General features: G+C 34.4%; 3 protein-coding genes across 13 annotated transcripts; all 3 read left to right on the forward strand.

The window, feature by feature from the left end:
• Positions 1–5128: 5128 nt before the first annotated feature.
• Positions 5129–13458, forward strand: LOC103490257 (serine/threonine-protein kinase STY46). 3 transcript variants are annotated; one of them, XM_008449691.3, is made up of 16 exons: positions 5133–5535; positions 6050–6180; positions 6983–7080; positions 7320–7436; positions 7741–7795; positions 8117–8227; positions 8837–8887; positions 9097–9269; positions 9367–9474; positions 9969–10042; positions 10121–10296; positions 11026–11121; positions 11942–12022; positions 12322–12375; positions 12679–12813; positions 13173–13458. In XM_008449691.3, the coding sequence occupies exons 1-16, from the start codon at positions 5496–5498 to the stop codon at positions 13248–13250; spliced, it is 1578 nt and encodes a 525-aa protein (XP_008447913.1). In that variant the 5' UTR covers positions 5133–5495; the 3' UTR covers positions 13251–13458. The 3 variants fall into 3 exon arrangements, 2 of the variants coding, with proteins under 2 accessions (XP_008447913.1, XP_008447912.1); XM_008449690.2 differs by having other exon boundaries at positions 5134–5535; positions 6066–6180; XR_001762760.2 differs by lacking the exon at positions 13173–13458 and having other exon boundaries at positions 5129–5535; positions 6066–6180; positions 11926–12022; positions 12679–12693.
• Positions 13459–22369: 8911 nt separating this feature from the next.
• Positions 22370–26669, forward strand: LOC103490400 (mechanosensitive ion channel protein 6-like). Of its 5 annotated transcripts, XR_007823659.1 has the most exons (6): positions 22388–24379; positions 24918–25041; positions 25401–25481; positions 25669–25694; positions 25772–25979; positions 26057–26195. XR_007823659.1 is itself a non-coding variant. In XM_008449891.3 (5 exons), exons 1-5 carry the CDS (start codon positions 22437–22439, stop codon positions 26346–26348), a joined length of 2856 nt encoding a protein of 951 aa, XP_008448113.1. In that variant the 5' UTR covers positions 22370–22436; the 3' UTR covers positions 26349–26669. The 5 variants fall into 5 exon arrangements, 4 of the variants coding, with proteins under 4 accessions (XP_008448113.1, XP_050946146.1, XP_050946154.1 ...); XM_008449891.3 differs by having other exon boundaries at positions 22370–24379; positions 25401–25694; positions 25777–25979; positions 26057–26669; XM_051090189.1 differs by having other exon boundaries at positions 25401–25697; positions 25777–25979; positions 26057–26669.
• A 2253-nt stretch (positions 26670–28922) lies between these two features.
• LOC103490258 (serine/threonine-protein kinase ATR) lies at positions 28923–55171 on the forward strand. 5 transcript variants are annotated; one of them, XR_537822.3, is made up of 16 exons: positions 28923–29222; positions 29486–29630; positions 29864–29976; positions 30621–30955; positions 31117–31238; positions 31981–32125; positions 32270–32839; positions 32927–33002; positions 38543–38864; positions 39411–40649; positions 40956–44343; positions 44441–45010; positions 45556–46179; positions 51057–51251; positions 51367–51681; positions 54748–55171. XR_537822.3 is itself a non-coding variant. In XM_008449693.3 (15 exons), the coding sequence occupies exons 1-15, from the start codon at positions 29069–29071 to the stop codon at positions 51532–51534; spliced, it is 8166 nt and encodes a 2721-aa protein (XP_008447915.1). In that variant the 5' UTR covers positions 28923–29068; the 3' UTR covers positions 51535–51880. The 5 variants fall into 5 exon arrangements, 1 of the variants encoding a protein (XP_008447915.1); XR_007823661.1 differs by having other exon boundaries at positions 41061–44343; XM_008449693.3 differs by lacking the exon at positions 54748–55171 and having other exon boundaries at positions 51367–51880.
• The last annotated feature ends 1488 nt before the right edge of the window (positions 55172–56659 follow it).

Here is a 56659-nt window from a genome sequence, read left to right on the forward strand (position 1 = left end):
AAATATCTCAAAAAAATAAAGAAAACTCTGTTTTGTAGTAAATTATGTTAATGGTCGAATGTATAAAGAAAAGTGTAACACAAAATAGATCGTCTAACAATTTTAGGAATGTGATTTTTATCGATCAATTATTTAAATCTCTAATTTGACCGATTCTTGATGATTCGAACTTATGGTTTTAAAGAAGGTCATAGATATCAACTAATTATTAACTTATGTTACCTTTAATCATTTATATTAATTTATAGAATAAAGTTGATAATTAACTAATAAATTGATTTACTATAATCCTACATTTCAACATATTTACGATTAATTTTTTAAACTTCTATTATTATCTATGATTAGTGTCATTAATAGAAGCATTATCAGTGTCTATCAATGATCATCATGATAGAACCTGAAATTTTGTTATATTCTAAAAATATTTGGTCAAATTTACTATTTTTCACGATTCTTCTATTTTTTTTTTTAATTCAACCAACTATTTTAGTCGTTAAATTTGTAAGCTTTTAAAAAATAAATTATGATAATGTATTTGCAATTATCTCCCATATAACGCAACTAAAGTGCATGCTATTGATAGCTAGGTTGCTAAAGAATGAAGGAAGCATAATGTTCTTCCATGTATTAAAAGGAGAAAAAAGAAAGTGGGTTTTTTTTCTTCCCATTTAATAACCCCTGATTTTGACATTAATTTTTCCCTTTATTGTTGTCCTATAAATCATCCTACCATTTTTATTTCTCTACATCTATATACATTTATTAATACCATTGTCTTTAATTTATTGGTATTAACTATAGATAAAACATGGTGACAAATACTTAAGTTAGGGGGATGGAAAATAATTAATTTTTTGGAGTTGTATGGGTTTTAAAATTTTGTAAAGTTTCTAATAGCTTCTTAAAGTTTCGAATTTTTACATCTAGTAATTCTCTAAAATTTGATAAAAAGTCTTAATTAATATTCAAAATTAAGATTTGTATCGATGTATAATTTATAAAAACATGAATACCTATTAGATATAAATGATTAAATGTTTTAGAACTTTTTAAAATTAATCTTCAACGTATTGAAAATTGTTATGGGAGAATGACTACTAATTTGGTCGTTTGCGTGCTCACTACATCCATTTGTTCCTAAATAGAAAAGAGATTTACTTTGCATACTTTGTGATTGAATCGAGACAAATTACCTCTGCTATATAAACAAAATGTATAAAACTCCTAAACAATGGATATATCATAACTTGCCTCAAGCACTCGATTAACAAGACAAAATCCTTTAGGGTGACTTCTAATGGAGTGTGAGATTCTTCAAACCAGATATTAATGATAACTTAAGCATTTGAACAATATTATGCATAACATTACAAACGATCTCCATATTCTATTTAAAAAACGTTGCACTTGAATCATAGATAAAAATTAAAAAAAAATGGTTGTTTTATTGTTGATAATCACTTAGCTCAAACTAGCACAAGTGTATGCTGATAATCAAAAAGTTTGTCGTCCAATTTCTCGGCTCTTTTTTACTAAAAAATAGTTGTTTTATTAAAGAAATAAAAGAAATACCCTCAATAATTTCCTTTAAAAAAATTTAGATGATAGTATACATAGATTTTAAAATATATGTATGTATTTAAAGAGAAAAAAAAACTAATATTTAGAAAAATGAGAACTTCATAAACTATTATACATATTTGATATACTAATTAATTATGTTTTCGCATGGCTTACATTTTTGGGATGTCAAAAGCATATTCGGTTCGCACCTAATTTTGTCAACTGTATATGTTTATTGACCCACGTGGCTTATTCACTTAACATTACACTAATTACAATTATTTAATTACAGAAAATCGTTTAGAATCGTAATTAGCAAAATAATCGGGACCCGCCCACTTTCTTCTCTCTTTCTCTCTTCTCTATTGACCTATTTTTCTTCTCATCAAAGCAATCTTTTTATTACTTTCCTTTTCTGGCTAAATATTTAGTTTCATCTTTAAAACTTTATGTCGTTTTTCATTCCAAAACGACTTTTTTTTTTAATTTTTTAATTGTATATTTGTTTTAACGTTTAGTTGAGATTTTAGTTGTTTTTAATTGGTTTTTGAATTATATATATATATGGGTTTTTTTTTTAAATGAAAAACAAACTATTTTATTTCATAGAAAAATTAATCAATTAAATTTATTTGGAAGAGACCTGAAAATTCAAAAAATATATTCGACATTTTCTTAAAACTTATGCTAAGTTTATTCCCTATGAATTAAAAGTTTAAAGATTTGTTAGATGGATTTTAAAATGTTGAATTTTTTTTATTACATATTTAGCTTGAATAGTCAAGGTCTCCACTATATTGTCCAATTTGTAACATTTCATTCAATTAAAACAGTACATAAAAAAAACAAAAATTTACTCACAAATTAGCAATATTTACCAAATTTATTATAGGTTCACCTACTTTATTCACTTAATAATTAAATAAAGTTGCCAATTGTAAGAATAAAGATTGAATCTCTTACTTTTAAAAGAATATATTATACAAATTATTTTTAAATTAAGTTAAGTTTCGACAGTTATTTTAATTTGATGATAATATGAGGAGTTGAAACTTCTACTAAAGATAGATAAATTTGTATCTAATATCATGACGCTTAGTTTACTTTTATCGTTCAAAATTTATTTACATAAATACGAAATATTGCAATCACTTTTAAATTGAATAAATATTTTAAATTTCATTATTATTATTATTATTGTTATTTTAATCTGAAAATATCAATACGAAAAAGAAATGAATACAAAGATGGAATCCACGAGGGAAATGTAGAGGGAAAGTTATAGTTAAAAAGAAAAAAAGGAAGAAAAAAAAAGAAGAAAAGGGAATAATAAAAATAAGGAAACTACGGATATACCCTCGAGAAAACTGACCTTTCCTCCAAGCATTCGGGAGTAAAATTCGGGGGGCCCACCATCCGGAAGGAGGCTTTGGTTGGAGAGAGAGAACTCATTTGGAAATCCACAAACAAAAGGGGTAAAGACGTCTTTTCACATTCTCAAGCTTATCCAAACCAACCCTGTGGGCTCCCTGGAATATGCCACTTTTATAGGTCCCCCAAAATGGATTGTTTTCATTTTAATAAATACCTTTATTTATTTTATTTACGGAGAGAGGACCTCATGTGGGCAAAATGCCAGTGGACTCCCTAAAGAAAAAGAAATAATAGATATCTTCTTTATCCCCCCCCCCCCCTCTCCTCTCCAAGATTATTATTGTGGGACCCCCTTTCCCCCCTCCTTTTTTTATTTATCTCTGTTTTTTTTTTTTTTTCTAAAAATTTTGTTGTTTCTTTTTTCTCTTCATAAAAATTGAAAAATAAAAGGGAACACATCGTGATTTTAATTTTACGTTATCCAAAACATCTCCACTTCATGCTGCTCGAAGCCTCCATTATCCGCCACCTCCTCCCTCATTCTTATTTTAAATCAAAAACCTTTTTTAAATGCAATATTTCAATATTAAATAAATAAATAACTTAAAATATTTATATCATAAAATTATATATTCTAATATTTAACTTGAGATTTCAAAAATGTTGCAGTTTTACTCTTTTACTCTTTTTTTTTTTTTTTTTTTTTTAATGTGAGAATTCGTTTGTAAAGTTATTCTAATATACTTCAAGGAATTTATAAGGCTAGGGAGAATATATACATATATATATATATTTGACAATTCTTCATATTTTATTCAAAATAATTTTTTTAAAATTAATTTTTTAGTAGAAAAAGATGAGGTTGAACCTTTAGAGACAGAGTTTGCCCGTATGCTATTGAGCTAACTTTCCTTTAATTTTTTGTTTTTGATTAAAATTGATATGGTATGAGAGTGATCCATTTTTTCCATTGATGAAGCTTCGATTCATTCCAAATTTCATACCAATGAAATTAATGAAAAAAAAAAAAATTGTGAGTGAATTAGCAAAACTGCCTTATTTGTGGCGGTGGTACTCGTACACTGTTTTTTTAAAAAGTGTTTTATCATCATTTTTCTTTTTCTAGAAATATTAAATGCTCAAATAAACAAAAATGTCCCATAATATATAAATACAGAGAATATATATTCAGTTCTTTTTGTCTATTGAGTTGAATACCAATATCAAGTTTCCAAAACTAATTTATCCTAATTTTTAAAATTTAATTATGACAAAAATAAAATTAGAAGCAGTTAACATGCACGAAAAAAAAAAACAAAAAATTAAGTAAACTTAACTTTAATATGTTCAACGAAGTATATGGCTCCTCTTATCTTATATTTTCAAAAGTTTGTGATTTGTAACAAAAACAAAGTTATACTGTTAAAATTTTTAAAGAAAAAACCAAAAGCTACTTTTAAGTTAAATACCATACATGTTGTAATTAGAGTTTTGTTAATTATTTAAACAAAATCTTTTATTATTTATCAGCATATCGACATTTTTACTTCATAAAATTTCAAAAATATTTTTACATATTTATTACCCGAAAATCAATATTACAGTATTTTGATAAATAATAAGAATAATTAATTTAGTGCTTAAAAATGGAGTGTTATTGTGTAATTTTGGAGCAAAAGAAAGGATTTGGAGATAGAAGACTAAATTAAATTATGTCGGTTTTGTATAATTTAATGGTAGGAAGAGAGAATATGTTGACAGCTTCTCCAAATTTGACTCCAACAAACTAAAAAAGATTAAATTTATTTATTTATTTGTTAATACAAAAAGAGGTCATTTTCCAGATGGGGCCCATCATGTTTTTTCAGATAAAATTAAGATGCCAAGTGCTCATCCTCAGGGTAACAACAGCACACCACACCGCACGAGAATTTCCCCCTCCTTTAATTGAAAATGAAAAAAGGCGTCGCCGGATTAGCTACAGAATCCTCCTCGCCTCTGATCCTCCGTTCCGTAAAATCGCTTTAACTAATTAATTTTAATTTAAATTAAAAACGTTTATAGATAAATAAATAAAGAGAAGAAAGTTTTTTTTTTTTTTTTTTTTTCCTTTTTGCCCTTTAATTATTCATTATTAAAATATTAATTTCCATTTTTGAGTCTTTAATTTGGCCATATTAAATCTGTGTCTCTTCATATAAACTCGGTTTTTTGGTTTTGGATTTTGATTTGCCTTTTGGTTTTGGTTTTGGTTTTGGTATCGGTTTCTTTTCTCACAATCAACCATCGTTTTGCTTTTTCACGTAAAACCTTTTCTCTCTGCAATAAAGATCGAAAGCTTCTTGCCTTCCATTTTCCTTTGCCGTTTGCCTTTTTCTTCCATTGGTTTTTTTCCCTAATGGTTATGGAGGATAACGAGAGCTGTGGAAGTAGAGCGTACGACTTGTTATCCCCGGCGCAAAGTCGGCAACAGAGACAGAAGTTTGAGGTCTACAATGAGGTTCTACGGCGTTTGAAGGATTCCAACAACGAGGAGGCTATTCAGCCTGGTTTTGATGACGAACTATGGGTTCACTTCAATCGTCTTCCCACTCGGTATCTTTAATCTACTCTTTGCTCCCGTACTCTCTCCTACATTCTTTCCTTTTTTCTTCTTTGACTCGTTTCTCGCGTTTTTCTTGATCGAGGTTTTCGTTTTTCTTTTATCCATCCTTTCCAAGCTTGTTAGCCGGTTGTTGATTTCTGGATTACGTTCTCGTTTTGTTTGTTTTTCTTAATCAACGTTGTTTTTCTTTTTTTGCATGTATTCTTCCAATTTTTATTTTATCGGATTAGTATCGGATCGGGTATTCAGTTTTGGAGTAGAGAATAGAGGATTGTGTGTAGATTTTGATCGGTCTACATTATTTTTTATGTTATCTTGAATTAATAGATTCGTTATGAGTTTGCTTTGTAAGTTCTTTTTACTTTATTGTCTCGTTTACCAATGGTAATTATGGTTATCTTGAACACTTCCTGAGTTTGGTAGATGACTTTAACCGCTTAGTCTTTGTGTATACTATCTTCTTTCTATCCTCCTTGTTCGGTTGATGAATAGTCGATCAATTAGATCCAATGCTATGCAGATATGCTCTAGACGTAAATGTGGAGAGGGCAGAAGATGTTCTCATGCATAAAAGATTATTGCAATTCGCTCACGATCCTGCAAATCGACCTGCAATTGAAGTCCGACTAGTGCAGGTGAGCAAGAGCGTAATATAGATATATGTGTCTTGAGCGTTTTTCTTCCCCCCTCCCCTCATCACGATACATCATGCACAGTGATTTTTAAGAAAGTAGTGTAGTATGCATTTTCTTGGTTAGGACTGGACTACTGGATGTTATTGGTCTTGTATGGAACGTTTTGTGATTATTAATGAATGCAGAAATTATTTTTTGTATCATAATCAAATTATTTAGTCAGTTCTTTTTGGCAATGAACGAAACATCGCGTCGTTTGTAGCTAGTATTGTTATTTAGGAACAATTAAAAGCATTTTTACTATAGGTTAAACTAGCCATCAAATGTGCTTTCACGTAATGGCAGGTTGGATTAAATTATTAGTATGGAATTTTAGTGCTTATGTTACGAACTTGAGGGATGCGATTGAATCTAGGAGTTTCGACAGTATGGAAACTGGCATTCTAAACCTCTGGGCCAATTTTAATGTATCTTAAGACTTCTGGCTTGATTTTCCTGAAATCTGCTGCCAATTTTGATCTTATGTTGAGTTCACATATTGTCCATGTTTTTTTCAATTCATATGGCTGTTTACCTTTGTAACATTCATGTTTTGAGGAGGAAGTTTTGTTTCAATTAGAGCACAAATTCTCATCTGTAATCTAATCAATGTCACTTATTTGGTTTCTTTCCTTGATTTTAAATTTGCAGCTTCCATTTCTATAGGATTATGATTAGTTGTTCGTGAAGGGGCCATTTTCCCCTTCCATTCTCCTTCGATCCATAGTCATTAAACTAATTTGTATTTATTGTAATCCTCTAGGTCCAAGCCGTTTCTGATGAGCATTCTGCTGACGTTGCTGATTCATGTCCTGTAAAAGACACTGATCATAATTCTGCAAATTTCTTGGGCAGACAGAGGTGTGCTTTTATTTCTCTGTATTTTAGCATGTATGATTCTGTCAGTAAACTCTTATTATGTTAACTTATGTATTTTTATGGTGTTTGAAAACAAGTTCAGATTATGTAACTTATGCATTTTTATCGTGTTTGAAAATAAAGTTATTCAATCACATCTTATATCTTTGTAGTATTGATTGTGCTATTTGTTGTTTTCTTATTAACGCAATAAATCTTTGGTTGATTTTCTGAATTGTTAGCGTGCATCCACCACCTGCCTTTGGGTCATCTCCTAACCTCGAGGCCTTGGCTCTTGAAGCTAATACTCAAGATCTGGAGGTCGATCAGTCTGTACATGCCAGAACACAGTTTTTCCGGTAATCTCTTTTCCCTTGCATACAAAATTAAACTAGCATAGTTTTTCTGCCTTTCTTGTTTTGGTGCTTTTTAGTTTTTTTTTTTAAGAAAATTTAATTGCGTCTGCAAATTATCTTGTTTTAGAAAGCTGTATCTGTTTTACAACTGTCCGACCAGTATTTTTGTGAAAAAAAAATCATATATTGAAACTTAACTGGTTTTAGCAAACTTGATTCTTTTCTTCTTTTTTTTAGCTCTACCAATTTTTCTTCATTTAGTTTACACTTGACGTATTTTTCTTTATTGTTTTGACAAATAATGTAGGCCAATGCATGAAATCACCTTCTCTACGGATGATAAGCCGAAACTTCTTAGTCAGGTATCTCACATACATTTAATTTCTCTACAAGAGTCTGTGTATGGTAGGCAAATGTGTGTAGGCACTTCGTAATCTTCTTTCTTGAACGCTAGTCATATCCATTAATCTAGTGATATAAATTAGCATTCTTGTTTATCTTACATTGAAGCTCTGGTCAATAGATTGTGCGTGTGTGTGTGTGTGTTAAGGTTTGCTAATAGATACTCAAACAACCGGATTTTGCTAATCCCTAATCATATAACATCAATAAGTTTCGGAATTGTTTAGCCTGTCAATTTTTTATTTGCTTAACCTTTGCTGCTACCTTTTGTATATTTTCAGTTGACTTCCTTGCTTGCGGAGATTGGGCTGAACATCCAGGAGGCACATGCATTTTCCACTGTTGATGGTTACTCATTGGATGTTTTTGTAGTTGATGGTTGGCCCTATGAGGTATATTATTCTTTTAGACACGTCTTTGTTGAAATTGTAGCTTCTCTTTTATGTTTTTCTCTTTCCAAAGTAAAATATAGATAATAAGGCATCTTGGTTTAGTTTGTTACTTTCACTTATGGAAAGGTCGGGTTATGTTGTTTTGTTTTTGGGTATTTGGGAGGAGAGAAACAATATGGTTTTTAGAGGGGTTGATGTGGGTCCCATTGATGTTTGACGCTTCGTAAATTTTAATGTCTCTATTTGGGTGACAAGCCCCTCTTGTAGTATTCATTATCTTCTATTAGATTTGAGGTCCTTTCTAGGGTGCTCCCTTTCTGCGGGCTCTCTCTTTTTTTCTATTTCTTCCTTTCTATGTTATGAGTTATTTCATTTTTTTCTCTATTGAAGTTTGTCTTCTTTCCAACGAAAAGAAAAGAGAGAGAGAAAAAACATTATATAGGTGCTAATAATTTTTTAACTTGTAATATTTGTCCTTTCAAAACTCTTAACGGGTAATATAAATCAGAAAGGAATAATAACTATGGTTTTGGATACTTTTCTGTTCTGTACATTCATCAAAATTTTAGCCGATGCTCAAATCTAACTTGTATTTTGGTATTGAAACAGGAAACAGAGCGGCTGAAGACTGCATTAGAGAAGGAAGTTTTACTGGTTGAGGTAGCTCTTTATTATTTAAGAATTGGTTGATTTTGAACATTGCATCTAAATTCCATGTTGTTTTACGATTATATGGTTGGTCAACTCTTTTAAAAAAATGTTGTGCTTTCTACTCTCAGATTCAATACCCCTTTCTTTGTCAACTGTCATTTCATTTTTCACCATGAATTTGTGCTTAATCATCTTTGGAATTTTTATTCTCTTTTCAGAGGCGAGGTTGGCCAAATCATAAATCCTCGTCTCCTGTGGGGGAACTCGATATAACAACTAAATGTGAGCCTGATCGGGTAGAAATACCCACCGATGGGACTGATGTATGGGAAATTAATCCTAGACATTTGAAGTTTGAGCATAAAGTTGCATCTGGTTCATATGGGGATCTGTAAGTGCAAAATGATTCTTTTTTTCAGTGCTTCTCTCATGTGTATACTTTGGGTACAGTTTTATGTGAGCCTAAATATCGCTATCAATGAAACCAGGTATAAAGGTACATACTGCAGTCAGGAAGTGGCTATTAAAGTTCTCAAAACTGAACGTGTAAATACTGATATGCAAAGTGAGTTTGCCCAGGAGGTATATATTATGAGGTAGGTCAAATATTGGTAATCTGTTATTTTTAATCTAGGATTTATTTTATGCTGATTTTGATTAATTTTCTTAGCATTCTTGACAAGTTGACATTGAAATTATCATTTCTTTGAGGTACATAGATTTCCCTCATTTTATAGTTGAAATTGGATACAACCATTTTGTGATTGAGGCATGGAAACAGGGAACATAAGGGATGGGTTTTACTTTTTATACAAGGATTTTGAAATGGATGAAAGTAAATAATTGACAGAATATCTGGTCGCAGTTATAGTTAGACTCTTGAACACTTCCATCCATGTTACCTCTGCCACACCAAGTGAATTGTGTTTGTGCCTCTTGTGAAAATAATATTGCTTCCAATTACATTTGTTTTTGGTAAATGTCGTTCCTCACTTTTTTTTTTTGGTGATGTGGAGAGATTGAGTTATTTGCTTTATGTTTAGTTCCATGCTTATAATCTTTTGATTTAACATTTTTGTGTGATTTGCAGAAAAGTAAGGCACAAAAATGTCGTACAGTTTATAGGTGCATGTACTAAGCCCCCAAGCTTGTGCATTGTAACAGGTGAGTGAAGCAAATTTTCTACTAAGTTTAATTTTCTAAAACCCCATTGACAGTTATTTCTCCACTTTTTCACTTCAGAATTTATGTCTGGTGGTAGTGTCTATGACTATCTACATAAACAAAAGGGAACTTTTAGGCTTCCATCTTTGCTTAAGGTAGCCATTGATGTCTCCAAGGGAATGAACTATTTGCACCAAAATAATATAATTCACAGAGATCTAAAAGCTGCCAATCTTCTGATGGATGAAAATGAAGTAAGAACAATTTCTTTCTAGTCCTTCATTTTGATGTCATGCATGTCTCTGCTCGATATTAGTCCTTAATATACTAACCTTCTAGAATATTTGCACATTTTAGGCTGTACATAAGTTCAGACCACAGTTATTCTTATGGTTTAATTAATTTATTTTTCTAGAGATTAGCTTTTCACCAAATATCTGCATGAGGTAGTTTATTTTGAAAATGCATAAAACAGTAGACCTGATACCTAACATATTGTTGCCTACTCGTTTGAATCTCGAAAACATTTTCACGAGCTTGGGATATTCTTCCAGGAGCTTCTTCCAAAGAAATATTTCTTCGATCCAAAGAACCAATCAGACCAATCTTTTTTCTTAAAAGTGAATAAATTGCTCTTCAACTTTATGCTACAAATGCAACTTTGTCAAGCTGGAATCTGAATTGCAGATAAAAGCTGTTTAGCCTAAAGTTCATCTTCCCTCTTTTGAGAACAAGGGATTCTCAGTTTTCAAAATTTTGCCTTTAAGCTATGAGACTTATAAAACTAAAAATATTAGTCTGCAATAGACAGTTGAGCCATCCTATCATGTGTTGCATATTGTCTGTATACAAAAGCTTGATAACTGTAATGGCATACAAGAATTTTTATGCATGTAGTTACACGTGCATATTGCACAATGTTGCTCGATTTGCTATACAATTCAGAGTATGGGCATCTTTCTTACACTCACCTTATACTACAGGTTGTCAAGGTTGCCGATTTCGGTGTGGCCAGAGTAAAAGCTCAATCAGGAGTTATGACCGCAGAAACTGGGACATATCGGTGGATGGCTCCTGAGGTATGTTCATTGAAGCACCGAGACTTTTAGTATTCATGGGGTCATATTATCATGTTTATTGAACACAAACTACAGATTGCATACTTCCATTGTATGTGCTAACTGGGTAATATATTTTAATGGTACTCTAGTTGTAGAAAATTAATATTCAGCTAACTGGATAATATATTTTAATGGTACTCTAGTTGTAGAAAATTAATATTCAATCCCTTGCCACACCATGCACTGTTTTGCCCATTTCCTTTTGTTTTATTTCTGTTTTATGGTAGGTGCAAGTGATGTGGCATACCACATATGGTGTGTTTTTTTAAAAAAATTTCATCCTCGAGTCGTAATATTTCACAAGATCTCTTAGAAAAGGAAGGACGATTTTTATTTATTTTCTTATTATTATCTTTAAAACGGGGAGTCCTCAACTTTGTTTGAGAAAGAAATCCTTAAACTTCAAATTTCTCTAGGTTCGCTATATTTATATGATCACCTCACTGAGGCTTGCTTGTGCCTGTCATTTAAGCTCCAATGGCTAGGCTCTCGGTTGTGTTCCATAATAGTAAAGGCAACAACTTTTTGCTATTATTTTCTTGACAATTTAATTGTTCGTTTGAGTAATTGGCTGCTATGATTCTAATTAATAATTGGTATGTTGCTATTGAGTACTCATTTCTTTCTTTTCCTGTTTTCTCCTCCCTTGGGTGGCTTTGGGGTTGATCATTTTCCTTTGGTTAAAAATCATCAATCTCCAAAAACTAACTGAATGTTTACTGGAATATATAGTTTACTCATCTTGTCATCTTCTTACTCCAGTTACTTCGTATTGAAGGTTATTGAACATAAACCCTATGATCACAAGGCTGATGTTTTCAGTTTTGGAATTGTCTTGTGGGAGCTGCTAACCGGAAAGGTACAACAAATGGCAATCTACCATTTCTCCACTTGGTTATGGCATGTTCGGAAATTATTTTAAAATAGTTAAAATTATATTTTCTAGATTCAAAATCACCTTAAAACATGTCTATAATCATTTATAATGTGATTTTGTACTTTTCAATACGATTTTCATACCACTAAAGTTGCTTTTGAATTCTTAAAAGCATGTTTTCAAGTGATTTGAATCATCCCCTTATTCGTTCCTTCTTCCTACAAGATAAGTCAGCATTTTTGCTTTCAAATAAATGATATTCTGTCTATTTTGCTTACCAGCTACCTTATGAATTCCTAACACCATTACAAGCCGCAGTTGGAGTAGTACAAAAGGTACAATTTGATTCCATAAAATCTAGATTTATTGTATTTTGATTATGAATCTTCCATTGTAAAATCATAGCTGGATCTAAGCCGTAAAATGTTCCAATATGGCTCCTCGAAGAGAAAAACAAGAGTGTTTTCTTTCATACCATTAGAGTGCATGCTAAACTCGATCGTTTATCATTTATTTGTAGTTTTTTAAGTTCAATAAAGATGCAAGTTGGGAGTGTTTGAGGCGATATGTCATAATTATCTATATTCAAGTTGGCTATACTTTTTTTGTAGTCTAAGTAGTGGTGCGTGCTTTTTCAGGGTTTACGGCCTACTATTCCTAAGCACACTAATCCCAAGCTAGCCGACTTGCTAGAAAAATGTTGGCAGCAAGACCCATCTTGCAGGCCCGACTTTTGTGAAATTATCGATATATTGTTGCAGATAACTAAAGAAGTAAGTTCCTTTCCGACCTACAATTTTATTATATTTTCTTTTTACAAAACAAAAACAAAATGTTATGTGCTGAAATTTAATTTGTTTTAATTCTAAATTGTTAGCCAAATTCAAAAACAATACGTTAGAGTGTTTTTCATTTTTCTTTCAAGTAAGTAAAAAAGCTGAATTGTTAACCAAATTTCAAAAAAAAAAAACAAGATTTTACAAACTATTCTTTCAGTTTTAAATTACTTAGCTTGGTTTTTTTGAAAACATTGGTAAAAAGCAGCGTAATAAAGCGAAGAAATTTAGAGGTAAAATTAGTGTTTACAAGACACAGAAGAATATATATAATTATAAAATTAATAATTGAGTAGGTTGCTGAAGAGGGTGAGGATCGAAGAAAGGAGAAAAGTGGAGGATTCCTTTCTGTGTTGAGACGAAACCATCACTGAGAAGTTAAAAGAAAGAAGAAGAGAAGCGGTTGGCATTTTAACATTATTGTTGTTTTGGCTTTTGGCTAATCTCCAACCTTGTCTTGTATAGTAATTTATCATCCACAACATTTTACTTCTTTCTTTCTTTCTTTCTTTCTTCTTTTTAACCTTTTTACCCCTTCATTTATTTCTTCTATCAATTTTTCTAACCGATTAATTATTTCCATTCCCCTAGTGCCAAAGTTTGAATTTCCTTTTCTTTTTTTTTCTTTTCTTTTCTTTCTTCCATCAAGGTGTTGTTGATAGTTGTGATTGATTCGCAGCTTTGTCTTTTCTAATAAGGATATTTAGAAAACATATTTATACAGGTCTTTTGATCTCCGCAAGGGCTTTATTTCAAAAAAAATTCTACGCCATTATCTATCCATTTCTCTTTCTTTCTTTCTTTCTTACTTTTTTTAATTGAAATTGTATCTTGTTGTCCCAAATCTCAATTTCAAAAGATTGGCCGACAGTTTCACGCTAAATATTGAAGGACGAATTGGTAAGTTTACATATGCATGATGTGATTAGTAATGAATTTTCAAAATGATGCAATTATTTCGTTATATATTTGAAATAATGATAATAGTAATTTCTTTTATTGAAAATAATCATGTGAGTATTTAACTTTTGGGGCGTGGAGTGAGTTATTATAATTTGTGGTTATTATAATCTGTGGGTTATTATAGTCTGTGGTTTATTATAGTCTGTGTTTGAGGTGCAGATTATTATAGTCTGAGTTATTATAATTTGTGATTGGTATGCAGATTATTATAGTCTGAGTTATTATAATATGTGTTTAGGGTGTAGATTATTATAGTCTGTAAATATCAAAAGTGTTTTTTTCACTCTTTTTTTTTGCAATACACATTTTATTTCAAAATTATTTTATTCAATCTCGTTAATTATGTAGTTCATTAAACAAATTTAACTATAATCTTTATAATGTAATTTTCTCATTCGTTAATTATGTAGTGTTCATCATCATAATTAATTGTAAACAATCGAAATTACAAATTTAGTAAACATCACAAGAATGACATAAATTAAGAGTGTTTATAGTGCATACATTTCACAACACGTTAGCAGTTTAGAACAAATGACAAAATAATTTCAAGCGATGATAGTAATTAGAAGAGTATTAAGGCAACAAAGTTTATGGGTTAAATCCGTTGATATATAGAAAGAATTAACAAAGCAAGATTGCCTTTTGAAAAAACGAACATATGAAGTTGAGTCTTTTCTTTTTTATTTTTTTCTTTTCTCTTTCAAATAACTTTTAAGTCGGGTTGATGTAAGTTTAATCAAATGGTTATTAAAAATGAATGTCGAAATATAACCTAACATAGAAGTTTCTAGTCAATTCCATTTACCTAAAATATTGCATCCAACAAAAAATTTGCTTTTAGGAGAAAGTTTAATTATTAATTCTTCATTTTCATTATTTAATTACTAGTGTTTTTCGTTAATTTGTGTTTTTTTTTTCAAAAATGATTTTTAAAGCAAGTTATAAGTTTGTTAATTTTGTAAAAAAAAATTAAAAAAATTATATAACTTTTTGCATGATTTTAACCATTACATACCGGCATTTTTTTCTAAATGCATTTGTCATACTATCATTGATTCTTTATTTTTCCTAAGTATGATACAAATTTATTCATTTTATAATATAATTTTATTATTTTTTTTTCTTTTTTATCATGCTATCATTCTTTTGATAACACAAATTGTCTTTAAAAAAAATGCATTATGATGCATATTTTTTCTTCTTTAGATTTATTATACATATTTGGTTATTCAAATTTTGTTTTATGTTAAATCTTTTCATAAAATAGATTTTTAATGAAAAAAATAGAATCGTATTTTTTCTAAAAATTATTCCTTTGATGTATAATTTCATTTTACCCCACCTAATTACCAATATTTATTTTTATTATGTTTATTTATTTCTATAGCAAACATTGTCAAAAGTTGTTGATTGTCTTATTTGTTTTTCTCTTTTTGAAAACTTGAAATTGATAAAACTATGAACTACTATTTTCCTTAAGTTAACACAATTGATTTTTTGTATTATGTTTATGCATTAACCGTTTAACATAATTTTTAAATTTTTGCAAAGGAAATTTTTTCTAAGATATTTTTCCAAGTTAATTTTCCATAAGTAATTTTTTCTACGTTATTTTTGCAAATATATTTTTTGTAATTTATTTGTCCTAACAGGCCATATTCCTAAGTTATTGTTGTAAAGTAGATTTTTTCTAATTTATTTTTTCTAACAAAATTCATTAGATGAATCTTTTTGTGGCGTAATTAAAATTTGCGAAATATATAACAACCCCTGGAGGAGTGAGTGATAGTGATAAAAGGAGAGATGGGGGAGTGAGAAACAGTGTGAGAGAAGCAAATGGAAGAGTGGGGAATAGTGGCAGAAGAGAAATAAAGGAATGAGTATAATAGTCATAATCCTAACCCTCGAGCTATAATAACCCTAGGGACAAACATAGAGTGGGCTAAAATAGCCCACTCCACTGCTTCATAGTTTGAGGGCAAACGCCCCCTTAGTAGTTATACTAAATTGAGGTAATTACTACTTAAAATAAAATAATTTTTTAAAATTAAATTGGAAAGTAAAACAAATGTTCATGATCACAACTTCAAATACTCACTTAAGATCATAAATAAATAAATATACTTAAATTTCAAAATAACAAAATCGTAGTTCGGGTCCTACCTAGCTTTAGAGAGTAATAATGAAAGTATAAGAAATACTAAAATCAAATTAAACTCATAATGGCGGAAGCAAAACGTTCCCTATGGCATGTCAATGTCATTTCTTTTCACCCATAAGCTTTTCTCTACCTTTACCTTTGCTTAAAAATTTAAACGTAAGAGTGAGTATAAAAATATACTCAACAAGGGATCTACTACTAGTTCCATTAGATGACTATTAACTTTTAGGTGACTGTTAACTTTCTATTAGTGTCCTGCAAAGTGGTACTCCTAACTGGCATGTTTTTGAACATAGGAACATCTCTAGTCTTCAGTGAATTCAAAGGAACACCTAAGACAAAACTGGTCTTCGGTGAATACAAAAAATACCTAGGACAAACTGGTCTTTAGTGAATCTCAAAAGAAACACTAAGACAATCGGGCTGTGAGTGATCCCGTCGAGTCACTCGTAACATATCATCTCATACTAGACTGATCCTAAGGGACATTCATGTGGGTACGACTCTAATAGATAAAAGTTAACAATACGACCTAACTATAACATGTAACATAATATAACATCATAATCGTGGCATGAATAATTAACCCTAGATTCATGCATAACATCAACATTAACAGTTATCATCAACATAACTCAGTCAGAACTAACTGTCATCGTAAGCATAAACTAGTCATGACTACCATAAATCATAAAACACATTATGTACATTAGCTACTTTAATGCATAATGAAAAATTTACATGCAAGCTCATACTTCAATTCAAAAGATAGGAGAATCTCTTATCTGGAGATTGACTTAAACCAAGTCAAACTTCCCAAGGAAAAATTCTAAAATTGAGGTTGAATTCAATTTACCTTAGTTGGAAAAGTTTCATGGCTCAACTTTTAATCCTTTAAGAAAAATAATTCAATTTAATCCAAAACTAAATTATTTAGGGTCCAACTAATTCTTTCTTAGCCATTAACCAAAACTCAAATCAAATTTACCAAAATAGGTGGACTGAGGCTGGAAGCGGCTCACATGCGGCTGAAGGGAAGGGACAACTCGGGTTGAACTCGGCTCGAGCGGCTGAGGGACGCGGCTTGCACACATATGCTCGACTCGGATGAAAACACGGTTGGAAGTGGCTCGCTGACCATACGGCTCGGGCGAAACGACGCGACGGGAGACAGTCGGCTGCGACGGCTGACGACGGAGGAGACAAAACAAAACTCGAGACGGCGACGAACGGACGGAGGAGCAGCTCGGGTCGTGGGCTGCTTTCAACGACGGCAACGTTCGTGGACGACAGAACAGTGACGGGACGAGACGACCCGTCAATGGCGCGACAACACTTACGACGGAGACGGAGATGGACGGCTGATGCGCTTAGGGCGAACATTGCACAGATCGTTAGGCTTGCACAGCAGACTTGAGTGGTTTTAGGGTTTTTAGAATTTGCTTGAGGAAAGAGATGATGAATAGTCAATTTCACGTCCTCCAGAGAAGCCTAATTAAAGCACAATAATAAAAATGCTATAATTATCATTGTTTTTCCTTCTTTTTCCCAAATAAAATTTCATATTCTCTCTCTTCAATTAAATCCATCAAATCTTCCTTTATAAACTCAATTCTTTCTCCCTCCGATCACCTCAGCTTTAACTTTCCCAAAAATAACAATATAACCTTAAATAAATACATTATCTTTATAATAAAATTATTTTAACTTTATATTCAAATAATTATATACTTCTATATAATTATTCAAAATTTTCTCAAATACAAATCCCCCAACACAAACACTTAAACACAAACAAAATTAATCATCAAATCCAAATTTAATTTATTAGATATTTTTTCAAAGTGTCTAATAAATTCTCATATCTACAAATCAAAGATTTTCAATAATTAAATTATATAACACCTAAAATAATTCCAACATTAGTTAAAATTAAATTTAAAATAATTGAAATAAATTACTTTAATTTGGAGCGTTCCATTATACTTCCAAAATAAGTTTATAAAGAAAGAGAGAGAGAGAAAGAGTCACATTGTTCAAATCACAGGGATGTAACTGAAACATGTATTCAAAATACTCAACTATTAGGAATAAAATATGTATTTAAGAAAATAAAAAACTAAGGCTAAATTATAGACAAAAAATAATAATAATAAAGTTTGGACGTCATTTAATAATACTCAAACCTTTTTATGTATAGATATATTATCTAATACTTTGAAACTTAATAGCATTGATAATACTATACTTTGACCTCTCACAAAATTTCAGAAGTAATTTTGCCGTTACAATTGTGATGAAAAAGCAATATAACACATACAAAAAAATCAAAAGGTAGCTTATTTTACAAGTGAATGTGCCTAATTTAAATGTAGGACGAAACAATTTCGTTTGCGATGGGCTTTTTCTAAGACCAAATGTAGTATTTTGTGATAGCAACTTCTTCATTTTGTGTTTTGCAGTTATTTTAAAGATTTAAAATTGAAGTTTTGGTTTGTATACAATTTGATGTTGTTATAAACTTGTTAATTGTTGTTGGTATGTTTTAAATCGATGGTATTCCAGACATCATCTATACAACATTTTAATTGGCCAACTCCTGTGATCTTAATCTCTCTTTAAATCACAAACTCTTATTTTTCATAATTCTTCATGCACCTATTTTGCTTACATTATCCTCATTTTCTATCTTTCTGCGCTTAATGAAAATTAAACAAACCACGTATTCTCATCCTCGAAATTATATTAATAATATTTTAAAAGGTTTTCTTTTCTAAGGTCGATTGATGGCAGAACCAGAAATTTTATATAACGCCACTATATAATAAACACACTAAAAATGTTTAAAAAAATATTAATAGTTTCAAATATTAATTGATTTAATACGTATTACAATTGTCCTCTAAAAATTTTCATGTTTTGAAATCGAATCATGATAAGTTTATTGTTTAACTTATCCAATAAATCTTTCTCAATATAAGCTACAAGGCAATCATTCATCAATCGATCTTCCATTCGATTATGTAGTCGAGTTTTCACAATATTCACTGCATAAAATGTTATCTCTACGGTAGTTATTGTTGCAACCGATAAAATCAATGCCAATGTGAGCAACCGATAAACTAATGGGTATACCTTATCATCAATATGCTTTTTAGTTCAACAAACTTTAAAAGCAAATCGATAATGTAATTTTGAAGTTGATCTTTCAAGCATAAGGAATTTAATAGCTGAAAAGTCTATTGGATAAGATTGAGCAAGTCGACTAAATTTTTGTTTATCAAAAGTAGCAAATGAATTACTCGGATTCAAACAAGCTGCATAGAGAAGCAATTTTGCAATTAATGACAAGCTAAATTCAATACTTGTTTCAGTAAAACGTTTATTCAACTCTTAAAGCTACAATCAATGACAACATAGAAGACATCAAGACGATAAAGATGCAAATTTGTAATTGGTTGAGATTTTCGACTTTTTTGTCCTCGAACTAAAAACATAACTTCCATTTTAAAAACTTCAATGTCATGACTATTGCAGAAATTAGAAACTCTTTCCAATAATAAATCTGAATCAGATTCTCTTATTGTTTGTCGTTTACCTTTATAAAAGTTGACGAGACTCATTGCATTCACAATATCATGATCTTTTCTTTATAAAATTTGAGACAAGTCACTACTAATTCCCAATATTTCATGAGATGCTATTATAAGTAAAATCAAATGACAAGATTGATGTTATTTGTGATTGGAATTTTTTAACTACAAAAATATATTTTGTCTTTTTAAAATATCAAAGGGAAGAGCTAGATTATAACAAATATCCTTAGATTTTATCGTTTGTTTAAAAAATTATGTTTATACTCTCATAATGTACCCCTCAACTCTCACAAACATTTCAAAAATTATTATTGAAATATAAATTTTATTGAATTTCAAACAAAATTGAGAGCCATATAATCGTGTAGCTAGAGAAGACTTGAAGCGATGTGCGTGACCTAAATTTTCATTCCTAACTATCTAGACCATTACTACATCATTTCATATCTTAATCTTTGTCCAAAACTTTAAAGAATTTATATTTTAGGACTATATTTGCATTATTTAGGAAAATTCGTAGGCAATATCATTACACCCTTTTAAAATAGGGAAATTGTATTGGGTGACACAATAAAAATCCAATTTAGCAATATTAGCACTAACATTTTCAATTTTGCAAATATAACAACTTTTTAATTTTGGTTGATATTTCTTATTTTATTCTTTTTATTATTCCAAAATTGCCCTTCTTTGGTGTTTTCTCTTCCTCTTTCGTTTTTCTTTATTGTTCTCCTTCATTTTTCGTTTTCTTCTTCTCTTCTCTATCGTTCTTCTTCACTTCTCTATCGTTCTTCTTCACCATTTCTCCTATTCACCTACTTCTCTTCTCCTCGTCTTCTTCTGCCTCTTCTCCACTGTTCTTCTCCACCGTCCTTCTCTTCTCTCTTTAGTTTCGTTCTTTTAGATTTCTCCCTATTCGTCGGCTTCTCTTTTTTTTTTTTTATCATCTTCTCCTCGTCTTCTCCTATTCTCCTCATTTTTTCTTCAGGGAAAACAAGAATTATGTATGTATTTCTTCCCTTTTTTTAAGCCCTAATATTATTTCTGTAAATTGCTCATATATTATTTATTAAAATTAGGGCTACGATTAATTCTTCCTCATCTCTTTTATTTGTTCATAATATCTTTTATCGAAAGGAACATTGTAGATCAATTTGGTTTTATTTAGTTACGTTCGATTCTATTTTTTTGTAATTTGTATTAGTTTTTTATATCAACGGTATGATATACTTATATTATATATATTAGTTGATTGATATACTTACTACATGTTTTTTATTTTTCCAAAATTGTTTCAGTTCATTGTAGTTATGGTTAAATTGGCAGTAATTGTTTTTCAAAGTGGTTAATGGGATTAGAGCAACATTACTACGTGGATTACAATACAAATTGTGTTTTGGTTGATGGAGCGATATCATCATTTGATTCTTTTATGAACTTGATTCATATTGAAATTCAGGTTGAGTCATGTATTGAACTTTCAGTTTTAATTTGTTAACTATAGGCGATAATGATGTTTAACATGTTATTAAGATTGTAAACATACCATAACAGCTGTATCGACAATACATAAAGTGTATCATGCTTAGTGCATCAGGTGTATTTAATTAATTGAGTGTATCAACAACATATCAAGTGTTTCAAACTAATAATATGTATCAATGAAGTTTTGCAATTGATTAAGTGTATTACATCTATCAAATGTATTAGCAAACAAACAAGTGTATCAACGATATATAAAGTGTATCATTCTTAGCGCATCAAGTGTATTTAATTGATTAAGTGTATCAATAGTTGAGCAAGTGTATCAACATCATATCAAGTGTTTCAAACTAATAATATGTATCAACGAAGTTTAGCAAGTGATTAAGTGTATTAAATCTATTAAGTGTATCAGCAAACAATAACAAGTGTATCAACGATATATAACATGTATCAATGATATATAAAGTGTATCATTCTTAGTGCATCAAAATGTATTTAATTGATTGAGTATATAGTATATCAACAGTTGAGCAACTGTATCAACAACATATCAAGTGTATCAAACTAATAATATGTATCAATAAAGTTTAGCAAGTGATTAAGTGTACTAAATCTATCGAGTGTATCAAGAAACAATAACAAGTGTATCAACGATATAAAAAGTATATCATTCTTGGTGCTTAAGTGTATTTAATTAATTGAGTGTATCAACAACATATCAAGTGTTTTAAACTAATAATATGTATCAGTGAAGTATTAGAGAGTAAAAAAAAGTGTACAAGCAGTACATCAAATCAGGTGTATCGACGGTATATATTGGTGTATCAACTATATATATTGGTGTATCAACCGTATATATTGGTGTATCAGTAATGACTGAAGGGTAACTTCGTAATTTCGTAATTTTAAAATGCGGGCTGGGCTTCAATTTTGCTATTTTTGCAAATGTAAAAATGATGTGCTATGAGCTTAATTTATGATACTATAATTGTCATATTTGCAAGAGCCCCTTTAAAATAATATATATATATATATATATTATTTTTCTTTAATTAAGCCTTAAAAAAAAAGAAGACTAACCATATGTTAAAATAATTAATAATAAGGACGACAACAACAACATAGTTAGTTAGGTTTATTCCAAAGGAAATTGAAAGTTTGTGTCGTTATTGCATGGATTTGCGTATTTTATTATTTGTTTGAACTTTAGAAACTAAATTCCCATGCAAATTCCCCAACGATATTCTCTCTCCCACCTTTTTCTTCTTCTTCTTCTTCTTATTCCTCCTTCAATCCCCAAATTTCTCTTCGTCAATCGCCATTGTTCCTTTGGGGTCACTAATTAACCAGTAATGGATACGCTCAAGAAATCTTTCAAAGGCAATGTATCTTTCAAGCATACAAGGAAGATTTCTGCTGGAGGAGTCAGCAGCGAAATCAATCACGAAGAGCTCCCCATTCTTCTCAATCACCAATCTACGGATCATCACCTGGTGAACGATTCTGATCCGTCTGACCGAACAGAGGTCATTCTCAAGATTGATGATGGTGGTTCTTCAGCTGTCTCCAGATCTCTGGACTCTGTTGCCAATAATGGCGGGAAGGTTTGGCGGGAATCCAGGTACGATTTCTGGAACAATGATGAAACTGGAATTGGGGAAAGTGCGAGTAGGGTTCGTGGTGCGAGAATGAGTGATAGTGGTGATGATGGAAATGAGGGATTTCAATTTGTACAGACTGGTTATGGAATGGAGGATCCACCTACGAAGCTGATTGGTGACTTTCTTCATAAGCAGAAAATTAGGGGAGAAACGACTTTGGATATGGATTTGGAAATGGAGGAATTGAAGCCTAATAGGATTATACCTCCATTGGCAGAGTCGCCGTTGAGTCAAACTTCTAAGGATCTTAAAGTTTCGTTTCAGCAGGATTCGACAGAAATTTCGAGCAATGATCAGTCAATGAGAAGGCGGTATAGAGATTCTCATGATTTGAAAGAAGAGTTTAAAGGAGAACAACCGCCATGGCAACAATCGCACCATGAACGTCTTGGATCTCCAACTATCTCTGGGGTTCAGAATGAGTCTCTTGCTGAGGCTATGAGATGCGCATCTAACTTGTCCTTTCATAGTGAGCTTTCGTTTCAAAGGAAGTCTAATTTACTGAGGGCGAAAACCAAGTCAAGATTGACAGACCCACCTGCCGAGCCTGACCGGCTCTCTGGCCTCATTCCTAAGTCAGGTCAACTACGATCTGGGTTTCTGGGGAAGATTGAAGACGACGACGATGACCCCTTTCTAGAGGATGACCTTCCAGACGATTTTAAAAGGGGAAATTTCACTGCTCTAACTGTTCTACAATGGTTTAGTTTGATTCTAATCACTGCAGCTTTTATCTGCACTCTTTCTGTTCCTTATTTGAGGGAAAAGAGTCTATGGGAGTTGGATATATGGAAATGGGAGGTGATGATTTTGATACTGATTTGTGGACGATTGGTATCTGGTTGGGGGATTAGGATTGCTGTATTTTTCATTGAGAGGAATTTCCTTTTGCGTAAAAGGGTTCTGTATTTTGTATATGGGGTTAGAAAGCCAGTGCAGAATTGTTTATGGTTAGGCCTTGTTTTGATCGCTTGGCATTTGTTGTTCAATAAACGGGTTGAGAAACAAACCAACACCAGTATACTCAATTATGTGAGCAGAGTTTTAGTTTGTCTCTTGATAAGCACACTGATATGGCTTGTGAAAACCTTGATGGTTAAGGTGCTTGCCTCTTCTTTCCATGTAAGCACATACTTCGATCGAATTCAGGAATCGTTGTTTAATCAATATGTCATTGAGACGCTCTCGGGGCCACCTCTGGTTGAAATACGGAAGAATGAGGAAGAAGAGGAGAGGATTGCAGATGAAGTTCAAAAATTGCAGAATGCAGGGCTGACCATACCCCCTGATCTCAAGGCAACCTTTGCTTCTATAAAGAGTGGAAGGGCAATAAGTAGTGAACGGACCCACAAAAGTTTTTGCGCAAAAAGTTCCAAATTCTCTCGAGCACTGACTAAAAATGGGAACGATGGAATAACGATTGACCACTTGCACAAACTAAGTCCGAAGAACGTGTCTGCCTGGAATATGAAGAGGTTGTTGAACATAGTTCGATATGGTAGTATTTCCACACTGGACGAGCAGATACGGGGGCCGTGTCTTGATGATGAATCTACTACAGAGATCAAAAGTGAACGCGAGGCAAAGGCTGCAGCAAAAAAGATTTTTCAGAATGTGGCTCGTCGTGGATATAAGTATGTTGTTATATCTATTCTATCGACCCCCCAACGCAGGCTTGAAAATTTGTTGAAGCCCTAACATGTGGAATTTAATATCAATCAGCAAGGAAGTAATTTTATAGGGTTCAAACTCTAAGACCTCCACCGTGTTAAATCAACGACAATCCAAAAGTTTAAGTTGACAAGTTAGGATAAATGTAATTTTTTATCAACATTTTTACCTATATTATTTTCATTCGTACTATGCTTTCTTATTGCACATGACTCGTATTCTATGAAACCAACCCTCTTAATCAGTCTCCATGTATGTTTTTTTTGCTTGGCAAAGGGAAATTCTTTTGAGAATAAGTCTAATTCAATGTAACCTACTAAGGTTTAATTTTCTTACGAGATTTCTTAATACTATAGAGTAGGATAGATTGTTTCATGAGATTGACCGAGATATTTAGAAGTTGGTTTCAACACTTACATATATATATATAAAAGACATGCATTGTTGTTATGTGTACACTAATCTCATTACATAATCTTCTTTTGAATTTGTTCTTTGCAGGTACATATACCTGGATGACTTAATGCGGTTCATGAGAGAAGACGAGGTTCTTAAAACGACGAGTCTCTTTGAAGGAGCCGCTGAAAACCGGAGGATAAGCAAATCTGTCTTGAAAAATTGGGTGGTAAGAATGCAAAAATGATTTCTGAAAACTTGAGTTAGTGCCGTTGCCCATGTTACAAGTAAACGAAGTTACTGAGATGAAAGTAGTATGACTAGCACTGTGCTGGGAAATTTGTTGAGAAATTCTGTTTACATTTAGATAATTAAAACCTCTGCAGCAAGAAAATTTAAGGATCGTTGTCTGAAATTATGGGGATAAATTAATCTTAATGAAGCTTTGTCCGAAATTATGCTCCAAAATACTCCAAATGTTATCCACGATCGTTTCAACTTCCAATTTCTGATAAAATTTCTTCCAATTCTAGTGCTTAAGCATTTTCACCGCCTATTTTTGACGTTATGATACATCTTTCTATCCAGGTCAATGTCTTCAGGGAACGAAGAGCCCTTGCTTTAACACTGAATGATACCAAAACAGCTGTGGATAAACTACATCACATGGTGAATGTCATATTCGGCATCCTTATATTAATTTTATGGCTTATAGTATTAGGAATTGCCTCCAGCAAATTTTTCATCTTCCTTAGTTCTCAAATAGTGGTTGTGGCATTTATTTTTGGAAACACTTGCAAAACCATATTTGAAGCAATCATCTTTTTGTTTGTCATGCATCCATTTGACGTTGGAGATCGCTGCGAAATCGATGGAACGCAGGTAGTTCTCATTTGTTTTGATTTTTATGTAACTCTTGTTTCTTCTGAACTTTGAAACTGATTATCATCCCACTGAAGTGTAGATGGTTGTGGAGGAAATGAACATCTTGACTACTGTATTCTTGAGATACGACAACTTGAAGATTATAATCCCAAATAGCGTTCTTGCAACCAAATTAATCCACAACTTCTACCGTAGTCCTGACATGGGCGAATCGGTTGAATTCTTTGTCCATATCGCTACACCAGCTGAGAAAATTACGGCCATGAAACAGAGAATTATAAGGTAATTGTTAGCTGTAACAGAACAATATTGTTACCTGGCTTTGACATATGTAATAGCTGACTATTTTTCATCTGCAGTTACATTGAAGGCAACAAAGAACATTGGTGTCCTGCCCCTATGATTGTGTTCAAGGATATAGATGGTTTAAACAAGCTCAAATTGGCAGTTTGGTTGTCACACAGAATGAACCATCAAGACTCAGCGGAAAGATGGGCTCGGAGGTCCGTCTTGGTCGAAGAAGTTGTTAAAGTCTGTCAAGAGCTCGATATTCAATATCGTCTATTGCCGATTGATATCAATATCCGTTCATTGCCTTCTTCTGCACCCTCCATTGGCTTTCCTTCAAATTGGACTTCCCCTGCAAGTTGAACAGCAAGCAACACAGAAGGCTTAACTTTCATCCTCTCTCTCAGATAAGCTTTCTCCTGTCCTATCATCTTCATTGTAGAGATTCACCAATCATCATTTCGATGAGACGACAAATAACTAAACGTTCTATGATTCACCGAATAGATAGGTAGACATGTTTCGTTACATCGATTAAGAATTTTCATAGCGCTCGAAAAAGATGAAGGTTGAGATGAGGAAGTGAATTATACATTAGCAAGAGTTGTTTGAGTTTGAGTTACGACACAAGAAGTGAGGTCTGCGATATTTTGTCTATACATAAAGATGCTCTGAGTTTAACTAGTATAGGCACTACCCCTTTTGTGCTTTGTGTTGGTCTAACATGATTAGGAGCTTGGGTATTTGGATCAGTTTCTCCATCCATCCCAATTTGTAGATTGCCTGCAACAAAGCACTCGTGAATTATATATATGTGTCCTTTGCATCTATATATAAATGTATTGAAAAGATAATAGAATACAATTACAATAGAAATATCTTGGAATAGTTATTGAATTGGCCCCCGGAAGTTCAACAATTTATGGATAAAAAATAAAACCACTAGGTCGGTTTGGCAATGTTCCTGTTATTATTTTTATTGTTTGTATTTCTAATCATTTTTGCTTCTTTCTAAATCTTTAAAAACATTTCTAAAATAAATAGCCAAATCTAATAGACTATCCAAAATAGTTTATTCCTATTTTGTTTCTATTTTATAGATCTTCGTTGGTACTAAAGAAGCAAAAATTTGTGATTGATTCCATTGTCATGAGAGATGTATATACTTGTAATTTGGTTCCAGTTCCTTGTTGTGAGTCTCGACTGTAGTTTTATCTTTTGTTTTTTTTTAAAAAAAAAAACTACTTCTTAATTTCTGTGTACTATTAATTTAAATTTTAAATCACACAATATGTGTATCTTTTTGTATTTTGTTTTTTCAATTTCTTATTTTAACCTTTTAATAAACTTGGAACCGATTAGAATTTTGATATACATGTATTTGTTCGCATTTACAAAATAATATAATTGAGTTAGATATGAGTTGACATCATTCAAAACAAATGACTTGAGTAACAAACAACAATGTTGGCCAAAATATACATCTTACAAACATACAAACATTTTGGTCAAAATTTGAACAAGAAAAAACAACTATATATTTGCAATTTAGAGAATATATGACTTGTAAAACAAAGAAAAATAACTTTGTAATTGAAAAAAAAAAAGTTAGAAGTTTAAGTTCATGTGAAATTTCATAAATTGAAGTTCAAGTTTAAGTTAGAGCTACCTCGTATAAGACTATAACAACCAAAGTTTGGATTATATATTTTGGATGAATGGTTGGCTGATACTTATAATTATTTCATCCCAAGTCTACCTTTTCTTGAATTTATGTTCCTTGTCTTTTCGTGGTCTATGGCCTACTTTGCCAAGGCTAAATTCACAATACTATTGTTGTTAATTTTGAATACGGACTAAGTTTGTATTATATAACGTATACTTTTTCTAATTGTTCTTTTATGATGTTTTAATGAATGTTATATATATTATTATTTAATATTGTATAATCAAATATTGTTTAACATGTAAAATAATAAATAATGAAAAATATATTAAAAATTAGAAATAATAAACCGTTTATATTTATATTTTTGTCTCGAGAACATAAATAATAATCAACGTATTATTGTTTATAGTTCTTATAAAACAAGAAACCCGAGTAGAGTTTTAATTCAAATAACATATCTTAGGTTATGTTTAATAACGGTTGTTTTACAATAATTGTGGGAAAAAACATTATATTTGAATTTGCAAACCATTTTTAATATATATTTGCAATGAGTTATACTTGAAGTGGTTTATATAAATTTGTGTCTTTTAACGATTATATTTAAATCATTTACTCTGTATCACATTAACTCTATATATATGTATGTAATGTGGAGAAAAAAATAACTTTGCTCTTCCAACACTATAAATGCAAGCGAGGGAGCTAGCACGTTATAGCGATGCTGCACATGAAAACATGTGACATTGTCCAATTTCGTTGCGAGAGTCAAGAGATAATGATCTCAAAGAAAAATGAAAACCTCGATAATGTCCATGAAGAGACCGCTAAAAGTATGAACTAGTTTTTAGACAAACAAATTTAACCATGACTTGCTTTCAATTTAAGAAAATTATACTACGAAGCCCATAACAAATATTATTTGTTGGCAAGACTTGGTGTCATTACATCTTGGGATATACCTATAGACAACAATATAAATATGGCCAAGGTGAACTCTAAGCACCCACCCCAAACCATCTGTCTTTTTTGTTCAATATCCAATCGACGTCATTGTTTAATTTTATAAGTGTTCATCGAATGAAAATGTCACTTGATGAATCCATGTATGAAGTTATAAAGTCGGTTAACACACTCAAAACAATAACAAATATGCCATACAATGATCGCAACCTTAACCAAACGAAAATCCATAGTAAAAAATTTAGGTCTTATTGCTATATTTACTACCGAAAAAAAAAATACAAATATAATGTTTGCATGCATAAACTCTTTCGTTGAGTGGGAAGGAAAGTGATTTTTTTTTTTTTTTTAATTTTTTATATGAGGCGGGGCAATGAGAGCACCGACGAACACGCAAATTCGAAAAAGGGAGGGAAGACGAAGACCTTAAGCAAGTGTAGTGTAGTTAGCCATGGCGAATCTCTCCACTCTGGTTCACGAGCTTCGAGAACGTATAGCAGCTTCCTCATCCACTCCTAATCGTGCCGATGACTTCGGTCTCGAAGTCCGATTTCGCGCATTCCTTCCCAATCTTCTTCACGATCACGTCGTTCCATCTTCCTCAGGTTCCATTTCTCATTTGCCCTACCTTTTTCTTTGGCTTCTTCCTTCTTTTTCAACTGCTTATCCTGTCTTTCTGGTTTCAATCGCATGAAATCATCCGGTTTTACTAAATTGAACGGACGTGTCTTTGGTTTATGGAATTTTGTTTGTTACTAACTTCACATTTATTTGGAGAATTGGAAAACTGTACTCGCTTTTATATACTATATCGTGTTGTGATTTCTCTGACTAATGTTAATCTGAATTCCATTTCTGTTTCTTCCAGTAAATGAGAGAGAAGTAGTTGCTGTGTTGAAGCTCATCTCGATCACTGCCAGGAACTTTCCTGGCGTCTTTTACCATGGAAAGGCTAGCGCCGTTTTGCCTGTGATTGCCCGGATACTGCCTTTTTTTGCGGAGACCACTATCCAGTCAGTAATTTATTTCTTCGTTCGCTTTTTAACTTTCATTTTATTATAGTTTCGGGAGTTTCGTTAAATGAAAACTATAACGATCATTTTAACGACGTTCCTCAATCCCAACGTGTCAATTTTTTTACAATGTTTAATTAGATAGAAATTTGTATGAACAATAAGCTGGATTTCAAGTTATCACATTCCCTGTTTGTTTCCCAATCTAACAGAAATTAGTCTTTTAACTTCAGGGCACAACATGGAGTCATTTTTGAAACCGTTGGTTCCCTTTTATCCTTGCTTCGTACTGGAGCACGGGATGCATACCGTCAGTTTTTTCTCGATGCCATGTCAGTTGTTGAAGGTAACCCGGAATTTCATGTCACTTGTATCAAAATCATTTAACTTGACCTACTTTTTGTATTAGTCTTTTGTACTCTGCTTCTGCCATTGGTCGAATTACATGAAAGGTGCTACATTTAGATATTCGAAAACTGTGGCCAGGGTCTCGGATTTAGTGACAGGTTGATTGCTGCTTTGCCTCAAGCTATCATATCTCACATTGCCTATGAAATGCAAGGAATTATGATTTAACAATTTCAAAAGTTGGTAAACTCTTGGTCTCTCAGACACTTAGTTACATGCGATAGTCGATTTAAACGCTTCTACAATGTTGAGGTCCTTCATTTATAGGAGCCATAGCTCCATAACAACATTTCTTGAAGCATGGAAACAAAAAAGAATTTGTCGAGTGAAGATTGGCAGTGTATTTTTCACTGCATTGGGTCCTTAACTTTTGGATTACGGTGGGGGTTGGGGGAGGGCCTCGACTCTTTCTTTCACTGGTTTCTCTGGTTTGACTTTGAATCCTTGTTTCTTTTTACAGTTTATCTTTGTACACAGGGACATTGACTTCTGCGATTTCATTTTTTCTTAAAATTTTAATGGCATGTGTAACACCTTTGATTTATTATTGGAGGGCGCTCATATTTCATCTCTTTAGTGCAGATATTTTATACACTGCATCACTTGGCACTGATACTTCAAGCTTTGTGGAGTCCACAAGTATCAATTTGAATTGTTTCTGTGAATCTTTAAAGGGAATCTTTGAGGATCCCGATCATCTTGTGGATCTTCCAGAAGTCAACAGACCAACTAATGGCTCTGGTATTTTGATAAATCTAACGGGGAAAAAGAGGTGGCGGCCTTTTGCGACTTGGATTATTAAGCTTCTTGGTAGATGCTTGGCTGAGGGAACTGTGTACGTTGAAGGACTTATCAGTATGTCAGATGTTTCAGCAGCATGTTCATTATTATGTTATGGGGATGCTGATCTGCAAATGGTAAGTGGATAACGTATTGGTTGCAATTGGAAGTAGAAATGTCAAACGTTTAGCATTTTGAACTTTACAATGTGTTTGATAGAATTTCTTTGCCCAAATAGTTTCCTTTATTTATGATGATTATATTCTGACAGCCGTCTCACATTTAACATTTTTGGAAGGCATGTTTTGACTTTGCACGTATTGTTGGATTGGTGATAGATGACATCGTTCCTTATCAGCCTTTAATCCAGTCAATATCTACTATATTAAGTGAAGACAAACAGGGGCTTCCTGTATTTAGGTATGTGTTTAATTAAAGACAGGAAGTTGACAACATGTTGGTTGGAAAAGAGAAATTTATATTGCCCTTATTCTTTCTCCGTTCCTCTAGGTTTTTCTGGAAGTTCCTTTATTTTTTCTTTCTATTCCTTTTAGTTTGGTCCTTGGTGAGGTTCTGTGTTTCTCTCTGGTCTACAGCTTTGACGACTTATTGTAAATACTCTTTTGGCAGCATTTTACTTTGTTGGAACCTTTTTCTTTATTGGGGGTTTCGTGAACTTGGTTTCTTTGAATGCCCTTGCACCTCTTCATTAATTCTCAATGAAAGGCAGCTATTTCTATAAAAAGAAAAACAAGTTTCTAAGCTTGTAGGGGATTTAGTGGGCTGTGGCGTGATGGTTAAAAGGATTTGAAAATTGTGATGTAGACTTGAGGTCGTGAGTCCAACCGCTTGCTTAGGATAATACATCTTTTTTCAACATTCGGTCTCTTGGGTTGGGCAATTTTCACTCGATAGACTTGATTGAGTTTGCTTCACATGATAAGTAAAATAAATCTCACTCTTGTATTTCATGAGACACACGCTTCTGTTAGTTTCTGTCATCTGTGAATTAGTTAATCTGTAACTTTTTCTCCAGTTGGCAGAACGACTGACTTTTTAAAGGTATAAGTCAATCTGTTTATTCAAGCAACTTTTTGATAGCATGTATCGAACATGATTACTTTATTTACTTGTGCGTTTTAACACATTAGTTATTTGGCAGGAACATACCATATGATACTTCTATTGGAGGTTGTCTTAATGTTCTATACTCCAATTGTTGCGACGATGTTGTCAAGCTAACTGCTGCAGACATGGTTGGCATATTTTCACAGTCCTTGTGGAGAACCAAGAGCATGGAGCTCAAGGTTAATTTACCTTTCTAATTTCATTACTAGCAACAATTGAAATTTCTGACATGGTTTGTCGCATCCACTATTGCTGATGACTTTTAGGATCTTACTGGAAGGGATCTCAAATTAATTTCCACCTTCATATTTTGCATTTTTTAGGTTTCCTTATGCAATGCATACATGCGGATTGCTAAAATATGTCCTTCTCATATCTGGAGGCCTGAAATACTCGTTGATATGCTTTCTTTTCCAGAACCTTGCTTTGCTTTGATAGATTGCTTCAAAGCAGTTCTATCTATTCTTGGTCCTGATTATGTTGGAGGGTCTTTACCAGGCATGGGTTCGTCAGAATTGAGCAATAAATCAATCGAAACCTCTAGAATTGGAGAAAAGAGACCCTTTGAGGATCTGGATATTGTGAAGAAAAAAAGACCAAAGATGGATGGAGAAATTGTGAGCTCCGAAGCTGATATTATGGTTGAATGCAAGAAGCCTCACGTTAAAATTTGTGAAACTGAAGAAACTTATGCAAATAATTTGCATAATTTACTTGTTTCATTTGTTGGATGTTTAAAAGCTTCTTCCATCAGGGCTGATGCTCTAAGACCAGAAGTCTCACTAACAGCTCTTAGCATGCTGTGTATTGCTTTCTGTCGGTACCCTGAAACTCGTTTGTCCATGGTCATATTTCAGGAGATGATTTCATGGATTCCCTGGATATATGAGCAGGTGGCTTAATTTACTTTTGTGAACGTTTAATAATTTTTTCTGTGACCTGGTTTCTCTTATTATTAAGACTTGAGATATATTTTACAGGCGAAGAAAGGAAGCTCAATTTCCATTGACATCTCCATTTTTCTTGAAGGAATCCACAACATACTTCTCTTACCAAGTAAGGCAATTTTCAAGTTGTCATTATTAAACTACCAATTCATCCAAAAGCTTAAGCTAGTGGTTGAAGGCAAATTTAATTATATATCACTAACAGTTATGTTAATTTCTTGAAGTAATGCGTTTGAGGTAGATGATTGCATCATTTTAGTTTTTTCTGTAGGTGCTAACCACTTGCAATATTTTGCCAGATGCCTACGGAGTTTTATTTTCTTAAGCACATGATGATGTAAATAATGTAATAAAAATAGCTGACTGTTGATAAGTTTAGTTAAAAGGCCGTTAAAAGCCAACTAATCAGTAGTAACTGATTAGTTATCCAACTGCCTAACTACTTGTAACTACCCCTTAGTAACTACTTGAAATTCATCAATAAATACCTACTCTCTCAGCAATTACGAGCAAAGAGTTCTTGATAAAAGATTACCAACTTTGATCTACACCAAAGTAGTATCAGAGTGGCCCCGATCTTCGGATGGATGGCTGGTCGGAGAGGAGGAATCCCTGCCGCGAGGGACAACCGTGAGCAAGAAGAGGTGGAAGAGATCGCCGCCCTCTCTCCAAGGACATCCACGGTGCGCTTGCTGGTCGTTGAAGACTCCTTGGGAGTTTACACGAGAAATTCGATAGAATGATGGATAGTTTGGAAACATTGACTTGAAGAATGGATGGGTTACCGGCACCGGCGAGAATCGAAGCCAATGCGAAAAACGACCGAAAAGATGGAAACAGAGGAGGCCGGCGAGCTCAAAGGAACTTCAGAAATTTGCCTAATCAAAGATATGACCGATGACGATTCTCAAGAAGAATACGAAGCTTTGCAAAATGAGCAAGAATATGATTCCTCTAGCGGTGATGAACAAGGAAATATTTGGAATGACAATAGAGATTTTCGAATGAGACAAGCTTACAGAGAGCAAGAAGCACGTAGGGAAGTTCATCGTGACTACAAGATGAAAATCGATCTTCTAGTTTATAACGGTAAGCGTGATATTGAATCTTTTTTGGATTGGATTAAAAGCACTGAAAATTTCTTCAATTACATGGACACACCTGATCGAAAGAAAGTACACTTGGTGGCTCTGAAACTACGAGGAGTTTCGGCATAGTGGGACTAGCTAGAAATAGATAAAAGTATGGCAAACCACCCATTCGTTCGTGGGAGAAGATGAAAAAACTTTTGAAGGCACATTTTCTACCTCCAAATTACGAACAAACACTATATAACCAGTATCAAAATTGCCACCAAGGAAGTCGAACAGTAGCAGAGTATATCGAAGAGTTTCGTAGATTAAGTGCAGGAACCAATCCGAGTGAGAATGAGCAACATCAGATTGCAAGATTCATTGGTGCTCTACGATTTGATATAAAGGAAAAGGTAAAGCTGCAACCATTCCGTTTTCTATCTGAAGCTATTTCCCTTGCAGAAACTGTAGAAGAAATGTTGACTGCACAATTGAAGAGTACTAGTAGAAAGAACACGTGGGAAACAAGCTTCCCCAAGAAACAGACTTACAACAGTAAAATAAGTGAACAACCATCAACATCAGTTGTAGATAAAACTAAAGATGTTGAAACTCAGGATGCAGGCAAGGGAAAGGTTCAAAATAATTACAATTGACCATCATTAGGCAAGTGCTTTAGGTGTGGCCAATCTGGTCATCTATCTAACACTTGTCCTCGGCGAAAAACAATAGCTTTAGGCTGATGAAGAGTATGTTTCGGCAAGCGATGAGAGTAAAGCATTAGAAGAAGAAACCGAATTGATTGAAGCTGATGATGGTAACAGGATATATTGTGTCATACAGAGAATCCTAATTGGCTCAAAGGAAGAAACCAATCCTCAATGCCTCTGCCTGTTTAAAACCAGATGCGCGATTAATGAGAAGGTGAGTGACATGATTATTGACAGCAGAAGTAGTGAAAATTTTGTAGCAAAAAGGCTGGTAATGACCCTGAACCTAGAGGCAGAAACACATCCAAACCCCTACAAGATTGGCTGGGTGAAGAAGGGTGGAGAAACTTTAGTGAGTGAGATTTGCACCATTCCACTTTCCATTGGAAGAGGATACAAAGACCAGATTGTTTGCGATGTAATAGATATTGATGTTTGTCATTTGCTCCTAGGGAGGCCGTGGCAACACGACACTCAAACCTTACACAAGGGGAGGGAACACCTATGAGTTTTATTGGATGGGGAAAAAGATAGTTCTACTTCCATTATCAAAAAATAACGAGGGAACCAAGCATAACAAAAATAAGGGGCAGCTATTCACCACTGTTAGTAGAAAGAAATTGATCAGGGAAAGAGAAAGAGACATCCTAGGGCTGGTTATTGTTGACAAGACCATCGGGGAACAACCTGAAATCCTGGAACCTAAACTACAACAATTGCTTGCTGAATTTCCCCACTTGAAAAAAGAACCACATGGGCTACCACCTCTACGAGATATTCAGCATCAGATAGACTTGATTCTAGGAGCGTCCTTACCAAATCTAGTTTATTACCGAATGAGTCCTCATGAATATCAGATCCTTCATGAGCATATTAAAGATCTGTTAAAGAAAGGACATTTTAAACCGAGCTTGAGTCCCTGTGCATTGCTAGCTCTACTTACACCCAAGAAAGATGGAAGTTGGAGGATGTGTGTAGACAGCAGGGCTATTAATCGGATAACTGTAAAATATAGATTTCCTATTCCACGGATCGGTGATCTTTTAGACCAATTGGGCAAAGCTACTATCTTTTCGAAGATTGATTTAAGAAGTGGCTACCACCAGATACGTATCAGACTTGGAGACGAATGGAAAACAACATTTAAAACTAATGAGGGCTTGTTTGAATGGATGGTTATGCCCTTTGGATTATCCAATGCACCCAACATTTTCATGAGATTGATGAATCAGGTGTTCCATCCTTTCCTGAACAAATTCACAGTAGTATACTTCGATGATATACTTGTATACAACAATGGAAAGGTTGAACATATGTTACACCTCTGAAAACTGTTTCAAGTACTGATTACAACAGAGCTATACATTTACTGGAAGAAATGTGTTTTTCTGAAGGAAGAGATTTCTTTTCTCGGGTTCATTATCAAACAAAGAAAGATCAGCATGGAACTTAAGAAAATTGAAGCCATCCGAACTTGGCCATCCCCAGTCTCTATCAAAGAAATACAAGCCTTTCTTGGATTAGCTTCATTCTACAGGAAGTTTATAAAAAATTTTAGTTCTATTGTTGCACCACTTATCGATTGCTTAAAGAAGGAGAACTTTAAGTGAACTATTCAGCAACAAGAGAGATTCAACGACATCAAGAAGAGATTGACTTCTAGCCTTATATTACAGCTTCTAGACTTCACTTCACCTTTTGAAGTTGCAGTCGACGCATGTGGCATGGGAATTGGAGTAGTTTTATCCCAGAAAGGCCCCCCAATTGAATATTTTAGTGAAAAGCTCAACCTACTAGACAGTCATGGAGCACATATGAGCAGGAATTATATGCTCTTCTTCGAGCATTAAAACAATGGGAACATTACCTACTGTCTAGAGAATTTATCCTCCTAACCGATCACTTCTCACTAAAATATCTTCACTCTCAAAAGAACATCGGCAGGATGCACGCTCGATGGATTTCCTTCCTACAAAGATTTGATTTTGTCATCAAACATCAAGTTGGAAAGAAAAACAAAGTGGCCGACACCCTTAGCAGAAAGAGTTCCCTTCTTACATTGATATCTTTAGAAATTACAGTCTTTAAGCACCTCCTTGATCTTTATAAAGAAGACGTTGATTTTTTACATACTTGGTACAAATGCAATAACTATTTAAAGGCTAATGATTACCATATTGTGGAGGGATTTCTCTTTAAAGTAGAACAACTATGCATACCGCACGCCTCCCTACGAGAAGCCTTACTTAAAGATGCTCATTTAGGAGGTCTATTTGGGTACTTTGGCCAGGATAAAACATTTGATATGGTGTCTAAAAGATACTATTGGCCACAGCTAAGAAGGGATTCCAATAATTTGTGAGAAGGTGTTCCATTTGTCAAAGAGCCAAGGGATCAAGTACTAATGCTGGACTATATTGTCCATTACCTATTCCAAAATCCATCTAGGAAGATCTTTCCATTGACTTCGTGCTTGGCCTCCCTAAGACTCAAAGAAACTATGACTCTGTATGGTCGTAGTAGACCGGTTCAGTAAAATGACCCATTTTGTTGCTTGTAAAAAGATGAACGATGCTATATATATTGCTAATCTCCTCTTTAGAGAGATAGTACGACTACATGGGATACCTAAAACAATCGTCTCTAACAGAGATGTAAAATTTCTTAGTCATTTCTGGACAACCCTGTGGAGAAAGTTTGATACTACACTCAAATATAGCACTACAGCCCATCTTCAAACAGACGGTCAAACAGAGGTGACAAATAGAATACTAGGTAATCTCATACGATGCCTCAATGGATCTAAGCCTAAACAATGGGGTTTATCACAAGCACAACCAGAGTTCGCATTCAATAATATGAGGAATCGGTCCACAAGCAAATGCCCCTTCGAAATAGTCTATACTAAACAACCAAGGTTAACCTTTGACCTTGCTTCTCTCACAACAACGGTGGACATAATCAAGAAGCTAAAAGCATGATAGAAAAACTTGAACAACTACACAAGGAAGTTCATGATTATCTCATACAAACCACGAATTCCTATAAAAAGGCAGCTGATATGAAAAGAAGGCAGGCTAAATTTGCTAAGGGAGATCTAGTAATGGTGCACCTAAGGAAGAACAGATCCCCAACCGGTACTTATAGCAAATTGAAGGATAGACAGATCGGCTCAGTGCGAATCCTAGAAAAATATGGAGAGAACGCTTTTAAAGTAGAGCTCTCACCAGATATGAACATACACCTAGTGTTCAACATTGTCGATTTAAAGCCATACTATGCATCGGACGAGTTCAAGCTTGCAAACTAATGGACTCCGGAGTAAGTCCATTCTAAGGGGGTGGAATGATGTAAATAATGTAATAAAGTAGCTACTAAACAGTCTGTTGATAAGTTTAGTTAAAAGGCCGTTAAAAGCCAACTAATCAGTAGTAACTGATTAGTTATCCAACTGCCTAACTACTTGTAACTACCGTCAGTAACTACTTGAAATTCATCAATAAATACCTACTCTCTCAGCAATTATGAGCAGAGAATTCTTGATAAAAGATGACCAACTTTGATCTACACCACATGAGAATTCATAAAAGATGAATGTAGCTAGTATATTTCAGTTAGCTGACAAGAAACAAAATCAGGAAAGATTTAGTCTCGGTATATTTCAGCTATCATGGCCTTCTTATCTCATCTCTCCCTCTCTCTCTTTATCTTCTTGGATATTTCATAACACAATCGTTTCTCTTTGTAGAAAAAACTATAAAGATTAGGCATCATCTAAAAATGATTTCTTATTTACTCATAGTTTCTTCTCTTTGTTTGTTGTAGTTGTTAGTGCTGACTATGCCATTTAATTCTCTGATGTTCAGACCATATATCTTCATGTTTATTTTCACTCTTGTCTGGAAGTAATGGTGAATGTGCTGAAACGATGTCTGTGATACTTAAAGTTCCATGGACCCATTCAATCACCAGTACTGAATCTCACAAGCCATGGAAGACAAGATGCATCTCTGTTCAGGTTTCGTCAAAAATTACTTCTATCACGAAGGATGAAACTGATCTTGAGGTCCTAGATTTGAGTCTTGTTGATGAAGATGATGAAGTTAGAACTGAGGCTGCCATTTCAATTCCAGTGATTGCTCTATGGACTGGTTTTGACAGGCTAACACCGTTATTTAGGAGACTGGAGTAAGTTGAGCCTTTTCATTTGATGTTACTTTAAATACGTGTTTATGAGTAACCGAATTATCAATTTACAAAAGACTCACAGAAGAAGGAAATTGAATTTTGTGTAATACTTTTAACTGGGAGCAGAGATCCCACTTCTGAACAATTTCTTCTTATGCCTGACATTAAAGGTAAGAATCAATAGGGTAAGAGGATTTTGGTCTTTATTCATAGATCTTTCTCTTGTGCGTAAATAAAATCAGGTGTAAACTATAAATTTTGGACACTAGCGTATTTTCTTCATTCAAAGAAAAAGCTGCTAAAGAGTCCTTTGTATGTTGCAGCTGAAAAACGGAGAGAAAATTCTTGGTATTTTAAAAATGAAGAATACGTAGGCCAGCAAATTAACAATATACTCATAAAGTGAATAGAAATACAGACAAATAAGAAATGTATATGTTTGACATTTTTAGGATATTTTATTTGATTCTACTGGTTTTAAAATGTGAACCTTGTAGGCATACCATTTGCTTAACTTCTCATGTTTGTTACACATTTGAACTTCAGGATCTTGAAGGAAGAAATGCATGAAAAAGTTAAGAAGATTATCCCAGTTTCTCTTGGGTTTTTATCATGCCTGTATGGATCTTGCCATTCAGTGAGTAGGTGCAAATTATTTTTAAATACCAACAGTGATAGATGTTGCCAGACAGTTGACTATGTGCTACAAGGATTTTGGTGTTCAAAGTGTGATCAGACTGTTGTGCATGATCATGAACTTTATACAAATATAATTGAGCAATCAGACTGTTACCCAAAAATGAATTTGGATAGTGATTTTGTCCATTTAGTGTCGATGTTTTTCAAACTTCTTTTTGATGAGTCTTCAGAAGAGGTTCAATTGTCCTGTGTGGGAACTCTTAGACGAATTCTGGTCCATGGGAGAAGGGGTGTTCTACATCAAATGAAGACCAATTGGCTTAAATGTGTCGAGTTTTTGCTTCTGAACAGAAAAAAGTCAATTAGAGAAGCATTCTGCCTTCAAATTAGTTCCTTCCTAGAGGATCACATCACGAGTTGCTTTTTCTCGGAAGAAGATATTTCAAACAAAAGGAAAGAGGTAATGTTTTTGGATTTTATTAAAAATGCAATGGTATCAACTGCAGATCCCCAAATTCTGGACACTATACTAGAATCTGTAGCAGAGCTCATGAATGCAGTTGATATTCACAGTGACTTTTTCTCCCTTTCTCTTTTATTGTTGGTTGATCATCTTGATAATCCACACATTACAGTGAGGTTGAGTGCTTCAAGGGCTATCCACAGAGCTTGTTGTTTCCATTTTAATGGGAATTTTGATATGATATTTTCAAAAGTTATCCATCTACGTAATGAGCTATTTGATCACGTCTCTAGCAGACTTGTTAACCATCCAAAAATTGTACAAGAATTTGCAGAAGCTGTTTTGGGTGTTGAAACTGAAGTATTTGTTAAGAAAATGATTCCTGTTGTTCTTCCAAAGCTGATTGTCTCTCATCAGAACAACGATCAAGCTGTTGAATCTTTATATGAATTAGCTAAGTGTGTGGACACAGATATGGTTACGTTAATAGTAAATTGGTTGCCGAAAGTTCTTGCCTTTGTTCTCTACCAAGCAAATGGGAAGGAGTTATGTTCTGCCTTGGAATTTTATCATGCTCAGACGGGTTCAACTCAGGAAGAAATTTTTGCTGCTGCATTACCTGCACTTCTTGATGAACTAGTATGCTTTGTGGATGGTGGCAATTCAGATGAGGTCAGTAAAAGGTATGTACTATGTAGCATAAAACCACTCTAGAATTTGATGTGGAGTTTGGAATTAGGTTCTTGTAATGTATCTGCTTTCACTTATCCATTTCCTTTTCAGAGATTGTAGCTTTGCCTTTCTCCCCTCCTACTACCTATGACTTGGGCATTTGCCAGCTTGTTAGTTTTCCGAAAGTTGTCACTTGTTTATTTGTCCTTGTATGTGGTCTAATTCACTTCTATCATACACATCTGTCCATCCAATCTAAGTAGAGATTTTTGTTTTGTTTTTGTTTTTGCATGTTTTTCATCAGTCTTCATTTTTAGGTTAGCAAGAGTTCCCGAGATGATATTACAAGTTGCTAGAGTTCTTACTGGAGGGGATGATCTTCCAGGATTTTTGAGGAATCATTTTGTTGGCCTCCTTAACAGCTTGGATAGGAAAATGCTGCATGCAGAGGATGTTTGCCTGCAGAAACAAGCCCTGCAACGAATTGAAATGCTGATAAAATTGATGGGTTCTCATCTTAGTACTTATGTGCCAAAACTAATGGTTCTTCTTATGCATGCTATTGGGAAAGAAGAACTGCAAAGTGAAGGTCTCATTGTTTTGAATTCTTTTATCCAACAATTGGCTATGGTATCACCATCTAGCATCAAGTATGTGATTTCTCAAGTCTTTGCTGCACTTGTGCCTTTCCTGGAGAGAGATGAAACTTCCACACATTTAGATATGGTGGTAAAAATTTTGGAAGAGCTTGTTTTGAAAAACAAGAGTATACTAAAGGTGCACATACGTGAATTCCCTCCACTGCCTTGTATTTCAGCTCTGACAGAGGTGAACAGAGCTATAAATGAAACTCGTGGATCAATGACTCTAAAGGATCAACTACGAAATGTTGTAGATGGCTTAAATCATGAGAACTTAAAAGTGAGATACATGGTGGCATGTGAATTGAGAAAATTGTTGAACATGAGAAGCAAGGAGGTTACAACTCTGATAAGTGCTGAAGCTGACCTAGACATGGATGTTCTGAGCTTACTAATCTCATCCTTGCTAAGAGGGTGCGCTGAGGAGTCAAGGACTGCAGTGGGCCAACGGCTGAAATTGATTTGCGCTGATTGTATTGGAGCACTAGGTGCTGTTGATCCTGCTAAAGTGAAGAGCTTTTCTTGCGAACGATTTAAAATTGAATGTTCTGACGATGATCTAATTTTTGAGTTGATTCACAAACACTTAGCTCGGGCTTTTGGAGCTGCACCAGATACCATTATTCAAGATTCAGCGGCATTAGCCATTCAAGAGCTTCTAAAAATTGCAGGGTGTAAGGCATCGTTGGATGACAATACTGCTCCTTCAGCTTCACCATCGTTGAAAGATAAAGAAACTTCAAAAACTGTGACATCTGATTCTTCTGATGATGGTCATGCTATGAGTATAAGAGGTCAGAGATTGTGGGGACGTTTCTCTGATTATGTGAAAGAAATTATAGCACCATGCTTAACCTCAAGATTTCAACTCCCAAATGTGGTTGACTCTGCATTTGCTAGTTCAATTTATCGACCAGGCATGTCATTCAGAAGGTGGATATATTTTTGGATAAAAAAACTAACTGCACATGCAACTGGGTCTCGTGCAGGTATCTTTCATGCTTGTCGTGGTATAGTGCGGCATGATATGCAGACGGCTGTTTATTTGCTGCCTTATTTAGTTCTTAGTGCTGTCTGTCATGGTACAGAGGAAGCACGACATGGCATAACAGAAGAAATCTTGTCTGTTCTCAATGCTGCAGCTGCAGAGAATGGTGTGGCTTTGATTCACGGAAATACTGGGGGGCAAAGTGATGTTTGCATTCAAGCTGTATTTACTCTTCTTGATAATCTAGGACAGTGGGTGGATGATGTTGAACGAGGATTGTCACTTTCGCAATCTGGTCAGTCATCGTCTTCTAAGCATTTGGTGGCCAAATCAAGGGAATCAAGTTCAATTGTTCATGTTGATCAGGAGCAACTCCTGGTTCAGTGTAGATATGTTTCACAGCTTTTAGATGCAATTCCAAAGACTACTCTTGCTAGGGCTTCCTTGAGCTGTCAGGCCTATGCTAGATCTTTGATGTATTTTGAGTCGTATGTACGAGGAAAATCTGGTTCTTTTAACCCCGCGGCTGAGAGGAGTGGCATCTTTGAGGATGAAGATATTTCATATCTCATGGAAATATATAGTTGTCTTGATGAGCCTGATGGTCTATCTGGCTTGGCATGTTTACGTAAATCCTTGAGGTTACAAGACCAACTTTTGATAAATAAAAAAGCTGGAAATTGGGCAGAAGTTTTGACTTTTTGTGAACAGGCCTTGCATATGGAACCAGATTCAGTTCAAAGGCATTCGGATGTTCTTAATTGTTTGTTAAATATGTGCCATCTCCAAGCTATGGTTACTCATGTGGATGGTTTAATCACGAGGATTCCTCAGTACAAGAAAACGTGGTGCATGCAAGGAGTGCAGGCAGCTTGGAGGCTTGGCAGGTGGGACCTGATGGACGAATACCTCAAGGGAGCTGATGAGGAAGGTCTTCTTTGTAGCAGCTCTGAGAGTAATGCTTCTTTTGACATGGACGTAGCAAAAATTCTGCAGGCAATGATGAAGAAGAATCAGTTTTCAGTTTCTGAGAAAATTGCTCTATCCAAACAGTCTCTGATTGCCCCTCTTGCTGCTGCTGGCATGGATTCTTACGCACGTGCTTATCCATTTGTTGTGAAACTCCACCTTCTGAAAGAGCTTGAGGACTTCCATAACCTTCTCTTTAATGACTCTTTCTTGGAAAAATCATTTCATGTAGATGATCAAGAATTTTCAGAAATGATACAAAATTGGGAGAACCGGCTGAAATTTACTCAGTCATCACTCTGGGCAAGAGAGCCACTCCTGTCATTTCGGAGATTGGTTTTTGGTGCTAGTAGTCTTGGTGCTCAAGTTGGGAACTGCTGGCTTCAGTATGCAAAGCTCTGTCGCTCTGCTGGTCATTATGAAACAGCAAAGCGTGCAATTCTTGAAGCTCAGGCCTCTCGTGCACCTAATGTCCATATGGAGAAAGCAAAACTTCTATGGAGTACTAGGCGGTCTGACGGTGCTATCTCAGAATTGCAACAATCTCTTCTAAATATGCCTGTGGAAGTTATAGGATCTGCTGCAATGTCATCAATAACAAGCCTTTCCTTGGTTCCAATGAATCCAGCTCCTTTAATCTGTGATACTCAAACTTTGAATGAGAATAGAGATATTGCAAAGACTCTTCTCCTATACTCAAGGTGGATACATTGCACTGGGCAAAAGCAAAAGGAAGATGTCATCAATCTTTATTCAAGAGTGAAGGAGTTACAGCCCAAGTGGGAGAAAGGATATTTTTTTATGGCCAGGTACTGTGATGAATTGCTTGAAGATGCCAGGAAGCGCCAGGAAGATAGTTTAGAACAAGGTCCGAGAAAAGTCTCATCATCTTCTACCGCTATTGGCCCTTCAAATTTAAATAATGAGAAGCCCTGGTGGTCTTATGTGCCTGATGTACTCCTGTTCTATGCGAAAGGACTTCACAGGGGTCACAAGAATCTATTTCAAGCACTTCCAAGGTTGTTAACTTTGTGGTTTGACTTTGGAAGCATCTACCAAAGAGTTGGTTCATCATCCAACAAAGAGTTGAAAAGTGTTCATGGAAAGGTTCTGAATTTAGTTTGAAATGTCATTTTGATTTCCTTTCATTACATGAGTTGCATGCCTTTTGAAATTATTATTTACTGCTGACTTATTTTTCCAGGTTCTGAGCATCATGCGGGGTTGTTTAAAGGATTTGCCAGCATATCAATGGTTGGCTGTACTGCCTCAGTTAGTTTCAAGGATTTGTCATCAGAATGAAGAAACTGTTCGATTGGTCAAATACATAATTGCTTCTGTTGTCCGACAGTATCCACAGCAAGCGCTTTGGATAATGGCTGCAGTTTCAAAATCCACTGTTCCTTCAAGACGAGAGGCAGCTATGGAGATAATCCATTCTGCAAAAAAAGATTTCAGTCAAGGAAACGGTGGCAACAATTTATTTCTTCAGTTTGCCAGTCTAATCGATCATTTAATTAAGTTGTGCTTCCATCCAGGTCAACAAAGAGCGAGGAACATTAATATTTCTATGGAATTTAGCACATTGAAGAGAATGATGCCATTGGAGATTATTATGCCAATTCAACAATCTCTGGTTGTTAATCTGCCGACATATGATGCGAATCTCACTGATTCACCAAGTTCTGACATCTTTTCTGGCACAGAGCTTCCTACAATATCAGGAATAGCTGATGAGGCTGAGATTCTTTCATCACTTCAGCGGCCCAAGAAAGTACGGTGTTTTCTCAGTGTTTTCACTTCTGCAAAATGCTTTGAATATATGAATCGTACTTTCTATTTTACCGCCTCCTGTATTTATGTTCAAGTTTCTTTCTATATCCTTTGCTCAGGAAGGAATTTTTGTGTCACATCTCTATTCTCTTATCATAGTTTTCGTGCTGAGAATTTTATGCTTGGAGCGGACTATAGCTTTTCATCATAATTTTTAATTATTACTAATTTACTTCATTGTTTAAGATATGCTGTAAGAAATTGATTCTTCTTCTTTCTTTCTTTATTTATATTACTTTTTTAAAGCTAGCTATGTAGGTAAGCCAGCCCACACAGCCTAGGTGAAGCAAGCAAATGAATTTGTTTTTCATGTCATGATTTCAACTTTAGTTGTGTAATTATATTGGTTCTTCAAACAGGCAGAAGAAACAATTCTACTGCTTTTTTGGGCATGTATATTGTAGTTCTTCAATGTAATAACTAATTATCTATTGCTTATGCCTTTTCTGACTTGACTCTAATAACATAAACTCTTCTTAATTACAGATTATTCTATTGGGTAGTGATGGTATTGAGAGACCATTCCTCTGCAAACCCAAGGATGATCTCCGGAAGGATGCTCGCATGATGGAGTTCACAGCAATGATTAACCGTTTATTATCCAAATATTCAGAAAGCCGCCGAAGGAAGCTCTACATACGCACTTTTGCTGTGATACCTCTGACAGAGGATTGTGGTATGGTAGAATGGGTTCCCCATACTCGTGGTCTAAGACATATACTGCAAGACATATATATTACTTGCGGTAAGTTTGACAGGCAGAAGACAAATCCCCAAGTTAAGCGAATATATGATCAGTGCCAAGGTAAAATACCTGAAAGTGAGATGCTGAAGACAAAAATTCTTCCTCTGTTCCCTCCCGTTTTCCATAGATGGTTTTTGAATACCTTTTCAGAACCAGCCGCTTGGTTTAGAGCCCGTATAGCTTATGCACATACAACTGCAGTTTGGTCTATGGTTGGGCATATTGTGGGGTTAGGTGATAGACATGGTGAAAATATTCTTTTTGATTCTACTACGGGTGACTGCGTTCATGTCGATTTCAGTTGTTTATTTGACAAAGGTCTGCAGCTTGAGAAGCCTGAACTGGTGCCTTTTAGGCTAACCCAGGTAAGAAGACTTTACATGATTGATAATTTTCCTTTCAGATAAACTTGCACAATTTTTATAGTCAAGAATTTTGAGCAACCGTCAATTTCCACATTCCAATTATATTTGACAATCGGTTTAATTTTTGTGTCCATGTAGAGATATTCATTAATAGGAGCACCTCGAAATGCTATATTGAAAGACTTTTGTTACTATTAAGCTAACTAAAATTAGTTTCATATCAGTCAACACTGAGTTAGTTTGTTGAGTAAGTTTGTTGTACTTTGCTTCCTTGATTGCCACTTGGCTATATATATGCGCTATGTGCTCCATTAATAAATGAGTAGAGTATTATTTACCACTGGTGTTAATATGGTATCAGTAGTAAAATTCTCACTATGATATTTCCCCTTTTCCTTCCGAAATGACAAACCCTACAAAGCCATCCCGCCAATTCTGAATCGCTGAATTCATCTTCCTCAAGTTCGTCTTCATCTTCATCAAGCCAGTCCACTACTTCTGCTCTGATTGTTCATTCTTTTCTTGAACAATACTGTAGTCCATATTTTTTACACCATTTTGATAGCACCACTGCACCAGTTTGGTGTTGGTATCCAATCTGTTGACAGAGTCGAATTACACTTCATAGAGTCGTTCCATGATTCTCAGTTTCACAGTGAAGAACAAGATGGGATTCATTGATGGAACTCTTCCAAAACCAGCAAGTGATCTTCCAAACTCATGGATTATCTGCAATAGTGTTGTTACAATAGGGATCTTGAATGCTCTTTCGAAAGAAATCGCTGCTAGCATCAATTTCTCTGATTTGGCTTAGAGATATTTGGCTCGATCTGCAGCAACAATATCAAGAAAAGAACCATCCACAGATCTTTCAACTTTGCCGTGAACTATTTGATCTTGTTCAAGATTAATTCTCTGTTACAACCTACTTTGCAAAATTAAAGACTGTCTGGAATGAATTAGCATCCTCTAGACCTGTATGTACTTGTGATTGTTGGCTACCCCACGGGCATGAAGGGGTTCGAACTATATGATATTGAACAGAAACAGTTTTTTATATCCAGAGATGTAGTTTTCTATGAAGAGTATTATCCATTTCATGACATCACTACTTCAGAGATTGTTGACCCATTTCCTGACTTGGTTCTTCCTACACCAATGTCTTGTACGACTGGTGCACAACTTTCTTATGAAGATGTAGTCTCACAGGAAACCACTGCACATGCTGATTATGAAGTTTGTGCTCATATTGACAGTGTTAATGATAGTTCTGTTGTTGAAAATGATTCAACAACAGATTCTCTTGTTGATCAAACAACTGGAGAAACTAGTGTGTCTAATGAAGGATCTGTTCACACTCACAGCCAACTGAATTAGTTGTCAGAAAATCCTCTCTTGTCACAGAGAAGCCTTTTTATCTACAAGATTATCATTGTAGCCTCCTTTGAACGTCTTCTTTCATTGAAGATTGCAACTCCAAGTATCCTTTGAGCAAGTATATCACTTATCACTGATTATCTTCATCTCACAGACATTTTGTAATGAGTAATTCAGCTGAATACAAGCCTCAATTCTATCATCAAGCAGTCCCACATGCTTTTGGTGTGAAGTTATGGATGAAGAACTTGTTTCTATTCAAAGAAACAGCACGTGGTCTGTTGTCCTGTTAGGCGGTTACCACCCAACAATCATTCATTGGATGCAAGCGGGTGTACAAAGTGAAACACAAAGTTGATGGCTCGATAGAACGTTAGGACGTGTTTGGCCCTCAAAATTGAGGGGAGTGATAGCCCACTCCACGTTTGGGGCATGGATTAAGCAAAATGGGAATTAGGGTTATTTTACTCCCCTTATTTTACGTCCAAATCCCTGCCACATATTGTTCGACTCTCTTGGTCAGGTGCATCTCGGGACCACTGAAAATTTTGTTTTTCTCGTGGTCAATCTCAGCCGAGATCGACCTCGAGATTCTTCCCAAATTTTGAAAAAGTTCAAGGAAATTTTTCAGTCTCTCTCAACTAGATGCTTCATCGAGAGTGCGTTTTTTTAAATTTGTAATTGAGGTTAACTCTTCTTGGGCCAAATTTGCTATGACAGTTCCCTAAGTTGAAAACATAAGCATTTAGATTAACTGTTCCCGGGCAATCATGGCCCCGAGATGCACCGAACTGAAAACAAAAGCAATTATGTCAATGATCTCGGGCCAAAGTTGCCTTGAGATGCACCGAGCTGAAAAACAAAAGCAATTATGTCAATGATGTCAGGCCAAAGTTGTCTCGAGATAGCCTCGAGCTAAAGAACATAAGCATTATGTGGTATGATCTCGGGCTAAGGATGCCCTGAGATGTTCTCGAGAGAGATCGAGAAATTTGCTTCGAAGAGTTTTTAAAATTTAGGAAGAATTTTGGGGTCGATCTCGGCCGAAATTGACCCCTAGAAAAACAAAATTTTCAGTGGTCCCAAGATGCACCTGGTTGGGAGAATGGAACAGTGTGTGGTGGGAAGTGGAACAGTGTGTGGCGGGAAGTGGAATAATGTGTGGCAGGGATTTCGATGTAAAATAAGGGGAGTAAAATAACACTAATCCCCCTTTTGCTTAATCTGTGCCCCAAACATGGAGTTGGGCTAAAATAACCCACTTCACTCCCCTCGAGTCTACACCCTAAACGCAGACTATAATAACATAGACTATAATAGTCTGCACCTCAAACACAAACTATTGTAATCCCAAACTATTATAATACCTAGACTATTATAGTCTTTGGACTATTATAAGTCACTTCTCTCCCCAAACGCCTCCTTAAATATTATATTAAATTTGCCTTCACCCATTAGCTTAAACTTTTAAGTCAATCAGTGATTTAAGATGGTATCAAAGCAGGTGGTCCAGAAGGTCCTATGTTCAAGCTTTTGCAACGTTATTTCCTCCCTATTTAATATTGATTTCCACTTGTTGGATCTTTCTTGATATTTCAAGCCCACAAGTGCGGGGGAGTATTAGATATTGTGTTAAGTTTACCTTCACAGCTTTTGGGTCATTGGTGATTTAAGATACAAATAAGGAAAGAATAAAAGCAATAAAGGATAATATTTGAACAGTAATAAGTATATACAAATATAGAAATTCCAACATAAAGCACGTCTTGTTGCCAAAGGATACACACAACAAGAAGGTCTTGATCATGTAGAAACTTTCTCCCAAGTTGCAAAAATGGTCTCTGTGAAAGTTCTTTCTTTTGCAATTTCCAAGAATTGGCCTCTAGCCAAATAGATGTCAACAATGCTTTCTTACATGGTGACCTTTTCAAAGAAGTCTACATGGATCTACCATTAGGCTACAAACATGGGAAAGCTATCACTAAGGCGGAGAAACTAGTTTGCAAGTTGCATAAGTCAATCTATGGATTGAAACAAGCCTCGTGCCATTGGTTTGACAAATTTCACATGCCTTGTTGCTTCTTGGCTTTCATTAATCGGAATCAGATTATTCTCTATTTGTTAAAGGTGCTGGTTCTTCTTATATTGCTTTGTTGGTATATCTGGATGACATCATCATAGTAGGAGCATCAGTTTCTTTCATAGATGATTTAAAGAAACACTTGAATGATACCTTTAAGCTGAAAGATCTTGGCCGTCTCAAATATTTTTTGGGCTTAGAGTTGGGCCAATCCTCAAAGGATTTTTCTTTTGTCTCGAAGGCATTATGTTTTGCAGCTGCTTGAAGATGCTGGATTGTTAGCTTGCAAACCAGCTACACTTCCCTTGAATCCTAATGTTAAGTTGGCTTCTGATGACAAGCTTTGTTGGCTGATCCAAAATCTTAAAGACATCTTATTGGCCGTCTATTGTATCTTGCAATTTCCTGCCCAGATATCACCTTTGCTGTGCATAAGCTGAGTCAATTTGTATCTAACCCATGCCAAACACATCTGAATGCTATTCATTCTTTGCTTCGATTTTTAAAGGAGACTCTTGGCCGAGGCATTCTTTTTCAACCTACTAATTCTTTTCAGCTTAGTGCTTTCTCAGATGCTGACTGGGGTTCATGCTTAGATACAAGGAAGTCAGCCACCGGATATTGTGTCTTCTTGGGTGATTCCTTGAGAGCTTGGAAGTCAAAGAATCAAATGACAGTCTCTTGTTCATCAGCTGTGGCAGAGTATCGTTAGTAGCCACAACCAGTGAAATCTTATGGATATCACAGCTTTTGCTTGATTTGCAGATTTGCACACCATCTCCAGCACTCATCTTCTGTGATAATACTTCAGCAATGCGTATTGCCAACAACCCCATTTTTCACGAATGCACTAAGCACATTGAATTGGACTGCCATTTCATTCGGGATCATATTCAAAAAGAGGTTGTCAAGTTGCTTCCTGTTCACACTCATCTCCAACTAGCTTACATCTTCACAAAAGCTCTGTTTTTGCTCTTTTGATGGATTGTTGCCAAAATGGGTGTCTTAGATTTTATGACTCCATCTTGAGGGGGCGTATTAAGATTGTAACTAAAATTAGTTTCATATAAGTCAGTTAGTTTGCTGAGTAAGTTTATTGTACTTTGCTTCCTTGATTGCCACTTGGCTATATATATCACCTGTGTGCTCCATTAATAAATGAGCAGAGTACTATTTACCCCTAGTGTTAATAGTTACCTTTGCGTTTATCTATTCTGCTATCTGTCAAAGTAGATGGCATTTGTATCCCCAATTTGCGCTTTTCTCCTCCATGATGCCATTGATAGAAGCTCACCAAAATACTGTCATTGACTAAATTTAGTTACCTTATGCATTTATCTGTTCCATTGCTGTCAAAGTAGACGATATTTATGTCCCTAATTTTTCCCTTTTCTTATCCATGCTTCCATTTTATCGTCAGAACATGATCGATGGACTAGGAATCACCGGTTATGAGGGCATTTTCTTGAGAGTTTGTGAAATTACACTTTCTGTATTAAGATCTCATCGGGACACTCTGATGAGCATACTCGAAACTTTCATTCATGATCCGCTTGTGGAGTGGACAAAATCTCACAAATCCAGTGGTGTTGAAGTTCAGAATCCACATGCTCAGGTTTGATTGTCTGTTATTACGGTCTCTGCTGTAGATTATACAATTTGTTTATTCTGTTTTAATGCTTAACTGAATTGCTAAAGCTAATTTTCATGCTCTTTTAATACTGTTACAGTTAGCCATCAGTAACATTGAGGCTAGGTTACGAGGTGTAGTTGTTGGCGTTGGAGCTGCACCATCTTTGCCCCTGGCTGTCGAAGGTCAGGCTCGTCGGTTAATTGCTGAAGCAGTTGCACACAAAAATCTTGGGAAGATGTACATATGGTGGATGCCATGGTTCTAGATAAAATGAGGAATCCCAAAAAATTCAGAGGTTCTTTTCCCTTCACAAAGATCAAAGGAAGGCTTTTCCAGCATTCTTCCCCAGTCGCCCTAGCCTCTTCTGCCATCAACTTGAAAAAGTTTCTTGGAGGACAGATTCTTCGCAAAGGTATTTTTTTTTTAAAAAAAAAATTATGTTCTTTTAGATGAGCTTACATAGGACAATTGCTTGATCCTACCACGCGTCAGGAACTTTGTAGAACTTGAGATCTTAGGTTGGAGGCCCACATAAATTTGCAGAGTGGGTTCTACCCAATATGGCCTTGTTACTATAAATCTGATAGTACAATGACTAACACATTTTGGAACTACAGTGGGATTAAAACAAACCAAAGTTAAAAATATAAGGATTAGAATAGTAGGTAGCCCTTCCTAAACTAATGTTAGTAGTTTTGTATTTATTTCCAAAAATCAGGATTGTACTATAAGAGCTTCGTACTTGGTTTCACAAATTTTTTGATAAATCTTGCTTAATGTTGGATTATTATGGGAAATTGCCAAAAATAGGCCAAAAATAGAGGATAAAAGAGTTTTGGGATTGATTTTGAAAAAATTGATTTTTAGGACAAATGGAGGGTAATTTGTGAATTACCCTTCATTAATTTTACCTTCCCTTCCCTACTCTTCAACGTAAAACAAAACGTAAAAAAAAAAAAAAAAAAAAGAAACCCATTTGCATTCTTGTCCTCCTCGTGAATTTTTTTTGAACTTTCCCGCTTCTACTTCCGTGCATATCATCGCTACTCCAGTGTCGTCCGTCGTTTCTCTGGTAAACGTCCCACGGCGAACGTCGCCTCTCCATTATAGTTTTCGTTAGGACCCGATTTTCCCATGGTGAGTGTTCAGTTTTCGTCTTGTCTCTCCACGGTCAACATTCACCATTGCAGTTCTCAGTTTTCGTTGGGACGTTAGAGCTTTCTTGTGGCAGTCAAAACCTCTACTTGCGGCTTTTTTCGCCAAATCTCGATAGGTGATTTTCTCTTGTATGTACTTTTTTTTTATATATAAATTTATATAAATCTGCGATATTTGTTGGGTGTTTCTTAGCCTGTTTGAAAATTAAAACTAGGTAGCATTCAATAGGATCAATTTCTTTAATAAAGGTGGAAGTTATGAAGTTTGTAGTTTGGAGTATTATGTGTTGAATCCTTTTAATGGTAGGCTTTCCTCTTACTAGTAATCCTATAGTTTCTTTTTGTTGGATAGGCTTGGAATTGATTCCACTTATCGAACTTTTCTTTAATCCCCTTAGCCTTGATTTTATGGATTGGTCTTTCCTTTTGCCTGAATTGCCTCATCATCATGTGTCAGTAGTTTTGCACTGTTTAAAAATTTCAATACCAGTTTATCCTATAAGCTGCTGCATCATTTTAGAGCTTCTCAAGGAGACGCGGGTGTCACAATCGCAACTTTTCAAACACAGGACGGACGATTGTGCGGCCCTTGTTCTAACTCGGTGAACAAGTCAGCTGTCTACCATCCGAAAGTCACGGACAAACATGTGGTACGATGTAGTCTCCCTTCACGTTTTGAGAGAAAACGGTTTTATAAAACGTGAGAGAGAGAAAAGCATTTAAAACATTGTTAAAGAAAACATTGAAGACTGTCAATTACAAATAAAACTTAAATTGCAAAGAGTACAACAAGACTTGGTCGGGAATTCAACTACTATGTCTCCCTCGTAGTACATTTTTTTACAATTTTAGCTTTGACAAACTTGTATATGAAAATGTCGAAACGTCACACTTTAGGTCGGTGACAACAAAATGAAAGCAATAAGCTAAACTAAGTACAAAACATAAAGATAAGATGGTTTGGGGATGTTCGGGCATGCGGCTATGGGCAAACAACGCCTTGGACAAGCATGCTCGTGACATTGGGCAACCCTGTTAATAGAAAAACTGTTACAAGTTCTTAGTATTTACTTGAGTGAGAAAGATTATTTTTGATTCACTATTATTACTTCAGCATTCTCTGACATGCTTTATGAAGACAAGCTCAAAGCATCTATTTCCTTCAAAATATTACATACTTTAAAGAAAAATGCAACGTTTATATATGCCTAAAAATCGTTTAAGGTGTTACAATATATGTTTAGGAGTGCAAGCAATCCGGTTTAGTAAGCCTCTTATGAACTTATGAATTGTCTCCTTGAGAAGCTTTAAAATGATGCAGCAACTTATAGGATAAACTGATATTGAAATTTCTAAGCAGTGCGAAACTACTGACACATGATGATGAGGCAATTCAGGCAAAAAGGAAAGACCTATCCATAAAGTCAAAGGCGAAGAGGGATTAAAGGAAAGTTTTTCAGTGGAAAGATCAATCCTTGAGAAGCTCTAAAATGATGTAGTTGGTATTAAAATTTCTAAAGAGTGCAAAACTACGACATATGATGATGAGGCAATTCAGGAAAAAGGAGAAACCAATCCATAAAATCAAAGGCTAAGGGGGATTAAAGGAAAGTTGAGTTAGTTTCACTGGAATCAATTCTGAGCCTATCCAACAAAAAGAAAAAACTAGAATCAATTCCAAGCCTATTCAACAAAAAGAAACTATAGGATTACTAGTAAGAGGAAAGCCTACCATTCAAATGATTCAACGCATATAATCCAAACTACAAACTTCATAACTTCCACCTTTATTAAAGAAATTGATCCTATTGAATGCTACCTAGTTTTAATTTTCAAACAGGCTAAGAAACACCCAACAAATATCACATATTTATATAAATTTATATATATATATATAAAAAGTACATATAAGAGGAAATCACCTATCGAGATTTGGTGAAGAAAAGTCGTAGGAGAGGTTTCGACTGCCACAAGAAAGCTTTGACGTCCCAACGAAAACTGAAAATTGCAATGGTGAACGTCGATCATGGAGAGACGACGTTCAACGAATCAATGGAAACTTAACGTTCACCGGAGGAGCGACGGATGGCACCAGAGTAGAAGAGGGAAAGTTCAAAATTTTTTCACGAAGAGAAGATTTTTTTTGTTTTTTTCTTTACGTTAAAGGGAAGAAAAGGTAAAATTAATGAAGGGTACTTTAGACAATTCACCCTCAATTTGTTCTAAAAATCAATCCCAAAAATCTTCCATCCCTCCATTTTTGGCAATTTCCCGATTATGGACTTGCTAATTTTGTTTTTTGTTTTTGGCTGATATCTTAGGGCTTTTTTCTATAAATGTAAAGCAAGCCCTCGAGTCCATGATATCTCCAAGCAAGCTCTGCTGTTATTACCTTCGAAACTCCAAGGTCCAATGTAACTTCTTTTATACGCTTTGGCTCACTCGTTTAATGAGTTGCATGCGGTGCCTTTTTGAGTTTGTTGCGCTTGATTTTGATTGTATATTTCAATCTTCATTTTGCATGGTATTGCATTTATTTTCTGTATATCGATGTAAATGAAGCCTACCTAACTCACCACTAGCATGGTTTTTGATAGTATTGTCGATCATATCACAGGGAAAAAGCCCTTGAGGGATGGTTTTGTGCTAAATCTTTGAAATGTTTTGAGAGACGTTCCTTGAAATAATTGGGTTTGAATCTCTTCGAGAACACCCAAAGGTTAAATTATAAAATTAGTTTATAAACTCGAGTTTTGTGTTTAATTCATCATTAAAACTTTTAGAAGTCTAAAGTTGGTTGGTTTACGGTTTTAATGTCTAGAGAAACGATGTCAAAACATGTTTGAAAATAATATTCAGAAAGATTTTTGTGTTTGGTTTTTTTTTCTTTATAATTTATATATTGAAGAAACATTGTTGGGTTTGATTATAGATGAGAATGTTAGTAGGATTTGAAGGTAACAAATTATTTATTAATGTAACGGTATACACCCATGACAAATATAATCATAAACATAGCTCAAACTTCCCAATTATTGAGGGCATGAATATGATTTAAAATTGACACAAAAAATACAAGAAAGTATCATACCTCATCTTAACACTTCAAACACTCAACACACATATAGGTTACAACATATAATAATAAAAAAACCCACAAATATTATTTTATTTAAAAAGATAACTTTGGTTCCCATGGAGCGACACTATGAAGCTTATGGTCCCATTATTGCAATTGACATCAATAGTCCCAACTTTTGGTGTGAAGCCCATGAGATTTAACAATTTTGGCCAACACTCACGTTTTATGGTTTTAATTGCATGACAACAGTTTAAACTTTAATTTCTATTTATGGTCATTTTGAAATAATGCTCGAATATCATTGATACATTTACTGATTTGAGATAGAGATCCCAACAATCAAATGTCGTGTCATCCGGTTTAAGTTGTGTTGTTAGGTTTACTTTCAGATTATCTTGACTTGCTTTTATTATAGATGAGAAAACCATAACTAAAAGAAAAATAAGAATAAGAAGTTTTGCAGTGTAAGTCATGTTATGAAGAAATTTGATTCGTAAAGAGATATATGAGAAGGAAATAATTAAAGTTTTTTTTATTTGTATCGATGTATTGTGTCATTGAAGGTTTATACAGGGGAGTATTTGGTTTAGATTCTATAACAAGTGTAGTGAGAAACAATGATATTTACCAAACAAAGAGAGGAGAGAATAGTAATTTTCCAAGGATTGAAAGAAAAAAAAATGGACATCGACAAAAAATCATCCCTCATGAGTATTCTACAAACTTTCCATCTTTTTTTATAGGCGTGATGGACTAGTAATGATGAGAGATATGTTAGGTAAGGAATCGAAAAAAAAGGAGAGAAATTGACCTTAATTAAAAAGCTTACAAAAAAAAAGAAAAAGTTTGACATGTAAGATTAGAAAATTATAGATTTCTCCCAACAAGAGAGTTCGATTGATGGCCTTTGTAAGGCCTTGTTGACTGGTTCATGATAGATAAACACAGATTGTAGTTGTTGAGAGTGAATATATATATATACTTTTTAATATTTTAGAATGTTTTGGTTAATTTTGTTATATTTGAAAACAATCTTAATATCCGATAAGTTCTTTTAGCTTTTAATTTTCATAAGTTATTAGTTACAAAATCAAGTTGAAGTTTTGACTTTTCAATTTTATTTAACTATAGTTTTTTAAAGGTTAATTTAC

The sequence above is a fragment of the Cucumis melo genome, chromosome 1 (assembly GCF_025177605.1).
Source record: "Cucumis melo cultivar AY chromosome 1, USDA_Cmelo_AY_1.0, whole genome shotgun sequence".
Taxonomy (NCBI): Eukaryota; Viridiplantae; Streptophyta; class Magnoliopsida; order Cucurbitales; family Cucurbitaceae; genus Cucumis; species Cucumis melo.

Bases quoted from the DNA above. Each gene is read 5' to 3' on its own strand.
- LOC103490400 (XM_051090189.1), top strand. From the start codon at position 22,437: ATGGATACGCTCAAGAAATCTTTCAAAGGCAATGTATCTTTCAAGCAT. The intron at 24,380-24,917 runs GTATGTTGTTAT...TGTTCTTTGCAG, and splicing joins GTGGCTCGTCGTGGATATAA to GTACATATACCTGGATGACT. The intron at 25,042-25,400 runs GTAAGAATGCAA...CTTTCTATCCAG, and splicing joins CTGTCTTGAAAAATTGGGTG to GTCAATGTCTTCAGGGAACG.
- LOC103490257 (XM_008449690.2), top strand. From the start codon at position 5,339: ATGGTTATGGAGGATAACGAGAGCTGTGGAAGTAGAGCGTACGACTTG. The intron at 8,228-8,836 runs GTATATTATTCT...GTATTGAAACAG, and splicing joins TTGATGGTTGGCCCTATGAG to GAAACAGAGCGGCTGAAGAC. The intron at 8,888-9,096 runs GTAGCTCTTTAT...TTCTCTTTTCAG, and splicing joins AGGAAGTTTTACTGGTTGAG to AGGCGAGGTTGGCCAAATCA.
- LOC103490258 (XM_008449693.3), top strand. From the start codon at position 29,069: ATGGCGAATCTCTCCACTCTGGTTCACGAGCTTCGAGAACGTATAGCA. The intron at 33,003-38,542 runs GTAAGGCAATTT...TCTGATGTTCAG, and splicing joins CAACATACTTCTCTTACCAA to ACCATATATCTTCATGTTTA. The intron at 51,252-51,366 runs GTTTGATTGTCT...ATACTGTTACAG, and splicing joins TTCAGAATCCACATGCTCAG to TTAGCCATCAGTAACATTGA.